The sequence below is a fragment of the Balearica regulorum genome, chromosome 13 (assembly GCF_011004875.1).
Source record: "Balearica regulorum gibbericeps isolate bBalReg1 chromosome 13, bBalReg1.pri, whole genome shotgun sequence".
Classification (NCBI taxonomy): Eukaryota; Metazoa; Chordata; class Aves; order Gruiformes; family Gruidae; genus Balearica; species Balearica regulorum.
In genome coordinates, this window is record NC_046196.1 from 9,150,855 (window position 1) to 9,222,943 (window position 72,089).

Here is a 72,089-nt window from a genome sequence, read left to right on the forward strand (position 1 = left end):
AATGAAGAGACAGGAATATGGAGTAGCTCTGCTTCCAGATTATACAAACATAATCTTTTCTGGGGACCTAGGAAAAATGGAAATTCACTATTTATAAAAATCTAAAATGAAATTTTCAAGAAAATATTGAAATGTTTTCTAAAAGGAAAATACAGCTGTGCCTAGTCTAAGCATAAAATAGTCTTCTGTAATATATAGTAATAAAGACCTTGAGAATGTACCTCCCCATAGACAGTGCTTCTAAACATAATGTAACTGCATGTTACTTCAGAAGTAAATATTTAAAAATAAGATAGAAATCTTAGAAGTATTGTTTGATTATATATACTTACACCTTCAACAAAAGATTCTTGATCGTTGAGGAGATGCCCATATTTGTTTGCTGACCAAATGATTTCTTGCTGTGAAGTGTATTACTGGTACTTCATCTACAACTTGCGGGTTAAGCATCTATTAAATATTTGATGTGCATCACAAATAACCATAGCTAATGCTTATACGTACATTTTCCAAAATATACCTTTAAGACACAATGTAGTAAATTTAAAGTGGAACAGTAACCATAAAAGCTGCATTCTAGTCTGAGTGTGCAGTTGGGTATTTTATGACTAAAGCTGTTACTTTTTTAATACTTGATGTTTATCATTAGATAAAGAGGGGGGAGGGAGGACCAAAAAATAAAACCCCCAAACCTAAAAAAGTGAAACAAGCACCTGGACTTCCTGTAATTAATCTAAAAATATAATTTTTAAAACACATATATGAAAGGGACATATATATAGGACATATATAGGACATATATATAGGACAGCCACTATGGGTGTAAAGATTATTGTTGGTATATCTGAAAAATCTGTAAAAGTACAAATAAGTTTGCAATAAATAAATTTGAGTTTATCACTAGCTATTTTTATTTTAGTATTGAAATTTTCCTGCTACAATCTCAAATGAGTACTGATGCAGGGGAAGACAGCTTTATAAAGTCCTTTATGAAGCTTTATTTGCAATCTGCTAGAGAAATAACACCTAAATTGAAACATGTATGTGGCCATACAAGCTCTTGAATATGAATTTTAGCAGTTACTCTGAACTTGTGTTTTTGTAAAATAGAGCAAATTCTATCCCTTCAACTCCTGAGATAAGAGTCCAGATGCCAAACTTCTGTCATAAACCCTTTTTATACTCTAGTAAAAGCTTTATATATCTAGAGAGCTAGTTCTGCTGGGACTGTGTTTTCCTTGGGGGAGGGAGGGGAGAACTTTTTTCACTTCTTACTTTGTCAAACTCAAAAAGACAATGAAGGCAAATACAAAGTTAAAGCGATTGAGTATAAATCATAACTGCACAGATATCAGGGTGGGTTTTTTTCCCTGTACTGTGGCTTTGTATTGTTTCAGTACTATCAATGTGCTAAAGATGGTTTATCTTAAGGATCAATTTGTTTTAAAACTTCCCATTTTTATGATGTAATGACCACATATGTGTCAACATAGGGAAGAAAAACAGCACAGTAAACTGGTATTCGAAAATCCAACTGTTCTTGTTTGTAAATTATATAATACAATCAACTAAAAATTCTTTATTGTAGCATATATAATAGTTTATATCACTGTTTATAAACACGTCACTTTTTTCACTAAACAAATATTAGCAGATTTAAACTTTACTGAAGATAACCTAATACTATTCTGTTTTACTCTGTTCTTATGACAACTTCAGACACTTAGGTGTGTGTTCCTCTTGAAGGTAAACAAATTTCTCACATGGTCTTTCCGATTTAGACATTAGTGTTGCTTGGATACAACTGGTGCTATTCAAATAGTCTGCTGCAATGCTGTCAGCATAGCCATTTTGTTACAGTGATTTATAAATGCACTATCCATAAAAGCAGCTCAGCCTTTTACATAAGCAAAGGATAGGAGCCAATAGAATGTAATTTAGGTAGCTTTCTACAAGAAGTGTGGGTTTCCTAATGTCTTACAGAAAAGGTAGATACTTTACAACAGATGAAGGTTGAATGCTAACAGTGTTTAGTTACTGTTTAACATTACCGTCCTAGAAGGCATCTTTCAAATATCTGTATTATTCACTAATTGAAGTTCTGCAAGTTACAAAGTTAAAAATGCCAATCGTAATTGTCAAATAAGCTGAGAGATGTTGGCATTTTACAACTAGGATTTTTGCAACTCTTCTTTAAGTTTTCCTGCTTCATTTCATATATACCATATTTTCAATCTTTATCATGACAACACCCTGAGAGATTTGGGATTTTACACTTGCAGTGCATGTTACTATAATAACCTAAATCACAGTGATTCAGATTATCTTCATATACCAGTTTAGTATGTCTGTGAGAGCTGAAAATTAAAACCTTAAAATGGTGAATTACACTTGTGCAAAATACGACTTTGCCAGTTGTTCCACAGTGCAATTCCTGCACTGTAATAGAAAGTAACTCTGTTAGTAGTGTCACTGTCAGAAATATCAATGAATGGCAATGTCTGGGTGAACACCTAGAGGAGGAGATCTTATCATAAGTTGAATATGCTGCAGGACTCTGCAGTGAAAAATAAGTCAAAGATTATAGTGGCAGTCACAGCAAACCTTGCAGCAGTACATATGAGCTGCACTATACAATATTAAACAGGAGGTAATTAACATATGAAAATCACTGTTGAAAAGAATTTTTGGAGCTGTGGAGCAGATTTTTGCAAATCTTAGTGTTTCATGATTTGTTCTCTGAAGCATCGGGTACTCATCATTGTTTGAAGCAGGATTTTAGTAATACCTTGGTTTGCTTTATAATAGCCTGAATGTAATTAATAATTTACCATTGGATTTCTTAACATAGCGCACACTATGCTCCATTGCAAACACTGCATTATTTACATAGCCTACAGTAAGGGGCTTAGACCAGGGACATGGTGTTTAAACATATTTGCAGGTGTCATAATGGTCATTTACAACTAGGAATCAGTTAAGGCATCTCTGAAGTTGTTCTATTCAGGTAAGAGACCATGTTAACTCTCTACCTACCCAGCACTAGGTGAGCGCAGTGATTTTCAATCAGCTTTTCCCCTGGTTTGTACTGTAGAACTGAGATACTGAGATCCAGTAGATTCAATAGCCAAAACCATAATTTTACTAAGAGTTTTTCCTGAAAAAAACTGTGCCATTAATTCTTTAATGGAATATAGCCTCGTAGAGGCAGATCCTGTTAACAAGTGCTAAGACTCTAGTGTTCACTGATGTTTCTAGAAATGGCAGCTGGGTATTTGAAATCTTTCTTCAAAAAGACAAAATTCTTCATAATGAGGGTGAATGCCAGCAAGGTGAACAAAATGTCGGAGAAAAAGCCTTGCTGCTGGAATCTAGTAAGAGGTTACTTGAAGAGAGAGGAGGTTGTTGACGTCACTTATTTTATTGAATAGTAGTGATGCCTACTATTTATCAAATGCATGCAGTTTTCCTGACATAGTGTCTAATAATGCATTGCATGTTAACAAAATGGAGATTGTTTGTTGTCATATTGATCTGGCAAGCTGGGTCTTATTTTAGTCATTGTCACTGACCAGAATAGACAAGTACTGTTCTGTGTAGTGCAAGAAAGTTGGATACAAATGCATATTGTGTGTAGGTCTTTATTTTAGCATAACAGACCACATTTTGTAACTACTCATGCTAAATTCTACACTAAAATCTACTGTACTTTAAAAACAAGCTGTATGTAAATTCTCTGTAGACCTCTGCAGGTGAGTGATTTGGGGCAGGGGTTGTATTTGTGTTCTATGTTTTCAATTCATACCACAGTGGGGCCTTCAACTCCCAGATTGATCATCTTGGTGTTATTGCAATAAAAAAGTAATAATGATAATAATAAAATTAACAGCTATAGTTAGCTGTGACAAGTTGAGCATTTTTTTTCACCTCCAGCTGGTAGGAAATTGCAGTACATATTTTTCTCCAGACATAGTCTTGTACTTAGACTTTCCATTACGTAGAAAAATATCCCTGCATTTTCTTGCTCACTTTATCTGTTCATCTGCTTCAGTGACCTTTCTGATATGAAACCTTGTAAAGTAGTGAACCAACATTGACAGACACAGGAGGTCAAACACATGTATTTGCTGTAATGAGTGATGCTTATATGCTTACATTAGCATCAGTGTTACTTCCAGACTGTTAGATAAACAGGTATCAAGGTTGAGTTTGCCATGATTATTGGAACTCCTTGCATGTCTGCTTTTTCTGGCTTTATCACTGCAGAAAAGTCAAACAATTTTTTAAATTCTAGATCTTAGATTGAAACAAAGTACAAATTCTCTAGATTTCTTGCTCTGAAAATGTTTATTTGTCTGACTCATGAGATGTGTTGCTGCAGTACAACCGTACTCTGGCTGTTCACGGAGCTGTCTTTTCTTCACAGACATAGTAAACTGTTGGGTATGCTACTACTGCTACGTGATCATTTAAAAAGAAAAGCAAGTATCTGCTTGCAAAATTAAAATTCAAATCTTTAACGTTTTGGTAGTTGCTCTATATAGAAACATGAGAAGTATATTTTTAACGTTCAGACAAGAGGCTTACCTTGGCCAGCGACTAAAGATAAACGGCTCAAAGGAAGGGCACCTTGAATCTCCTGAGAACTGAAGAAGGGCCATGCCAACAGGGATCATCATCAGTAGTTTATGAATGAAAGGGTAAAAGACATGGAACAGGTATAAATTGTTCATTTCTGTTGTACAACAGCCAAGATTCTAAAAGCTGCAAATTAAGCTACATGTGAACCGCCAGTGTGTGCACATTTTATCTAACACCTTCTTCCATTCAATTATATTGTTCTTTGTAGCTTCTTGTGACATGATGCTTCAGATTTGTTTATGTTTGGGGAAAAAAAAAGAAAACGTTAAATTTATTTAAAAATTATACTGGCTCATTTTATTGGTTGATTTCTAGTTCATAAAGTATAAGAAATTTTAAATAATCTTAAGATTTTTATATATCTTTATAGACCATTGTCTTACCATCTTTCAGTCATTTTCCAAACTGAAGAGACTTAATGCAACTCATCTCATCTTGTATGAAAGCCATATTATAGACCTTACGATTCATGCTGTCCTTCTTTGTGTCATTTCTGGTTCTACCATATGCTTTTTTGAGATGGCATAAATATAACTTTGTGTAGTTTGCAAATATTGGGGTTACCATCTTGTAGTGTAGGCTTTTACAGATCTGAAGTGGAACAGAATCAGGTCCTTATTTTTGAAATCAGAATATTTATACTTAAAAGCTTCCTTTCTGCCTTCTATGTATATCTTCACACAACTGATGTGAGTGGTGTGACTTGTCATATTGAGTCCAGACAACAATTGAGTATTTTGACGGTATTATTTTCTGGGTTTGTGTCATCTTGTCCGTCACACTCCCCCCCCCCCCTCCCCCCCCCAGTATTTCATAAGCCTTCTTGACAGGAACTAATTATTGAGCTGGCATTTTCAGAGGCTATTTATAATGTATCCAAAATGTCCTTCCTGTATATTTACAAGGAATATAAGTTATTCCACTCCAAGTTTAATTTTGCCTTCCTTTGCTTGTATCCTTCTATATTGTACATTCTTTTTTTCATTATTCTTTGCAATTTGTTTAGATATTGTTGAATCTGTTGCTGATGTCTGAAAACAGTGTCATTGCATTATTCCTTGTCAGGTCACTTCTGAACTTCCATGAAGGTTTTCTGATAATACTCTCTCTTATCCTAAGACATCAACTTGTTGTGATTTGATACTTCTACATATTAGGACTAAACTCTTCATAAAATGAAAACATTTGAATTCTGTGGAAAGGACACTTGAGATGGTAATTCTAAATAAAATGGAGTAAATTCTGCAGCCAGAAAAATTATAGAAGGAAGGATTTTGATTAAGTGGGTTGTGAAGCAGTCAATAAAATAATAGTCTTCCATTCAGCGAAAGTTGTAGTTTACCTATTACATATAGAGAGATGATTTACTTAGATTTGTTTCATCTCGTCTTCTAAAGAGTAGACACAGTACAAAAAATGACTAGCACAGTGTAAGAATGGGAAACCAAGTAATATCATAACAAAAATGTGAAGAAAAGGTGGAGGTAAGTATACCAGAGCTACAGTGTATTTATGTATCCTAAACTTTGAAAAGAATGCAACAGTTATCATGTTGTGATGTTGAAGTCAAGGTGTATGCAGAAGACAGGAATATTAGGGTTTATGTCAATGAGTTGCCTAAACACATATGGGAATTTAAAAAGAAAAGCAGTAAATGCTTCCTATATATGTCAGTATTTTACGTAATGTTTTCCAGGCCTGACATGTAACTATGTAATTCACTATGAAAACAAATATAGAGCACAAGAAATAAAAAGGTACTGAAATTTACACACGCAAAAATTAAGTTACGATCTTCAATTCTCAAAAGGCTGGAATAAAATAAAGGGAATATAGGGTCAACTGCTCAGTACTATGAAAGATTTAATTAAAAATTACCCTATTGCTAGTAAAACTATTTTGTTTTCATTTCACTGTATTCAGGAAAAAAATACAATACCTTTCCGTTATCTCCTGGAATTTAAGGATTTTTTGTTATGCTTTTTAAAATAAGGATAAGTGGAATATGATTGTTCTGAAATTAGTATAACTTCTTAAATATAAGTTGAAAAGAAATTATATTTTTAACAGATTTAGTATCTTTAGTGTAAGTGATAAACTAATAGTATCTGAATACTATGTATTTGCAGCAATATTTACCTATTTGCCAGAAGTGGTTAGAGTAACCATTATAAATGTCAGCATCCTATTTCAGTGGTATCTTATCCCCCTGTGTTAGTTTTGCGTGGCAAGGTTTTGGTAGCTGGGGGGCTACAGGGGTGGCTTCTGTGAGAAGCTGCTAGAAGCTTCCCCTGTGTCTGACAGAGCCAATGCCAGCCGGCTCCAAGACGGACCCGCCGCTGGCCAAGGCCAAGCCAATCGGTGCCTCTGTGATAACATATTTAAGAAGGAAAAAACAGTTTGGGAGAGCATTTGCAGCCGGAGAGAGGAGTGAGAAGATGTCAGAAACTCTGCAGACACCAAGGTCAGTGAAGAAGGAGGGGGAGGAGGTGCTGCAGGCACCAGAGCAGAGATCTCCCTGCAGCCCGTGGTGAAGACCATGGTGAAGCAGGCTGTCCCCCTGCAGCCCATGGAGGGAGGATGAGGGGGTGTAGAGATTCCCCCTGTAGCCTGTGGAGGACCCCATGCCGGAGCAGGTGGAGACTCCTGAAGGAGGCTGTGACCCCGTGGGAAGCCCGCGCTGGAGCAAGCTCCTGGCAGGGCCTGTGGATCCGTGGAGAGAGGAGCCCACGCCAGAGCAGGTTTGCTGACAGGACTTGTGACCCCGTGGGGGACCCACGCTGGAGCAGTTTGCTCCCGAAGGTCTGCACCCCGTGGGAGAGACTCACGTTGGAGCAGTTTGTGAAGGACTGTAGCCCATGGTAAGGACTCACATTGGAGAAGTTCATGGAGGACTGTCTCCTGTGAGAGGGACTCCATGTTGGAGCAGGGGAATGATGAGAGGAGTCCTCCCCCTGAGGATGAAGAAGCGGCAGAAACACCGTGTGATGAACTGACCGTAACCCCCACTCCCTGTCCCCCTGTGCCGCTGGGGGGGGCGGAGGTTGAAGCCGGGAGTGAAGTTGAGCCTGGGAAGATGGGAGGGGTGGGGGGAGGTGTTTTAAGATTTGATTTTATTTCTCATTCCTCCACTCTGTTTTGCTTAGTAATAAATAAGATGAATTCCCTCTCTAAGTTCGGTCTGGTTTGCCCGTGATGATAATTGGTGAGTGATCTCTCCCTGTCCTTATCTTGACCCACAAGCTTTTCGTTGCACCTTTTCTCCACTGTCTAGAGAAGGAGGGGAGTGATAGCGCGGCTCTGGTGGGCACCTGGCCCCCAGCCAGGGTCAACCCACCACAACCCCCTCCCCGAATCTTCAGTTTAATGTCCTACTTAAACTGCTCCAGATATTGTTTCATCCACAGTTTGAACTGTCTCACAGTGAGAACTCAGAGTGGCTTCTTTCCTTTTAAATTTCTGTGATTCACACAAGTCATTTGCTCAACTTAATTACAGGTTTCGGTAGTTTTGCGTGTCCCCCTTTGGCTGGAGTTGAGGTGGCTAAATAGATTCGAACCCTGCTTTGCTCATCATTGCACTCCTACCTGAGGACAGTGGTGTCTTAAATAGGCACTCTGCACTGCTTTTGTGGTCGCTCACTAATTCATATCAGTCTTATTGGGGTGAGTTGATTAAAACAGTGTGTCAAGGAGTGATTAAGCAAGGAGTTCATCTGCCAGTAATGTGGATGCAGTAAATTCCAGCAGGGAGACTGTAACAAGTAGCTGGGGACAATAATCCCTTCAGCAGCGTATCTGTAGCCAGAAGAGGACAGATGTCTCCAGCCTAATTCACTCTGAAATCTCCCTCAGACTATAATAAGTAGTTAATATATACTTGCTTTTCCTCTGGCCTCTCAGCTTGAACTGAGCTTTCACAAACTACCTGAGTTGCTTTCAAGTACTTTTTTTTTTTTTCTTCCTCAGAACAATCACTCACATCCTTGCCTGTATTCAGTCTGTGTTTGCAGAATCACCTCAATTCACAGCTCTTAATTAGTTGCAAAGCCAGTGGCAGCCCTACTGCTGTGCCACCTAACCCTCTCACTTATGTTGCTTTCTTTTCAAGACAACACGTAACAACAGCTCTAATCCCATCTGTGGAGCTACTGTCATTTGTGATTTTTTTTTTTATAGCATCATGTGTATTTTTTTCCTTCTCACTTAGATGAGAGGTGTTAATTTGTAAATAAAAAAATAAAACTCAAACATTGAAAGCAAGAGGGAGAAGCCACTGCCAACTAAAAAGATCAGGGAATTAGAGAACCAACTCAACTTGCTGCAGTGCTTGCTGGCTGCATTGATTCGTTGATTGATTCGGTTAGTAGCTCTGACTCCAGAGTCACATATTACTAACTGGGTTCTTTTAATGTTATCACTTACACCATCCACATCTCTTGGTACCAAGTTCATCAATATTGCATTACTTGAAGAGGAGGAGGTAGAAATAAGGTATTTTCAGTCATGATGGCCATCTCAGATGAGATCAACCAAGGTCTGTCTTGCAACCTCAGTTTTGATTGTGAACTCTGCTAGATTAGAAAAAAATCTGAGGTTTTCTCTTCCTCATTTAATTCTTTGGAGATTTACAGAGTTTTGCTGAAATCTCTTCAGCTCAATCTAACTAATTCAAACATTGTTTGCAAAGCTAGCTAATTTTAGGGATTTTGCAGTTTGGGGTAGATTTTGGGGTCACTTTTATTTGGTAAAGCTCTACTTCGCTCAACAAAAATTGTCATATTGAGTCTGATAAAACAAGTGACACCATAGCGTGTAACCTCAAAAGATTTATTAATCTATAATTACCTATAAGGACTTTTCTATTAAATCCCTGTGTAGACAGTCTGAGGTATGAGTGCATCAGTATGAGTGTGAGTATTTTTTTAATCTTGTTTATATACTATAGTAAAATAATATTGCAAAACTTGAACTCTCTTAAAAATACTTTATAAAATGTAAAATTAATCTATTTTGAACCAAATCTAAAATTTGTTTCTGTGAAATTACAATGGTTTAGAAAAACATAATGCCTATATAACTGAGAATATTGGTATCACATATGATTAGAAAAATACTGATACAAGAAGAAAAAGTAAGAAAAATAAGATTAGAAAAAACACAGTAGTTACACCTTGTGTAACTTGTTTTATGTATGCTTACAACTGCCTTCTAATTCTGTTTTACATAAACTAAAGAGTTGAAACTTTCCTGATATTTCTGATATGAAAGTCCTAACAACCCATAATCTATGTGTGCATGTGCATTCACGTATGTAGGCATATAATTTCAGGCATATATATGTATATAAGGTAACATGCATTGCTCGGGTAACTTTAATGATTTTGATGCACCCCTTTTGAATAAGAAATAATAAAGCCTAAATATGTTTTGAATATTGGTGTTAAAATGCTTTCAATATTTCTCTTTTAACAATACTTCTAGATTTGTACAATGCATAGGTTTAGATTCTGGATTTAATGACATTGCAGAATTAACTTCCAATTAAACTTTCCCTTGTACCTTGAGATAGGGGGAAAAAGTTTTACACAAAGCTGGTGTTCAGCAGAGGGTTCAAGAACTTCACTTCTGATTTGGGTTCTAAAATGAGATCTGAAATCAGATGTATTTCAAGTGGTTTTGAGGCTTTCTTTATAAATCCCTAGTGCTAAGCAGTTTCACCTTAGAACTCCAGCAAGCGATTTACACATATTGTCTGACAGAAATATCAGCATCTAAAGACAGTGAAAGTTTGAGTGCCTGAGGTGAGTCAGCATTTAGCAAACCTTGCAAGAGGACACCCCTATGGATTATGCTGGCTATTGTTTTGCATTATTCATTGGGGTACTTGAAATGCTATGAATCTAGATGTGATGGAGACAGGTAATTTGAGGTGAAACCTTCATATTAATGTATTTAATATTTGATACACATTTGCAATAATATAATTTATCCATATGTGAATAATCTAGAGGCTTTAAAGGAAGTTGTAGAGTAAGTTTAGGAAATTGTTGAAGTCACAGACCTAATAGTTCTCCTGACCTTGATAGAACTGCCTAAGTATTTACCTTTAATATACCACTGTGTTTTTTCTTAGCTTACTTGTACTTTCTTAGTATTTAAGCTCCTTGATAGTATTTTGGTTGAAACATTACAATGGGATACATCATACATGAGTAAAAATGGACTGTTTGTTTATTTCAATAAATACACACTTTGTGTTCTTTGTAGCATGCTGGTTTTAAAGAATAGCTTCACCTATGAGAAGGGAAGCAGTGTACCAGGACGAGTAAGATCTGAGTTTTGTTCCCATTTGTGCCCCAGATTGCTCAACAGTCTTATGAAAATCACTGCTTCTCTCTGACTGAGCTTTACCAGTAATAAAATTGTGATTCTGATCTTTGTATCCTTTGAAGTGGTTTGAGAACTGCTGATTAAAGGTACTGTGTAAGAGATGCATGTTACTGCCGCTATTCTGATTCTTCTGAGAAATATTCCTTGATGTTTGTATATTCAGTTTTATATGCAAACAGAACAAGCTGTTGATTGATTCTGGTGGATTTGGAGTTTCTGTGGTTTATGAGATGTACTCCATGCATCAGAACATTTGCCACCTCTTGGCAAATAATCTGGATTGCTGCCTTTTGCTCTTTGAGTGTAAGAAGATATGGTAGTGATTGCGCTGTCATGTCTCCTGTAATCCTTGAGTTCTGCTGGGTTTTGTCTGGTTCAGCAGATGTGCGCCTCAGTGCTTTATATTTCTGCTTTGCAATCTAATCCTCTATATGTATTTTATGTACTATTTTCTTAAATTCTATTAATATTTAAAATAATTAGGATGTACAATGCAGTACCGGAAACATCTCAGCTGTTAATTACTATTTCATTTGCTAGTTTGTTTTAGTATTAATATTACCAACATTGAAAGAAGAGTGAACACATTGTAAATAAACAGACATAAATGCAATAGCAGGGATTTTTTTATCTTATGTATTTCTTTGACCAATTCTTTCAAGTACATAGGTCTTTAACAAATCAGAGGTCAGAGCCTATAGTATCAGGAAAAAACAAATGTCTTTAGGCACTAGAGAATGAAAATTTGTTTAAAAACTTTCAGATTCTATTTTCAGGTATAATCTTATCTGGAAATGAAAAAAAGAAAGCCACCAAAAAGCCCTTGCCAATAGCTAGACAAGCTGAAAATGGAGGATTTAACGAAATAAAAGTGATAATTCTAGATCTGTATTACATACAACTTTAATAAAAGATCATGTTACAGAGAGCCTGAGGCTGCAGCACAGCATGGGATTCAGTTTTTTATATAAAGAATCCACATAGGTATGCAAGTTATCCAAGACAGGCAAGCTAGTAGAACTGATTCCTACCTTCACTAAAAGCTCTTTACATTGCACATGGTAGTTGGAAGGGGAGATAATTACATTGGCATGTATTTTAAGTCCTGTTTTTCTGAGAACACTTGCTATGTATTTTTGTTTTCATGGAACATAATGTCCCACCAATATTTCACACAAGTGAAAGGACAGAACAAGAAAAGAAATGCCAAACATTTAAATAACATTCTCTTTATATAATCAATTTACACTCCAAATGTGTGCCCACATTTTTGCATGCAGCTACAGCTCTATCTGCTTGACATTAGAAAGTTCAGCTGCTTATTTCTTTTTTGATGAATCTTACTGTGAAAAAAAATGTAGAAAGCTGCAGAGGCACAATGGGCCTTCACCATTAAAGACCACACTTCACTGTAGAAGAAAAGAGTCCAAATCCTCAAACATAATTGTTTAACTTTCTATTTGTGGTTTATTTCCATTTACATTTATAAACTAAAGAAATAGAATAGGAAATGTCCGTTCTTCTCTCAAATTACAAAATGGGACAAAAACAAATTCACAAATTTTCTAGCAAAAGAATATCATTGGAGTGAATAGAAGCATCTCGCAGAATGGAACTCGTTTTCAATATAATTGTAGAAACATCTAATTGCTCTCGCTTGATATCATAGCTTGCAAAAGATGATCTGTATCCATACTGCATTGTGAGGAAGATATTTCTGGAGAATTCATGGATGACAGCAGTCTAGAATCAGTGACAACAGTATAAATTTTGTATTGTTCTTTATTATTTGTGTTAAACTGCTCGTGAATATAAGAACATAGAATACTCAGATTATACTCATAAAATATTAGTTTTAAGGAACTTTGTTCTCAGAAAACCATTTCAGTAGAGCATTCATTCGCATCTCTATTTAGATGCAAACAGCCTTTTGCTGGTTTTTGTCTACAATAGTTTTCTGGAGCTGCTATTGGCGTACAGGTTTCCCCCACCTAGTCAGTGTATTGGGGAGATGTGGGTGAGTCTGTTTCTTCTCATATATATTCTACGGTAGGTGAAGAATACTTCTGTTTCATTGAAGGTGAAAATGCAGTTGAAGTAAAAATCACAGAATAGTTCAGGTTGGAAGGGAGATTTGGAGATTGTCTAGTCCAGCCACCCTGTGCTCAAAGCAGGGTCAGCATGTTGTTCAGGGCTGTGTTCAGTTGGATTTTGAATATCTTCAAAGATGGAGACTCCACAACTTTTCTGGGAAACCTAATCCAGGGTTTGACCACCCTCTCAGTAAAGGTTTTCTTCATGTTTAGGTAGAATTTCCTGTATTTCAGTTTGTGTCTACTGCCTGTTGTCCTGTCACTGGGCATCACAAAGAATTGTCTGGCTCCATTCCACCCTCCTATTGGATATTTTTGCATGTTAAGATTTATTTTTTTTACAGCTGAGCTTTGCCTTCTCTAGGCTAAGTAACCTCAGCTCTTTCAGCTGGCATGTAATGTAAATTGGTTACCTTTTAAAGAAAGAAAATTAAAATATTAGGAGAAAACGTGAAACCATGAGAATAAATTTGGTTTCAGTTGTTAGGGGTTTTTACATTGGCTATTTGTTCTATATTACCCACATGTATGTATAGTTGTAATTTTTCAATCAACTTTCAGACATGGAAATTACCCTCTGTTCTTACAATAGTAGACACTGTAAATAGACAAAAATCCTTTTTTTAAAACATGGACGCATGAGACAAGTGGGTTTAGTTATGTGTTTTCACAGTTTTGAAATTTTTCATACATTTTTAAGATTGTTCATGTCATGCTTTGCCACACAGGTCTTGATATCCCACTGAGACTTAAAAACAGTCTATTACCAAAAAGGAAATCTATCTCATCAATATGTCTTATTCTAGAGAGCGGCTGTCTCTTCTAGATTTACTGAAACTGAAATGTTCCAAAAATCTTGCTAGACAGAAGTGTTGTTATTTTACATAGTTCTATTACTTTGTAAATGAAGATTCAATACCCTTGCATTTCAAATAAATTTTGTAATATGTATATATGTTCAAAATAACAATAAAATGTATAAAAAAAATCACAAATTGAAGCAAAATGACTTAATTTAGAAAATATTTTTTGAGAAATGTTTATGAAATCAACTATTGGCACACTGAATTTTCCCAATACCTAAGTATTGGCCTATAACTATATATTTATTTTCATTCCTACTGGCTGAGGGCCAGGTGCCCACCAGAGCCACTCTATCACTCCCCTCTTTCATTAGACAGGGGAGAAAAGGTACAATGAAAAAAAAACGTACGGGTCGAGATAAGGACAGGGAGAGATCATTCTCTAATTATCATCACGAGCAAAACAGACCGAACTTAGAGAGGGAATTCATCTTATTTATTACTAAGCAAAACAGAGTAGAGGAATGAGAAATAAAACTAAACCTTAAAAACACCTCCCCCCACCCCTCCCATCTTCCCAGGCTCAACTTCACTCCCGGCTTCAACCTCCGCCCCCCCCAGCGGCACAGGGGGACGGGGAGTGGGGGTTACGGTCAGTTCATCACACGGTGTTTCTGCCGCTTCTTCATCCTCAGGGGGAGGACTCCTCTCATCATTCCCCTGCTCCAGCGTGGGGTCCCTCTCACGGGAGACAGTCCTTCACGGCCTTCTCCAACATGAGTCTCCTCCACGGGGTGCAGACCTTCAGGAGCAAACTGCTCCAGCGTGGGTCCCCCACGGGGTCACAAGTCCTGCCAGCAAACCTGCTCTGGCGTGGGCTCCTCTCTCCACGGATCCACAGGTCCTGCCAGGAGCTTGCTCCAGCGCGGGCTTCCCACGGGGCCACAGCCTCCTTCAGGTGTCTCCACCTGCTCCGGCATGGGGTCCTCCACGGGCTGCAGGGGGAATCTCTACACCCCCTCATCCTCCCTCCATGGGCTGCAGGGGGACAGCCTGCTTCACCATGGTCTTCACCACGGGCTGCAGGGGGATCTCTGCTCCGGCGCCTGGAGCACCTCCTCCCCCTCCTTCTTCACTGACCTTGGTGTCTGCAGATGTTCTTACATCTTCTCCCTCCTCTCTCTGGCTGCAAAAGCGCTCTCTAACTGTTTTTGTCTTTCTTAAATATGTTATCACAGAGGCGCTGATTGGCTTGGCCTTGGCCAGCGGCGGGTCCGTCTTGGAGCCGGCTGGCATTGGCTCTATCAGACACAGGGGAAGCTTCTAGCAGCTTCTCACAGAAGCCACCCCTGTAGCCCCCCCGCTACCAAAACCTTGCCACGCAAAACCAACACACTACTTTAAAGGAAATACTTTTTCCCTTTTCTTTTAACAGCCACTATCTCTAATAATTTGTCAAACATATATATAAATATATTTCCTATGACTGACTTGTAACATTTTTATATTTTCATTGGTTAGAAGTGCACAAAACTCAAAAGTCAACCTTACTTACTGTGTAAGCTGTCTCAGTCTATCACCTTGGCTGATTTTGTCTTCCTAGAGAAGAACTGACAAAGAGAGACTTTCTTCTGAACGTTTATTGCCCATGTGTTGCTGATTCCTTAATTCCTTGAAGATTTTCTGCATATATATGCTCTTAAACGTTGGTATGGAAGGGCTAGAAATATTCAATATTTGTACTAATGAACAAAGTTTGTTAAATACTATAGTACTGAAAAACAGTGTAGGAAAATAGGATTGCAGAATTGATTCATATTTTTGGCTGAAAAGCTGACAATATTGTAATTTCTGGTGACAGAGCATCAGAGTGGGATACAATAGAGCGAATTGAAATGCACCTTGCAGTCAGAGGTGAAATCCTGGCCCCCATTTAAATTCAAAGCTTGCTTTTATTGAAGATGTCTGGTATTATCAAAGATAACATTGTATTCATTTGCATTGACTTTTCAAACATTTAACTCTGTCTTTTAAGACATCACAAGCTCTTTCAGTCCAAAGGTTTGTGCCAGGGGAGGTTTAGATTGGATATTAGGAAAAACTTCTTCACTGAAAGGGTTGTCAAGCATTGGAACAAGCTGCCCAGGGAAGTGGTTGAGTCACTATCCCTGGAGGTATTTAAAAGACTTGCAGACATGGTGCTTAAGGACATGGTTTAGTGGTGGACTTGGCAGTGTGCGGTTTATGGTTGGACTCGATGATCTTCTGGGTCTTTTCCAACCCAAATGATTCTATGATTCTATGAAAGTATGAAATCAAATCAGGCAGAAGATCCCACTGCATGCCATTTTTATCTTTTTAGCAACTGCACTATTGAATCGAACCCCAAATACCTAGTGTCTCCTCAGAAAATAGATTATATACTGCTTCTGATTTGAAAGCAAGTCTCAACTTGATGCTTAAGCTACCCTGAAGAATGAGACCTACTTCTGAAAGACTAAGGCGCTGAAAATAGGTATATTGTTTATATCCCTGAGTAGAACAGTCTTTTTTAAACTTCTTGCTGACCAAGGAACCTTTAATCCTTCTGACTGTGCAGTATCTTGACAAATGAATCTTTAATTCTGGGAATTCAAGAATAAATTGTTAATGAGACAACAACAATGGCATTGCTTATGTAATTGCTTAACAAGAAATTTCAGAGAGAAATGTGTGCTGAAGATTCCAGTTTCAGAGTCTGACTCCCATGAGATAAATCTTCTTTGTTGCCATGTATTTCTTCTGACTGCTAACCTCTGAATGATTTAAACCAGAAGCAATGATGTTTCTGAAAGGACACTGTGAAACCTCTTGAATTACACTGAGCAGATTTATGAAAAAAAGGAAGAGTTGCAGTGCTGCAAATTACTAAAACTTAGATCCTTCTCATAAATGTTGCTTGCACTACTTTTCACCATAAAAAGAATTAATGTGCCCTCCAGTATTAGACTTACTAAAGCATGCTTGTGCAATAATAATCATCACATTAATAATGTTTTCATTTCTTTCACTTTCTATATTGCTACAACAGCAGAGGTTATAAGATTCATTAGTAATTATTCTGAAATAGAAAATACGTATAGGTTTAGTTTTCATAGTCTTTAAACTGTCATTCTCTGAACTAACTTGTAAAATGAAATAAAAAAGGTAGAGATGACATTTACAGTTGATTTGTAAAACGGAGTAGATCTTTGATGATCATGCTCCAGTGAGGTAACTGGTTGTCGTTGTGCTCTTCTGGTGTAGGGCAGGATAGGGTCTGCTTATGGTGAATTCTCACAGGCTCTGAACATGTAGCATGCAGTATTTTTACATGCTTGTTTTAACACATCACTGGCTTGCACCAACAGTTTTAGGAGTTGTTATAATAAAGCCAGATATATCACATAACTGAGTGAATTCTGACTGCACTGTGTATCCAATGGGTACAAAACCTGGAACTTTGTTATGTAGTCCATCTCTTTGTGTAAGAAGCACAAATGTAATCCTCCAGTCAGCATTCTCCTGGGACATCGGTTTTGTCTCTTCCTCTTCAAAAAGGCTCTATGATTTTGAGCTCCTTACCCTCTTCCAGGACTTTATGGATGATGATATCTGTGAGCTGCAGGAAACTATCCTGTCAAGAATATTTAAAACGTGTATATGATTCTCTATCCAGATATCAGTGTCAACACCCCCATCCCTTTCAACCCTCCAAATTTAACTGTGCAGTTTCAGAGTTGAAGCCTTAGAATCGTAGAATCCTCAGATTGGAAAAGACCCTTAAGATCGAGTCTAACCTTGATAAGGCGTAGTTCAGATCATCTAAACTGAACAAGTGAGTCCTTCGGCAATGAAGGAAGGGAAATTATGCCATTCATCTGCCTCTGGATTTGCTATCTCTGTGCCTCTCTTTTGCTAAATGGCTTTTAATGAGACACTTTCGAAAATACAATCAGTTTACTTGAATTATGCTTTCAAGTACCCGAATAACAAATTTTGCTTGACACTTTGATATATCTTTATATGTGTGTTAAAAATCTACAAGGAAATTATAGAAGATAAGTAAGGGTTAATTTGGTTGCAGGCATTCTTATTCAAATTATACTCCCTAAAAGAAAGGTAATAAAATCCTTTTGTCACAGTAATATGAAGGGACTATAGAGATGGCAGCGACACATTTATTGCCTCTAAAATGACCTTTGTGTCAAACTTCATGCATTGATTAATTTTTAGACAAAATTATTTAGTTTTATTTTACTAGTTCACCTAAGACCTCCACTTACACTATGCCACTCATTCTCTTCTATTCACTTAACCTGACAATCAAAGAGCTGTTTTAGTTCAGTGTGGTTTTTACCTTTTGAACATAAATAGGAAGCAAACTCTGGCAGACTTAAACTGTGAGAGCAGATGGACTTATCAATATCCCTTTGCCTTTTTTCATTTGAACTGTGGCTACAACCATCTAAATTGATGCTAATTAAATACAATATTTCTATATAATTGTATGATAAAATTTTCTAGTGCCAGAGTCTGTGCAGTTTTGAATGGTTGTCTATAATTTCTTGGTTAAGTGAGTAATTTATTCTCAATGCTAATTGATGATGAACAGATTATTAAAGCTGAATTGTATGACACTTCTTTCTGTATTCTCTTTCATTTTAAATAAGATCGGAGTAATTCTAAATAGGAAGTTGGTGCCAGCATTATAAAAGGATGGTGTGTAAAACTGCAGACCTTTTCTTACACTGTTGATTGATAACCACTGATGAAATTACAGCAGTGCCATAGTGCCATAAACATTTTAGTGCGTGTCATAAAGATTTTTTGTGTATACCATTAACCACATGGGATAGCTAGTTTAAGGTTGTAGTTTCAAAAGCAGTCATCAGAAATTAACTTTAATAATAAGTTCTAAGTGTTTCAAAAGCTGAAACTAATGAAAGTTACAATATTATCGATTTATATTCTTTAAGAAATTATTTTAAGATTTTCTGTGACTTGACCTTTATTTTATGACAAGATATATGAAAGGTTGATTCGTATGAGTCATAGCTATAATTATTATACTGTATGAAGAAAAAGGAAGTTAATGGATTTTCAGAGCTATTTTGTTTAAAAAAAAATTAAGCATACTTTAAAACTCCTTTATATTTCACCATCTAAAATGTTTCTTATCAGGTCAGCCACTCTATCAATCTATACTTTAAAATGAATTTAAAAAGTGTGGAATACATGCACCTTTGAGTTTACTGCAAGTATAAGCCTCAAGCTGCAATTCAACATGTGTAATTATTTAGGTGCATAGTAGAGATCTGTAATAACTGTATGAATTGAGTACATTTAAGTATGAAACATACATTTTTGTTAAAAAGTTGACATTAATACGATTTCTGGTTGTCTATACAAAATGTGCCAGCATTATTCTAATCCTAAAGTGTCACACACCCTTATTCGGTACTTTTGCATGGTATAGGATTCAAAGTGTTTGATGGATGAAAGAGCTCTGATAAAGAAACGTGTTATTATTTATGCTGTGTTTTCCTCTTGAGAATTCTGGTTTGGATTTTCAAAGGAACCTGAGTTACTCTTTCTCCCACTGAAAGATTAAGGATTTCATTCTTATTTACACTAAAAGACTACAAACTGTCCTTGCAGTAGAAAGGAACATTAATGTGAATCTTACCCAGTAGGTTTTGTATCCCTGCGTTATTTAGGCTCCTTTGAAAAGTCAGCGTAATGCAAGCAATCTTATTTACACAAGGAGAATTCCCATTAAAGAAGGCAAGGCTGCTGAAATAAACTAGGTCTGTGTAGAATCAGATTTTATCTGTCCCTTTAGGTTTATAATTTACAGGCTTTTATCTCTTGCCTTTGAGGACTAAATGTCTTGCTCTTCTCATTTTCTTCTCAATATACTTAACAGTTAAGCTAGTTTGTTGTTTTGGATTCAAGCACAAAGGAGGGGAAAGTTGATTTACAGATGAATCAGGATGGTTCTTACCTGCTGTTATTTCTAGAAGCCCTGTTGTTTGGTTAAGTTTATAAGAAAGTTGCAGTTATTCTTCCCATGAACCCCTATGATTCAGTGCACTCCTAAGGTATGGGCCTACTCAGAGGGGTAATTGTCCATGTGTGGTACGTATAATGTCAGGCTCATGGTACCTCAGTGATTGATCTATGCAAGTGAAGAAAGTCCTCTTTGCGTGCATGCTGGTTACACATGGTTAAGAAGGCCCTGATTCATAATGATGTGTGTGGAGTAGTAATTCTGAATTTACCTATTCCATTACCTTCTGTGAAGAAATTGCTAAAGCAAGGAAAATATAGAGCAAACAAGTTATGGTCTGCTTTGCATTTTGTGAGTTGTGAAGAACATTTTTAAAAAGAAAAGCAATTAGTTTATATATTTATTAATACAGACTAAACAGATTCCCATTAGAAATAATGCTCTTATTCATCTCGTGATTCCTAAAATGTTGTAAGCATGTGTTTGCATTAAGGATATATTTCTGACTGAGAAACTTGAACCATTAATTTCTTAAAGGACTTTTAGATCCTTTTGGGATGACCATATATAAGTGTGTGTGTGTGTTTACTTTGGTTCAATTTCCAGGAGCCCAAATGTTTAGAGAACTGCTATTAACTATTCATGCTTTGGCTCTGTTACAGTTTAAACAAGACCAAGACTAGCAGCAGTGGTTTTCTTATTTTATAAAATCATTTCATGAAATAAATCACTCGAGGCTTGAGGTTTTTTTTATACTGAGTTTCGTCCCTTAGGGAAGCTTTCATGCACACTTTATAACTTCCTGAAAATAGGGAGATTATATACAGAATAAATAGCAGACAGCTGTGAGCTATGAGTCTATAATGCCAGTAAAGGGATTTGGTGATCTCATAAACCAGAAAAGCAAAGTTTGAGCGTCTTGAACACTATTCAGACCCTCCAAATGGAATGAGTATTCTGTAATTCAGCTCTATTTTTATTTGCTGTAACATATGGATCTGAGTAAACGATTCATACTGACAGGATGGAGCCCTGTGATCTTACAACAGCTCCCATATCATCTCTAGGCTAGGAGCACTAACCATTTCATTTCTATTTCCCCTTCATTCTTCCTCCTCTTTTACTTTCCCTTCACGCTATAGTACTGCTCTGTCATACAGTCCTTAACTTATTTCCTTTTCAGATGCACTTCAAATGCTGGTGCTGAACTGGAGCCAAAATGCCTACCCATACCTAGTGCAGGAGCACTTTGAATTTCTCCACAATGTCCTTACCAGCAGTCTGGGTTATAAGGCAGCATGATGGCTACAGATTGCATGCAGCTAGCTTGGTCTGAACAAGCAATCTAGCTGAATTAATAAACTCTCATGGGATCTAAAGTGCTTTAGAGCATGGTACAGAGGTGTTTTCATAGCCCTGTTAGGCCCTGCTGACAACCACTTATTAGCACCAGCTCAGGCCTGTGATGTGGACTGATGCTGGAACCAGGTTTTTCTGCGTTACGCTTCCAATGACCTCTAGTAGTCAGGTTTTCACATTTTCTGAAGTTTTGGAGTCTTTTAAGTGTCACTTAAGCAGCTGAAATGCTGGACATCCCATTTCTCCAAAAAGATGCAAAACCAAATCCCTGATGTATGTTGCAGTAATAGTTTTAGTAAGTCTAAAACTTATAAAAGCTGTGCGGTGTTGCAGTAATACTTAATTTCCCAAATGTAAATCATTTTGATCTGAATTTCTGTTTGTATCTTTGTGGTGTAAATGTTTGTATTGAGAGCTACTGAACAGTAAATAAGTATCATGAAAATGGTGAAGAGAATAGACTTTTTAAGTTTTTGAATAAGTTAATAAAGACTTTGATAGTAAAAGGCATAAATAAGTACTGAATTGTAATTCCTGTTAGTGGCAATTCAGACAGATAGTTACTTGATATGATGTTAAGTAGTTTCTTGGCTATAACCTGCTATCTTGGGTGAAGTATTTGCATAGAATTGTTTCATAACTGTAAAACTAAAATTGCTTCCAACTGTGAGATCTTATAGTTATGCTGCAATGATACTTGTCATTTCAGGTGAGTGCACAGAGGTTCTTTTTCTCCAGAGCTTTCCCAAATTTCTCTAAAGTTTAGAGTATTCAGCTGGTATTCTAAGATAAGAAAGGTATTTTTAAAATAAAAGGTCTAGTACACTGTGCATCTTAGTTTGTGCTTATTATGGATATGATCTGGAGTATCCAACTGACCTAACCAAACATGCTCAGCTTCAGGGAGAGTGATGATTTTCAGAGAGGAACTCTGTAACTTCAGCTCATTTTTATGAATGTGAAATTTCAATATAATATGCTAGTTTAGGGTAACGTTTGATCAGTATTTAAAAAATGTCAATCAAATGTGTGGTATGGTTTCTCACACAAAATGAACTCAAATCCACTTTTTTTTGTCAGCTGGGCTCTGGGAAAAAGACAATTGCTTATTGAACCATTATAGTAAAAACTTGCTTCTGACAGCTGTACAGGGAAATCATGTTCTGCTCTTAAAACATTTATAAGTAGCACTGGTTGGAGATTTTCCAAGAGAACAGTTTTTTCATCTCAAAATGCTGATTCTTTGAAATACTTTTGAACATGCATGTTGATTTGACAAGCAGAATAGCAAAATACTAGAATTGTGCTTGTTAGGAAGGTCTCAGTCAACTGTCTGATTAATTCAATAATGTTAGTGGGTTTGTGAAAAGTCGTGAAACTAGTGTGAATTTTCTTAATTTCAGCTAATAGCCACCAGATATTCCCAGGAGGATATTCTCAATAAAACCAGTATTATTTCTCATTGTTTTCAAAACAAAACAATGTCGAATTTAATTTTGGCAGTTTAGAGAAGACCATATTTTAATTAAGAGTGATTCTTTTTATACCTCTGTGCCAGGAAAAAAAGCATCACTGAGCAAAAAAAACTTTTCTTGGAAGCCTTTGTCATCAATCTTTTCATGTCTAAAACTACAATTTTGTATGCCATGTCCTTTGAAAAAGATATAATAATCTCTCTAATTCTCTCAGCATAAACAAGGATAAGGCAAATATATCCTTAACTGTTATTTTGGAATTTTTTTTTATTTTTTTTTTTCTGGTCAAGGTATTCTGTGCATCACATTGTGTTGATGTCAACACTAATTGCAGCGTTCACCTGGGCACCTCAGGATTCTGATGATAACACAAAAGCTTTGGAGACCAGCGTGCTGCCTAGGTTATAGAGTGGATGCTGTAATGACCACAAAGACAAGCATCATGTCCTTAACTTCATATTCTCTCAGGCATGAGGAAAAGAGTCTGCTGCCCCACAGCACCAGCAGATCATGGAAGGGAGAAGGCCTTAAAAAATAAAAAGGGAGATGTAATTCATAAATAGCATCTTGCACATACTATGATGCCATAGCTCCAATGAAGTCAGCGATAGCAAGAGTCATAGTGAAATGCCTTCAGGGTATGTCAGGGAAGAGTCACTCATCCAAACATTTGATTAGTAAAGGTTTATTTCTTGTATGAGATGGAGGAGAGCTCAACTCATAAGACGTGAGATTCTGAATCTAGGAATTATTCCTGGGTTGTAAGGTGGAAGATCCTTCCAACTTGTTAAGGGTATAGAAAACATGGAGCTATATGATTTAGACTAGACTGTGCCAATATGGGAAAGATGAAATTATGCTAATCTTCTAGTTACAGTGTATAAAATTATATAATATTTGAGAAACATTGCATTCTCATAAGGGGCTTCAGCAAGTTGGTGGCCAAAAACTATCTTAATGAGACAGCTGGCTTGAAAAATACAGTAAAAATGACAAGGGAAATAAATGAACAATTAAATAAAACGAAACTTGGATCAAAGCATAAAATGAACTTGCACAAACTGAATTGCAGAGACATTGTTAAACACCATTTTAAAGGCACAAAGTCAAGAGAGTTCTAACTTCTCACAGAACTCTTAGCTGTGTCCTTTTTGGCATCTGTTATCAGTCATTAAAAAACCTAGAACACCATACAAGTTAACTAGATTACTACTGAAATATTTTGGCATAATTGAGTTATGAGAAATCTTGATTGAAAAAGAAACATAATAATTTACTGCTTAGCTTTACTCTGTTCTTACAAATATGATGGAGCCATCAGAGAATAAGCTGCTTGTTTTCTATTAAAATTATATTCAACTTTTTGGCTAATCAAAGAAAAAATATCTGGGAAAAAAAATTGAAACTTAATTACTGGATTATGTCTAGATGAGAATTATGCCTGAAGTATTCCTGTCTCTTGTATGTATGTATTTTGTGCAGGACAAAGCAGTTTGCCATCCATGTGGTGGAATTTCTTTGTCCTATTATTTTTAAAATTTTACAGATACTCTGCTCAAAATATTAAGACTTTGGAAAAGCATGCTCACAAGCCAGTAAATTTCAGTCTGACCATAGATATTTTTTTCCACCTAGTATAATCATACCAGCATTACTTTACCTACTTGCACCCATGTGTGTACGGATAGAATTTTTCCTTACATAAATTCAACCACATTCACAGTCAGATCCACGATTTCTGTTGATTTCAGTGAACTTTGACTCATTTTCTTGATTGATAGCTGTTGGCTTTATTTATGCCATGTAGTAAATGACAAAGGGGAGATGGCAGGTTGGCGTTTGTTGTACACATACCTATATTTCTACTCATTCCATTTACAAAGTCTGTTTCCCTAAGAATCTGACTGAACATATGGTGAGAACTTCATTATGGACCAAAAGAATGACAGTAGAATTATTTTAAAGGAAAATTTAAACCCTGTCTCTTATCTGTTCAGTTCAACTGTCAGTGATGAGGTTTTATATATTGTTACTGTATCAGTTCATTAATAGCTGCACATTGGTATAAATATTCAAGGATAATAAGGTATGCAAGCAAATTGAAAACAGTCGGAGCAGATTTTTAAAATAGGTCATACCTTTTATAGTGCAAAAAATGTAATTGTCTGCAGTGTGGAAATAGCTGAGTAGTCAGGCATCTTCATTGCAAATTGCTGCTGCAAAAAAAAAGTATGAAACGTGCTAACAAAAAAGATTAAAAAAAAAAAGAGAGAGATTTTAGGCACTGAGCCTCTCTGACTTCAAAGTATGATAAAGAAGTGACAGAGTAAAAAAAATATGTATGGTGATACTCTAGAAATGTTACACATTAGGACATGCACTGAACCTTAGGAAGATCTGACTGAAGAGCTGTCCTCTTTATAAATAATGTTACTATGTAGAGACATATTTGTAGCAGACCTGAATCCTTCCTGCTCTTTCACCATGAAGCAATGGAATTCTCCAGGCACATGAATATTGTGGTCAGAGTCTTTGAACTGCTAAGCATACCACACTAGATGCTAATATTTGGGGGGGGGGGGGGGGGAAACACCCACAAAACACAATCCCCCCAAAAAAACAAACCCAAAAAACAACCAAACCTGTATCGGAGAAGTCTGCTGATAATGAATTACAGCGTAGAATGGTAGTGATAGCAGGCATAAAATTCTGGAGTATGCCAGCGAGGCAGAATGAATTACAGCATAAAAAGATTTGAAATGGTAGGAGGACAGCTTCACCATCTGATTTATTTGAACTTTTAAATAAAGCTCATAGACAAAAATGACAGGCCAAATTCAGAAGTGACTTGTAGTTAATGTAAGTTACATGACAAAAGAGCAAAATTTAGAGCAGTTCAAAACCAGTAACTGGTTTCTGATGAACTTCTATCAGTTGCTGCTTTTTAAACACAGAAAACCTTTTTCCTCCATCGTACAAGTTACATTTATTTTGCAATGCCATGCTGTTTCACAACATCTTTGATGGCTGCAAAAAGAAGAAAATAGAAAAATGGGTAAAAGAATAGGAAAACCACCTATTGGAAAGAGAAACAACAATAAAAAAGAAAGAGGGGGGAAAAAGAAAGACTCAGCAAGAAATTATACTCATAAAATAATAATGTTTTGCTTACCCTTTGAATTTAGGGATTTTTTTTTCTTTCAAAGTACCTTTAATTCAAAAGTACTTTGCTAGCCTCTGTATTACAGTTGGAGAAATTAAAAATTCAAGAAAGAATTTAGCCAGAGTCTTTAAAATGTAGTGATTATATTTTTTAATACCTCAACTGTGATATTCCAACTTGAAGGAATGCGTGATTTTTCAGGAGGATTTTAGATATTTGATTTTAGTTCATAGTAAAGTATATTTATTGTTACTGAGTTTCAAAATACTGGCTGTTTTCAGTAAATCTAAAGGCTTTCCTCAGTACAGGAATGGAATGCACTCTAGATGACAAAGATGACAAAAAAAAATTTACAAGGGAATTTATAGTGGACAGTATTGCATAAAACCTGGAGGAAGAGGGAATTGTAGGGGCTGAATTTATTCTTTAACTCTGCTGTGGTCTGAGAGAGGAATTTGTACATGCAAAAATGAAACTTCACGTCCTGTTATTCTACGGAGAATTAGAAATGTTAAGATAAAAGATAAAATCTTTCTTCTAATCCAAAGTGGATCTGTACAGCATATCTATTACACATTCTGTACTTGTCCCAAATACAGAGTTCTTTTAGAAGGAAATATACAGCTTGGACTTTCAAAACTGGAACAAGTACTCATTTGGGACTTAGAAGGATATGGAGCAGTATCTCACTTGAGACACCAGTGGAAGTTCTGTGTTTGAAAAAGCTCAAACTACACAGACACAGATATGCATTCTGGAGTCACATCTGAGGGATTGTAAAATCAAGAGAAAACAGTCTCAGCTGAGAAAGTGTTTGCTTGGTTTTAAAGATTGACTCTTAAGCTTGTTGTTACACGAACTGTCACCATTTTGATGTGGTTCTAAATTTTCATTGAGAAGTGCATTCTGTGTACAAGTGTTTATGTTTTGACATTTAATACAGTATTTTATGAAATCATTAATGAGGGGTATTGAAATCAAGCAGTTGGATATGTAAGCAGGTTTTTAGCATAATTATTTTAACATATATTGCTCAACATTAAAAATACATTAAATTAAAACAAAAATCTGAATACAAGGTTTATCAATGACTTAATGCATTAATAGTTTCTATTAAAATGATGACATTTGTGTGTGAAAAGACATCCAACGCTAGAATGTAGGACCTTAGAATACTACATTCCATAGGCTTTGAGTCATCATATACACACTGTTTCAGAACCAGGATCCTAACAGACAGCTAACAGATAAAGTTAAGAACCGTGAGAACTGAAAAGGTACTGATGTGAAATGCATTTTTCAGCTTCAGTGTGGGTGTGCACTTGAGGGGTAGATGGTAGGGGCATCTCATAATATATTTCTCCATAGTGAGGATCCAGAAATGGAGAGCTGTTGTTCTCATAGCCAGAATATTTTAAGTGCAACATATTCCCTCTCACTCTTAATCTATGTAACATAAATATTTTAGACTAAATGTATTAAATATATTAGATGCTACATAATAGCCCTTAAATTTGCTCATCTCAAGATGAATCTTTTGCCTTATTTGTTCATTTCAGTGATACTGATCTATCAATTTTTTTATAATTTCAGATTAATTTAGGGTCTGACCTTCAGTACTTGAATGCCTTTTAATATCAGAGTTATAGTGCATCTGGCATCATAAAATAAGTGATACTAAATCAAAAGGAAGAGTTGTGCACAATGAAATGTATGTCAAATTGCTAAGAGCCACTTATTTAATTATATATTTCTCTAACGCATTGAAAACAAGTCCACACCTTTTAAGCATCCATCCCAAAATGGCCAAGGTAAATGACAAGTTAGATGGAGCTTTTTCATGGGTTTAATTTCCTTAAACAAAAGCACGTTTCCTGTACGCAGTAAGAATGAGAGCAGGATTTTTTAGTAGGTCAGTGATATTAGAATGAAATGCAAATGCACAACTAAACTACATAACAGAAATCCTGCTGTTTACTCTCTTGGGCATTACTCTGGTGTAATGTTTTTCTAACATTTTATGAAGTTTTTCAATTAAATATTAATGCAACTTCTTCAAAGAGAAACAAAGATTTATAACCCTGAAGTGAAAGAGAGAGGATGAGAGAATTGATAGCGCAGTTGGGCAGGAGAATTCTGCATGAGCTCTGAGCACTCTTTTCTCATTTATTTGAGAAACTAAATATACCAGATAAAACAAAATATGTATATGTATAAGCTATGCTCTAATTGTATGTGGTGTATGATCATATGTGGTAAATTAGGATCTTTCCACTCCAGCAACAAACCGTGTGCTGTTTCACTGTTTTATTTTTAAATACTTCAATGTTCTTTTTGAGTTCTCACATTTTAAATACCTTGAACATTTAGGGAAGAAAACCAACAAATTAGAATCTAAAGCTAAGGCAACTAATATATATTTTATTTTAAAATTCAATTGAACTTGTAATAAATAATTTACTTAAGCAGTGCGAAAAGGAAGTGATAACCACTCTTGCCTTTTGGCAAGAGCAGGTATGTGGTATGCCTGATTCATCAGCACTAGACAGCAGTAACTCATGTATATGGAACAGACTGTAATGTTTTCCAGTTTACTTGAGGGAATGAGAAATATTTAAGATTCTGCATACTCCTAGATATTCTTCAAGGTTACCAGAAGGCACAAAGACATGTTCTGAACCTGAGGTCAAATTCATAGGAAAAAAAAATGCAGAGAGAAAGACCTATTATTTGTAAATCTCTCATGTATTCCATTGCGAAGAGAGGAAAGGCAGGGTTCTGTGATTGTGTCAGTCTGGACTTCTTAAATATTTTGCTATTTCTGCCCTTCTTAAAAAATACCTAGCTATGAAAAATATGTCAGGACAACACAAAGGAATTAATCAGCAGACTGTTGCTTAAGATGCAGCAGTGTGAAAAATGCCTCGTCGCTGTAGGTCGAATTGAGGCATTGCACAGGGAAGTCATAGAAGCTCTGCTAATGAGCAGCACTTCTGTTTGTCTTCTTGGATTTCTTAATGTTTATCATTGTTATCTATTTATGCACATTTCTCATACTCTACAGTTCTCCTGACAGACACAGGAATGAAGTAAAATTCTACTCATTCACAACCACACATTGCCCGCTCCCCTCTCAAGGTAACAGAAGAAGGGTGAACCCTTGCCTCTCTTGTATCTCTTCGATCGTGATTTACTTGCACTTACTTAATGGTGACCTGGATAGGAATGATCAATGAGAAGTGATGTTTGCTCCTTAAGATGTATGTACCATAGGAGAAGGACAGAATCTGAACTGATCTGGCGCAGAACCATCAAATCCATTTTAATGGGCAATTACTTATGCCTGAATCAGCATATTCCCACAACTATATAGGAACAAAATACTAAAGTAAAAAATTTCTTAGATATTTATGTTCAAATATGATCCAATGAATAGTGACAGTCATCAGATTTATGGTTTTTGTTACTCTGCAGAAGTTTTAATATTTAATTATTTATTTGAGTAAAACCACAGGAGGAAAAGAATGGCTGATGACATTACCTCTTTCTATCCCCCAAAAGAAGAAACCATCTGAAAAATAGAGAGTGTAAAACTGCTAATTAAAATGTCAGAGAGCATCACTGTACGCTTGATTCAGGTACAAAGTGGAGGGGGGTGGAATTACACACTGAGTCCACACAGAAAGTTATCATCAAATGGAACGGAAAACATAACTGTTTCTCCATCAAGTGATTTTTATGTGTAGTCTTTTAATGATGTTGGAAATCAAAACTTATTAAAGACTTATTAAAAACAGGTCATCAAGAACTGGCAGAGTGTTTGAGACAATGCTTCCCTCAGAGCAGAACATCAGGAAGAAAAAGAACTAGCAACCTGGCAACTAGTGAAACAAGCAGCAGCAGTTTCTGACACAGTAAAACACCCAAAACATTCACTTCTCTGCCTTTACTGAAAAATATCAGAGGAGCATCAGCCGCACCACATGTTAGGGAGTCATGCCCAGATCCAGTCTAAAGCTTGGAATGGAAACAAGCTTGCTTCCAGGGATGAGGAGATGGTTCACTTATTAGTATCTCTTTAACATTATGACCTTTATGGGTAAAGCCTATTATTGTAAAGGTTATTTTTGCTTCTGTAGAGGGGGGAAAAATTGGTTGAGCAGCATTGCTGACAGCAAGACTGTAATTTTAAAAATTAGGTTATAACGAATATGAGTTTCAGAAGAAGACTGCAGAGTAGGTCCCATCTGCTTCCCTCTGGACTGCAGCATGAAAGGGAACAGATGGGTATGAATTATGCCAAAAATGGCTGGGAGAGGCTAGAGGGTTCCATAGTCTTATTCTATGTTATCATCAGCCTAAGATCCCATTCCTATATACATCTCACAGTGCACTGCTGCTGTTGGGGGAATATGGGAAGGGTGGATACAATTGGAAGGAGACAAAACTTGGAACAGGTCATGCTACAAATATAATTCTGCAACATTCAGCTATAGCTCAGGTGCTAATTTGGTTGCTAATTCTAGTTTTACCTCCTGTTTTGTCCTGGAGTTCACGAGTACCCTTACATTCTGAATAGCTATGAGAAAGCAATACTTTTTTTTCCTGCACAGCTATGCAAAATATAGGTGCTCTGGAAAAAGATCTTAGCCTCTGAAATCAATGTCATCTTGATGCGTCCTCGGACTAAGTCAGGATTTTACTCTCCGCAGATGTCTTCTAGTACAGAGGGGTTATTGTACCCAGTTCTGGAATGGAGTGAAATTGCATTGCAAATGGCAGACTCAGGAAGGTGTCCTCTCTCAAAAGCTCTTGCAGATGAGGAGCACAATTCAGTTGCTTGCCTGCTCTGATGCAGACACAGACAGTATCAAAAGTTTCTTAGATTTTTTTTATATGATTTTTTTTGTTTGTTTCTCCAATTAAAAATCATGCTTAAATATTGTGTGTTGCATAGTTTAAAAAGGTCTGTTATAGTAATGTTGTGTAATATTATCACATGTCCGTGTCTGAGGTTTAGCAATTGAAACATGATTTGGGGAAGCAGAAAGATTTAACTCACATTAAAACTTTGCTTTTTTAAGAAATACTCTTATTTAGAGTTGATGGCTACTAATCTATTTGAACTTGCAGTATTTAGCTTTTCTTAACAGTGATTGGTAGCCATTTCTTAAAGTGTCAGAGAGCGCCTTCCACAGTGGTCATGCCTTCTTTTTGAAACCAGGCATTTACTCTTTTCTAATATCATTCTATAGTCCATAATATACAAAAGGCAACTCATGCAATCAATTGTTATTAATGGTTTTTTTTCTGTATTTTAAAACCATCTCATAAATCTCTTCCATCTCTAGTTTTTTTCTGGCTATGTACAGCATAAAGTGGCAAAGCATAGCTTTAAGTGAGATTGTTTAATAACAGCAAGCCTGGCTACAGCACAGCAGTCCTTGGGCTGGTTTGTTTTTTTTTTTTACTCTGTTCTTCAATGTTTCTACTCCAGTTAGTATTTCACTGAATACCTCATTTAAAACTAGCAATTTAAACTGTTGATACTGTTGATTACAGTGTGGGTAAACTCCCTACTAACCAGTGCAAGCCAAGCCTGATAAATTAAAGGCCATTCCAAGGTGTTTAAATATGTTTTTTCCCCCCTCTGTGTTTGCTTTCTTATTATCTTATATTCAGAATTTCATGGTAAGACTATTTGTCTACACGGTAAAAGACCATGCTAGTGTTTGCATAAGTGCTGTAAAAGTGTCAGAAAATTCCCTCTACCTTCCATTTTTGAAAATACTGTTCTCTCTTTTGACAGAACTTATGGGTCCATATTGTATTGATTTCAATAGTAAAACAATAGTTTGAGCTATAATTTATTCTGTGAAAGAAGAAGGAAAATTATCATGAATGTTTCATGTAATGCTTTGTCAGTTGTTTCACAATACATATTTTCAAAACCACATTGTAATCTTGGATGTCTTAGGGAAAGCAAAACTAGAGTTGGGATAGGAATCTTACGCAAGTCAGGTCTATTTTCTATATTTCTATATCTGTATATGTGAGAAGTTGTTTACTTTCTGCAAAGATTAGTATCGTATCAGTGCACCTTACTACCTGGAAAAAAATGTAAATGAGAGACTATATTCTAGGAACCAATGGGCAGCAACAATCATTAATCAGTGTTTCTGCTTCTTGTCTTCTCTCTGTTGTGGAGTCAATGTTTTACACTTTGGCTGCCTCAAGGCCTATGTATACTTCAGGGCTTCATTGAACTAGCAGTACACTAGTGTAGAAAAATAAGCCATTTGGGTCTTTGCCATGAAAAATGTGAAGTCATTTGAATGTTGACTAAAATCTCATTACTTTGGTGGCAAATGAGGCATGAAACATATTGTCAAAAATATAGAGCCCAAAATATAGTGGCACTAAATATTTTATCTTCATGGAATGTATTACAAAAGGTTTGAACTCTAAATCAGACAGTGCACTTAGGCACACAGCATCATTCATCAAGTGTGCGGTCTTCGTTGCAAAATTTTTCCATGATGGCAGCTTTAATGAAGTTCCATAATTTCTCTCAACCTCAGAAAACTATTATTTCAGCTGTATGACGGCATAAATCTACCTCCAACACTTCAACTCTGGCCTTGCTCAAGGCTTACACTATTGACTGCACGGTGAGAATTTCCTGGTAATCTTTCATGTCCTCCTCATTCCTGTCTAAATGTTAGATGTGTAATATCAACCTCCTGTTCAAAGACATGGGTGATTGGAAGGAACTGCAGTTGCAGAAGTGGAATTGAAAAGACAATCTTGGTTATTTGAGACTTCATGACATGGCTTTCTGAAATATTCCTGAAGTATCTGCACTTGTGTTCCCTTTGATTTCCACAGTAGAATAGACCTCTGTTACTACACCGCTGAACCAACTTAACAGAACAACTTTATTTGTTATATCAAATATTTAAGAGTTGTGGATCTGGGAAACAAGTAGTAGTCAGGCAATGAAACGGCCAACTGATCAATATAAACAATGGTAAAAAATTCATTGTCTATGGACAGTGCACTTTGAAAAATAATGTTTGGTTTATACAAAGCACCCCTCATCTCTGTAGGTGACTGATAAGACTTACTTCAGTCATACACATGTAGTACTCAACATATGGCAGTTCACGGAAAATAATACCATTTCACAAGCATTGATTTATTTTTTTTTCACTGTCTTGAAATTAGATATGCTGTGTCATGGGAACCAGAAATCAATGTAAAATATGTATGTTTTGGAGAAGGGAAAAATGACATTCTGAACTTCCTGAATTATAATGAATGTACAATGCGTAAAGCCATTTTGCTGTCGTGATAAGGAAATAATCTCTTTAACTGTCTTGAAATATGTGTTGTTATTTCTCTGTGCTGTTTGTACTCTTCGTACTGTACAGATACTTGTCTTCGACCATCATGCATTAAATTTTAAGGGGAAATAGTCTAGATACCAGGCAAAGTGCTTACAGCCAGCATACATTGAAATGATTTATTGAAACTACAAAATCAACTGCAGATGGATGAAATAAGAGAATTTTGATATGAAAAGTTGCAACTTTGAAAATTGTTTTATTGTAAAAGTTGCAAAGCTTGACAGTTGTATACGATGCTTAAGTGAACCCACTATTGTTTAATATTCAAAACCAGAAAAAGAAGTCCAGTTTATATGCTGTAGGACAGGCTTCACGCCCCATAGTTTAAAATAATTAAATGCTTAATTAAAATATATCTGGTTCCATTTCAAGTAGGGACTGATCTGCAAGCTGTAAAAAAGATTAAATAAATCATCATAACCTAAGAAAAAGAACTTGCACTATTCATGTAACTGTATAGTTTCGTAGAGGAATTTGTTATGCTTTTAAGAACTGGTGTTGTCAGAGTACTAGATTTTTTTTCATTTCTCCTTATCTGTGTAAAGTCTCAGGATCATCATTTAGACTGTTTTACTAAACTATTATGTATATTTTCATAGTACCTCATAAGCAGCAGTATTGTTGGGCTTGATTACGTTCATTTTCAGAACCGATTGTGAAGAGTTGAATCTAGAACTTCTTGTGTTACATCACTGGCTAATTGATTTGGTTTCTCCTGCTGTTTCAAGCATTATGTCCTCCCATGTTATTCAAGTATGAAGGACAAATGTTCTTTTGAAATGTGAACTGGTGCAAGTAATTTGAAATTTTTTGTTTGTCCATGGGATGCAAGAATGTTAAGAGACAGAATTAAAAACTTTATATTTGTGTGAATTCTTGCATAAAATACTTGGGTTTACTCCACTCTTCTGGTATAAGTCAAAGCTGCCCTGAGTAATCAAGACAAACACACTCAGGTTCATTCTATCTACTGAAGCCTCTTCATGCAGAATCCTCAGTTAAAAGTTTGCTCAACCGGTGACGTTTTCATAGGCAACAAGGCATATTAGCACCTCCAGAGAACATTCACAGTTTATGTGGGCTAAAAGAGTTACTCCATTTGCTGCAAAGAGAGGTTATCAAAGTGACTATTTTGAGACTTCAGTAATCTAAAGTTAAGTGGGACAGATTTGATCAAATGTAGCCATTTATATGAATATCAGATAACCAGGTGTGTGGTTAGGCCTCATATATTCACTCTCTACAGCAAAACAAATGTATTTGCCTTTCCACGTCTATAAATATAGCTTCGAGTTTCCAAAAACAAAATACACAGGCAAGATGGAAAGGTCAGTCTTGAATCAAAGAGTACTTCATTTATATATTGTCCAACATTGTTTTCAGGAAAGGTGTCTGCAGCTGTCGTGTTTTGTTCCAGCTAATTCAAATCTATGTAGGGAACAAAAAGGAATAGAATGAAAAAAAAATCAAAACAAACAAAAAAAACCCCCAAAACAAAAGCACAAAAGTGATTTTCTTCAGTTCCAACAAAGGGGAAAAGTTGTTGTTGTTTTGGACAGATAAATTTAACTTATACAATAAATTGCTGCTGAGATTGCTCAGTAACTGTTGTAAAAGAGAAATCTGTACAAACGGAACATGTTTTGTCCAATATTAGGTGAATGAAAAAGATAATAGGGTGAGCAGAAATTAATATCACACACTGCAACACTCTTAGTAGAAAGCAAGCCTTACCATTTACATTCTCCCTAGAAGGTAATGGGATGATCCAAGTAGTCCAAGTGGCCTGGTTTGATTCCAAAAAGGTAGGATAGTTTTAAATTACTCCGTCCTATTTTCCATGATTTATGTGATCATACCATGACAAAGGTAGTTCACTTGCATTAAAAAAGGCACTTTTGCATGAAGTAGAGTCCCCCTAAGCGGGTGAAATTTTCAGTTGGTCCTGGTTTTTTTTTATGACGATGTTCTGTACCTAGTTCCACTATGTATTACTGAAATGGCAACTCAGCTAAAAGTAAATATAAATGCTGTCTTATAATTTAAATATTGAAGGCCATATTTTTTAAAGGATGCCTTAATACCAGTTACTCCAGAATTACAGTTTTGTATTGCTAGATTTTGTGCTGAGATACATAGTTTGATGTCGTCTTGGATGTGAGTGTTTGTGTAAGAAGGAGAAAGAAGGAGCTTTTATACACAATTTTTTCTTATTCATTGAAAATATTCCATGTCTGCTGCTAGAATGTAGATATAAAAATGGCCCGAGAAGGTTAGCAAGGCACAAGCTGCAGTTCTTGACCCTCCTCAATCCAGTGCTTCATGACTGCTGGTGCCTCTTTGGGTATAAAAGCCCACAAGAATTGAAAGTTCCTTTTCTGATAGCTGTAGTGGTTGTACTGCCCATGTTCCCTTCTGCCATGACAATTGTTAATTAATTTAACACTTAAATAGCTGTAAACAAGTTTTGCATGATTTTATTCTCTCTCATCTTGCTTTTTCAAATTCTGGAAAAATACTTAAAATACTTTATTAGGAAATGCACTATTTTGAACTCTGAACAATTAATTATGAATGTCTGAGAAAATGTAGAGGATGAAAGAATTTTATGACACAAATAACCTGTACAGGTCATAGATCAACTCTTGACAAACAGTAATACCTTGTTAAACCCTAATGTAGCACCATTTAAATTAGACATCTCAGTAAATGTTAAATCCACTCACTTTTGAAACAGAAATAATTTGAAGCCAAGTCTATTTTTCAGACTAAAACTTTGAGAGATATATTTTTTCCCTTCTGAGCAATCTAAAATAACAGTATAGGGCACGTGAATATAAATATTATATTTAATTATAAGCATAGGCAAGGATTTGTGTGCAATACAAACTTTAACTTTTCTTTTTAATTTGCCATTATCTCTGCCTAATTAATATAGTAAAAAGATTGTTGCATAAATCAATGTATGACCCTAATGCAGTCTTGCTAATATCCCTATATCCAATAGATCTTGTTCTGTAATTCCCCTGGAAGAAGTGGGGCATGTCAGATAAATTAAATGAAAAGAACAGATGTAGATTAAGAATGATGTAAATTTCAAGCCTGCACTTTTAATTTCACTAAATATTATTTTCCATCTTCATGATCACATTACATTGAAATGTGGAACTTCAATTTCCTCTACTATTTCATTTAATAAAACCTTTGTCTCATCTGAGTTCTTGAAGAGATGTTAGCTTTAAATCACATTGACTTCACCCTATCCAATTTACATATGCTGAAGAAATAAAAGTCTTTTCAAGAGTTGCCATGGGGCTTCAGAAGCCTCAAAGGACTATTAAGACCTTGAGTTTAATGTGAACTGCCTCCAACACAAAACACAAATCTTCCCAACAGAATACTAATGGTTTAGCGTACAGTTACATTTTCTGTGCAAGTTTGTAAAGTAAATAAACAATCCACATATAGGAAAAAAAACCAAAAAACCTAAATTATGTCTGAGCATTTGAATTTAGAAGCATGCCAGCTGGAAATAAAAAATTCTTTCTATAGGCCTGTATTACAGAAGAAATGTTATGTGGTTTGACAGATGTACAAAATAGAACACAGGACAGATTAAAGGGGGAATTCAGAGCTCCTCCATTTTTCCCTCTAAGGACCGTATACCTGCAGAATAGCGTTAGGAGTTTCTCAAAGTCACTGCGAAGATACATATAAAATGTTTTGCCTTAGATCCATATAAACAGAAATGCTTCCACACTAGATTTACTTTGTTTTACTTGCATAAACATTTTATATTTATTTTGGTTTTTAGCAATCTTAGTCCATTTCAAAAAATCGAGGGACTTCATTGCATACAATAACAAAGGGGGGAAATGTTTTCCTAATATGACCTCAATCTCATCTCTGTAATGGCTTTCTCATTATAATAATTATATCCCATTAAAATGTCAGAACTGGTTTAAAAGATATCTAAGAAGACATGTCTGTTTGAGCAAACTAGCAAGCAGAAACCTTGATGTTAATTTACTTGGCATCATTTAAGGGAAATGGAGAAGTACAGTACATAAAATGAGAATCCTTGTGTGACACAAAATGCAAGCAGATTGACTATATATAGTATTAAGTTAACACTTAAATAATTGGTCAGTCATAAGTAATTAGGGAGCATTACAATTACACAAAGAGAAGGTTTGTTTCAAGTGGAGAGCAGAGTGAATGATTTAGTGAATGCTCCTACATGACAAACCTAGCCCTGTTTTCTGCTCAGGAATTATCTGCAAGCAGGCAGGCTTTGATTCATTTGTTTGGGTGAGATTGCAAACCCCCTCCTCTGACTGGAGCCCGGTTCCTGGGGCGGTGGTGTTTCCAAGAGCAGTTGCTCAGTGTGCATGGGAGGTGCTCGGTCTCACCCTCTGTTAAGAAAGAGCGTCTGAGCTATTTGGGCCAGAGTCTGACAACCTCTTCACACAAAGAATCAGCTTCTGCCACAAATGGTCCCAGTTGTTTCAGTTCAGTAAGCTCATCCTGGTCTGGCTCTTTATTTAGAATGATTTCCATTCCTCGAGTGTTCATGAACAAGTCACTGTGACAGAGTTTCCTGCCCTTTGTTATCCATTATGTTTTGTGTGCAGTCAGACCCTGATTCAGCAAGTGATTTCAGGACAAATTGAAAGAAGCCCTGTAAGCTAAGTTGGGAAAGGCACATGCATTGCGTTTTGTTGAAATCTCACTTTCCTCACCCATGCTGCTTTACTCTTCGCTCAGGTGTCTCTGGTATAATGTCCTTTAGAGACAGAAAGCGCTTTATACATGCTAATCAAAGCAAACCACAATAACCAGAAAATATCAGATTCTTTTATACATTGATCATTGATAAGTCAAGACTTTTATTTCTTGTCTGTATCTGATCAATTTTAAAATACAATTTAAAAGTATTTATGCATATTTTTGTAGCAAATTAATAAATAATGGTAGGATGAAAATAGTACAATTTCCTGTCAATAAAATTCTTGATTTTCCTTTTCAGAAAAAAACCCCAACCCAACAAACTGACAACAAACTCTCAATGGGAATCCAATCTTAGAGTTCTCACAAAATATTACTAATCCTGTGTGTGGACTATGCAAGCAGACTATTAGAAAGTAACTTTGGTTTTAAAATAAATTGCACAAAAGCTAACTTCTAAAGATTAATTGGTAATAGAGACAGAACTCATACTTCTTATGCAGGCAAACCTACCATTGACTTAAAGTGCATTTCCCTGAATGAATGGCATGTTGAAACTCCTGGAAGGAAGCCATGCTACAAAGAATTGAATTGAATCGGGTCAGGAACAGTCCCAGAAAGCCCTTTTAAGGTTGGAAAGCACCCTACTGAATTCCTTGCCAAATGCAGTACTTGTTATCACTTTATATAAAGAGTAGCCTGCACTCCTTCAGAACTGGCTTATTAGTATTTGCCAGTCTGCAGGGTGCAGACAGTGTAAACAACAACCCCGATCCATCTATCTTGCACAGGCAAATCCTGTCCACGTTGTCCCAGTATCCGGGTGATGCTAGATGCGGTTCATCTGTACAAAGTGCTGTTTACTTGAACTGGACTGCAGACTTCTTGGTCTTCCCTGCCAATGTTTTCATCTTGACACACATCTAATTCTTTTCTTTATTACAGCATCAGCATCATACAGTGGCACATAGTGGGCTGGTAAATGTATTTACCATTTTTATGTATTTCCTGATGCTGGAAAACTTTGCCTTCTTAGAATGCCAGATAAAGTTAATAGGGCAAACCTAAGTAAACAAGGCTAATTACCTTGGCAATTTAGATTAAGTCCTTGAAATGGATTGTCAGAAATTACTTTATTTATGTTACCAGATAAGGGATCCATTTCTCTGTCAGATGTTTCAGCTACTGTGAAGTAATCTTCCTACTGATAAGCACAAAGAGCTAGGCTTGTTTGTTTCTTATTCCTGTGCATATGCTTAAATGGACTTCTAAATTGCTCTCAATTAATGACTTGAATTTGAGATTCTTAGCTTAATGTTTCTTATTAATTTTTCTGTTGTGTTTGTTAGGTTTTCTAATTAGCTTCAGTTCTGTTCTCTAAATGATTTGTTTTTTACACCTAAACAGATAACCAATAGGTGGTGACAGCAGTACACTTCTGTATTTAACCTATTTATGCATGGCTTAGCAGTCTGGGCTTTCTTTTAACGGTATCATTTCTTACAGTGTGACCCTTAGTAATGTTACTAGAAAGAAAGAAAATACATTTGCTTTTAAAATTCAGAGATACTTATACTGATACAAGTCTGGAATGGCTCAGAGTCTGTGGTAGTATACATAAGGAAGTAGCACAGTAGAGATTAAAACAGCCCAGGATGTAAAGTCTCCAAGTAATTATTTGAGAACAAGCTCCACAGAACAAAAGAATCAGTGGTACAGCTTTTAAATGAATCATTTTTCCAGTGCAAGATTCTGCATCTGCAAAACTCAAATTGGTATTTATTAATTTACAAATTACAAATACCAGAAGAGACATTTCAGTATTGTATTAGCAGAATCTTATTGTAAAGCAGTGTAATGAAGGTCTGACTGGTCAGCCTATGCAGGCTTAGGTATATAAACCTTTTGTGAAAATTAAAAATTCATTCCACGTTTAAAATATAATCTAGATTCATGATAATGTACACGCAGTGTGTGAGTTAAATTTCACTATACTTACAACAGTTAACCCCATCTGCTTTCCATTTTCCTTACCCAGAGTTAGAATTTTGTCTTAATTTCAGAAATATAACGTGATAAAATTGACATGATAAAAACAATAGTTTCTGTTTGATGTAACAGTCGTCTCCTAGAGCTTTGTTAACAAAGGACAAAATTCTATCCTCTGATGAAGTTAGTGGGAATTTTGCCATGCACTTTAATGGGCCATAGTATTAAATTCTTCGTTAATATTTCACAGTAGGTCATTTTTCATTACTGGAAATAATTTTTACAGCTATTTGCTAAGAAGAAGAGTAATTTAAAAAAATATCCTTTGTATTTGAAGTGTTAAATTTTACTCTCTTACTTAAGATGTGGGAAATGTTTTATTGGTATACCCTCTTGATCCCATTTTTTACATTTTGAAATGCAAATTTATGTTGCGTCATGATGCATTTATAGTCCTGGATGTTTTATTTGAAAATATGAAGAAGTTTAGAAAGTCTGATGATGTTTCATTACTCTACTTTGCAGAACTCTGTATGCCAGCAAAGAGTAAACACATTTCCCACATTCTAGAAAATCGTGACAAAAGTCACAAATAGTCATTAGATCTACAGGATGAACTGAAGAAAGTGTTTACCTGGAGCTCCACTTCTGCGTTTGGTTATAAGGTGAATTTTCAGGAGCCTTATAACACAGAAAGAAAGAAGAAAATAAAGACGCAGACATACATAATGTCAGATGAAAATCATCAGTCCAGTATTCCAGCAGGTAAGAAGCGACGTTTAAACTGCTGTAAAATGTTCCTGAATACTCAAGATCGGTGTTAAGCTATGGATTTGAGACATGGTGTGTTACGTTTGACTAAGAACTGTGATATTTCAACAGCTATATTGAGGAGTACAGTTATGCTGATTCAGCAAGAGCATCAGACGCTTCCCCATCAATGACTGGCATTGGTTAAAGTCTCAGAATTTCCATACTGCATGAAACACAATATTTGTTTTTTAGCCGTTCAATATTTTTCATTGTATACTTCAACTTTTTGTATTGTAGTCAAACTGTTGCATTCTAATAAGCCTTATCAAGACACTTAATGCAACTGTTTTTAAAGAAATGTGGTCAAATTGATACATTCCTGGGAAAAGTTTTCTGCAAAAGAATATTCTTTCGGGGTTTTACTTCTATTTTACTTGTTCTAGCTGGTTACTTTCTCAACACTGACTGAACATAGAATACTACACAGGAAGAATGAAGGGTAACGGTTAAAAGCAGAGCTGAGAAAAAAAATCTTCCACTCAAACAATAAAGCAACAGAGATACATGAGAAGAAGACGGAGGAGAAGGTATAAGGATTTTAGAGCTGTTATTAGTAGAATTTCCTGAAATATATATTCCACTCCTTTTTTTGTCATATTTTTCGTGTTCTTGTTCAGATCTGGAGATTGAAAGAGATCAGGCATTTCTACGCACTGGAAATGTGTTCCAAGAGGTGTCCTTTTTCCATAACATAAAATATGTCTTATGCTTTGAAATACAGTTTTCTAAGTCTCTCTGTTTTAATCCCAAAGGATGTAATATGTGCCCTTCAGTGTTCAGTACACATGGTCTTTCAAAAAGTCCACTAGTATGATCCTGATAAATATGAAGTACTTCCTGTTTTAAAGCCATATATGCAAACAAAGTACTAATAATTTGGGAGCAACACTACAATTAACACTGCAGTGCTTGAAGGTTTAGCATGGGTACTTGCCAGATGTTATTTCTTAATATATTACTAGAGTGTTATTCCTGCTGGCCAGTACATTGTTAATACATCATGTGAGCAATAATCCCGCTGGCCATAACTGTGTTAATGCATCATTTAGTGTCATTCACTTGATTCATTAAAATAGCAGCAACTACCAGGAACCCATTAAAAACCTTCAAAGCTGTATGTTTTATTCCAAGCAACTGCACATTTCTTAAAAGAATGATTTGGAGGGAATGGAAGAAGAAGAAAATCTAATGAATAGGATTGGATGCTAGCTGTGGCCCTAATCCAACACCTGTTGAATGAAAGTCCTTTCATTGACATCAGTGGACTTAAAAATTGGACTACGTGTCTTAATTAGCAGCAATGTCACAATATTCTTTTTGTTAGCCTTTGGAAGCCAGATTAAATGCTAGAGACTTCTGGAAACTATGGGATTCTTTTATTTTTAATGTGATAACAAAAAATTAAGCTAAAGTATCATCAAGAAGTAACTCAGACACTTTTCTGTAAATGTATATGTGTACACAAACATATTCAGGTACAGAGGTCTGGCAATTGCATCTGACTACACATGTGAGCAAAATTTTGTATACAAAGCTTGCAAGATTATGTTCAAAATTTACAGAAATGCAATCCCTCTGGATTTTGTTATACTTTTCTGGAATTTGGGGGGGAAGTGTATTTTTGTAAAATTACTTATTATAAACTACATATCTTTAATAGCAGTAGGATACTTTGACAAATGAAGACTCAAAAATTTTAGACAATATTGGCTTTTACAAATCAACATCCTGTAAATTATATCAGTGTAATTCTCTTAAACATTCAAATGAATGGGAAGTAGATTATTACAGTCAGCTGTAGTGAATTATAGTATAAAATTACATCATCTTTAGCAGCACCAGGACCACAAGACTGAATTTTTTATTTCTTGTTTGTTGGGTTGCTTTTACATGATTTTCCTGTTACTTAGGCATAGATTTTGAACTCTGAAACATTTGTGTTTGTAGATAATCTTACTCCAAAATCTTGCTCTTAAGCTGGTAGGTATTGGAAGACAGGACTCTGAAGTAACTCGGAGCAAATAGAGTATGGTAACATACAAACCTACTGTAAGTCCCATTAGGATTAAGAAAATGGGAGTCAACCAGTGCTTGCTAGGCACGTTTAAAATAATATTACTTTCAGGAGAAAACAGTTGAATAAGACTGTAATTAAAGTCAAGCTCTCAGAAAACTATACAAACCTGCAAAGGTCAAATTGACTTTTACCAGACGGATAAGTTTTATTGATAGCATCTTTTAGAGATTTTTTAGGTGTAAAATTGATTCACAGTCTTAACGTAGTAGCTTAGAAGAAACCTTGCTAGGAGGAACTGTGAAAGGAAGGTATTGAGACTCTACTAGGAATTGATATATTATAAATCATTATGTCTTAACCATGTCTCAGGCAGTGCTTTTGTAACCTTTGAAAATTGTGATTGACTGAAGCGATGGTTAATGTTCCTGCTGCTGACTGAGCATTTAGGAAGCTCATATGTAACCTTAAGAGTGCGATTACACTTTTAAGGCCCTGCTCTGCACTGTGTTCATCTCAAGGGAATTTCTGGGCGAGACTGCTTTGCAAGCTTTGCTTAGACATTAACAGGAATATGGTCTGTGCAACCTTAGGTTGATACTTGGCATACTCTCTTTCTCTATTTGTAGACTGATCCATAAGGGATATTTAAGCTGTCATTTGATCTTCTGCCACCTTTCACTTTCTGAGGAGTGAATTTCACCATCTGGTCAAGAATGTGCTAGGAGACTGCATTTATGCAGAGAGAGGAGACGATATGGGGAACAGAAGGTCTCTGTGCTCTTTCTGTTCTTGCACATGTATGTTTAAGCCAGTAATAGTCTCTCCTTTAACATCAATAATCTGGATAACTGCATTGCTCCCCCTGTCCTCACAGAGGTTTTCATACGTAAGGAAAAGAATTGTGTCGATAAAGCTGTTGGATAAAAACACAAATAAAGATCTAAACTGGTCTGTGCTCAGGCTACATGCATTCACCTGAAATCCTCAGACAGCCCGTAGCTGAATTTGTGCAATAATAAGCAAGCAAACTGTGTAAGTATTAACTCTGTAGGGAAGAAAACAAATGTGCAGTATATTTATAAATGCTGCTAGGACATACTTTTTGAGATATGGATTGTGGTTTTCATGATAGATTTCAGAACTACTCAGCTTTTCTTTGTGTATTTTCATGCATATATAAAAATTAATTTTATCATGAAGTAACAAAATACTTTGCATTATACTTTTCAGTTATTTTCAGTCTGGGAAACACATATTGCCTCCCAAATATTAATATATAAGCTTGGCAAATGGTCCTACTGGACAGCTAGTATAAATTTTTCAAACTGGAACTGAAGCAGAGAAAGGCTATCCCAATGGAAAAAAAAATTGTCCTGTGAAATCAACCTCTCTCCCAAAAATGCACTTAAAGACCAGAAATACAATTAGAAATCCTTGATACTGCATCAAGAGTTAGGAAACTTTAGAACGTTTAGATCAATAGCTAATTCATCAAATCAGTAAGGTAGGCAAATAACTTAAAATTATGCCTGCTACTTATATGCCCATAATTTACCCAGGCAGTGAAAGGACTGGACTACATAATCTGCAATTATAGTGAGTGTCTGGAGGTGATAATTCTGAAACACAGAAATATGAAACTCTGTGGGGCTATTCTTTTGATATGTAAAGTATCTCTGATATCTTGATATAAATATGGATATGCAATGAAGACAGTCCAGTTACTGCTCTAGACTGTTCACCTCATTTCTGTTCACAATTGTGTAAATTAACCACTTTAAAACATGCATTATTCTGGTAGCCTTTTCTTGCATGAAGCAAGAGTGAGTTGAGTTGAGGGGCTGAACAAAAGGACACATAACCCAGGAGTCACTTAGTTCCTATGATTTCTAGGAAAATGTGGAAGCAGCACAAAACCCACTGGCCTTCATGTAGGCCAAGCAAATATTTCATTTTTAGAAGTCAAAAAAAAAAATAAAATTCTTTTTTCTCTACTTGCCACTGGTCATAGCAGAGATAAAAAAAAAAAAAAAAAAGATGTTTTCTGTGGTGAAAAAATGGCTAAATAAGTTTTATCTACCTTCATAACTTCAGTGAAACAAACTGTGCTATAAGAGAAACTTGTTGGGTAGCTAAGGGTGAACAAAGGGATGCAGAGTATCTCTGCAGAATGCGTTCTGAAGCCCCATGTAAGACTTCCTTCTTCCTCTTTCAATATTACTGCCCTTCTCCTCACTCTTTCATGAGCAACTCTGGCTGACAATGCCAGAACTTAACTAATGCCCTGAGCCCTCTCCCCCGAGATCCATCCTCCAGTAGGAGATGTAGAAGTGCAGGATGATTGACCTTGGCTTTGTAACAGGGAATGGTGACTTCAGATCTGACCTCCTAATTTTGAGTATGGCACATAGTTCCTCAATAAATCAAAGGATTTGTGGATCATAGGAATTGCACGTTCAGTGGACACAGCCTGTGCTTCGTTATGAATATACATGTGTATCATAATGTGTTGTTCCTGCTTTACATTTTACTACCACATCCATTGTGTATACATATACATATAAATATAAAACCTTCCTGTGTAAATAAGACTGCATGATTAACAGCTAAAAATTATCTAGCCATAAGACAGTGCATCTCCTATATATTCTAGCTTTGATAATAAATTACTATTAACATTTTTGCTGAAACAAAATCTGTGCCTCTGAATCAATGAAACGGATCCTGTTAGCCTCCTTTTCTTTTTAACAAAAGGCAAAAAACCAAAAAATAACTTTTATTGCAAGATATTCATCATGCACATTCTGGCAATGCACTGTGCCAAGGCTAACTGCAAATGGGACTGATTCTACAGACCCTTATAAAAAGTAATCCCATTCACTTCTGCATAAATTGTATTTGTTTGATATATGACTATTTTCATTGATTGCTGGAGCTTCATGCATTTTGTTACAAGAACATATGCTTTATCCACTTGTATCTCTACATAAATATGTCTGGCTTGCTTCTGGGATGACAAATTCTTTTGTACCTCATAAGATTAGTTTAAATTAATATATGGAGAAGACAAATATATTCGTTTCTTCTCTTTAAAATCAGTAGCACTACTTCTTTGGGCAAGGTCTCAATTTTATTTCTAGTTCTGAGAACATGAAACTAGAAGTGTTTCATGATAACCTTATCCTTATATTTTGCAAATATGCAAAATCTTTGTTAAAACAGTAGATGTCAATGATATATCTCTATAGATTTATTTTGTTCTGAACAGCCTGTTAGAAATGATGGTGGAATATTAATTCTTTTTGCTTGCTTTTTTAATTAACCAGTTAATTTAGTATTTCAAAGAAGCACAGTCCATGGATAACAAGAATGTGGTGATTCCTTAACTGTAAGAAAGTCTATTGGCTAGTAATAAATCTTTAATTTCTTGCATGTTTATTTAATGTGGATTAATGGTTTATGTCTCATTGAGCTTCACAGTCTTTATTACAATAAATTTAACTATGGAAAATAAGAAATCTACACATTTCCTATTAAACCAGTATATAATTTAGAGTAATAGATTCAGGAATGTGTGTTTATAGGATAAAAGAAATAAGTCAATGTGTTTTTAAATAGATTATTGCGCATCAGTATGTTGCAGAGCCGACTGAGACAGTATACCATATCTAGCATAAAAAGAATGGTGTCTGCAGTGTTTATGTAGTATGTTTAGTGTTTTACAATTCAGCATGGCTGTATGTTAAGCCAAGAATACTGATTTGTACAACAGGGTAAAATGTTTTTCTGAGATTCAGTTTAGGCAATCCAAGGGGACATTCATAAATTAACATTTTAAATGAAAACATAAATTTGTTTAGCAAAAATGTTATGGTAATTTATGACCAAAGGTAGACCGTACATGGGATGCACAGTCATAAGGGTAAATAATTCTATGCTTTCAATCACACAATGTTACTTAAACAGCAGGGTTAAACAATAATGTTTGTTATGATTATGTTTCCATTAACCACCCACTGGTGGCCCCAGATGAGTTTTTATAACATCTGAGTCACTGCTGTATGCAGAGATCTATTGACAAGTGACTAACCTTTTGCCATAAGTATCCGTGTTCCCGCGGCAACCATGACCTCTTCATTCTGGTGACGATCTCAGTATTTCTACTACTCCAGCTTTACAGGCTCCTGAATTTATATAGAGATGCTTTATTATGGAAAAATATTGGTGATTTACTTGGTGAATAAGTATCAACCAGAACAGCAAGCTACCTAACAAACCTCTAACTGCATGGTTGGTGGTACTAATTTTAAATCTATTACACATCATAGTAACAGAAAAAGGAGTCTGTAGAACCCAGATTTGAGATTTGCATACCAGCCATTTTGCATGCAAAGCAACTGTGAATTCAAAGGACGTTAGCACATGCTTTGCAACATCACTGCCAAAACCCTCATAACTGTGGATATTTGCTTGTGCAAATTTATGATTTGCAACTCTTTTCTCTTAAAAGCTCAGAATTTCTGAGTTTAAATTAGTTTTGCATGCAGATGGGTCTCCATACACTCTGGGTATTGTGTGAGTGCCAGAGTTCACCCAACAGTTCCAACAGTAGGTTTTAAGACTGAAATGCTATACCTGCTACTAGGAGACTTGCTTATGAAAAATCCGATTTCTCTGTGATCTCCTGAACTCAAGAAAAGATAAATATTGACTTATTTTACAGTGGATCACATACACAGAGTTTAATAGCTAATTAATTATTCACTTTTCCAGGTGAGGGATAATGTGTAATAAACGGAATCATTCTTATCAAATAACGTGTTCATTTTCAAAGGCAATGTTGAAGCATTCATTCTTTAAGAAGCAATATATCTTGTGCCTACTGCACTGCAAGGTTGAATGTCAGTCAGTTTATTAACCCCAAATGGCTTTATAACCTATTAAACATAAACCATATTTGAATTATTAATTAATATTGCTATATTATAGTGTGCTCTGTCCTCTTATGTCTTTCTGGCCTTTGTCATTCCTACTGTTCCCAAGCCCAGCTCTTTATGGTAGTTTACAAACCCTCATCCCAATGAATAATTAACACTTACTCAATTTAATTTGGTTTTAAAGAGATGACATTAGGAATGTATGTGCTGTAAATGGGAAATTCTGATTTTTCTTTTCTCACCCTAGTATGGACTTACTGTGTGAATGACTGTCATTTTTCCTTTCATTCATCTTCTGTACAGTACAGCTGGTAACAGGCCCATTTTTCTGAGTTGTTTCAATGGCAAATTAATTATAATCTTTTGATTGTAAGCTGCTCTATTATTAGTCCCTGGGTAAATGCTTCACCTGCTGAGTAACGTACCTGGCATTCTCAGGAGTAGGTGACAGTGGCATCAAAATATTATCTGTAAGAATTATAGTATTTTATCAATTGTCATGCCACTAAAGCTGTGCATAAATTCTTCCACAGAGGAAAATTACAGGCATATCAGTCAGTGATCCCATAAAATTGAAATGTGCTACAACTGTCAGAGGATACCCACGAAACAATGAATCACTAAAAAGTAAAACTAAACAATTTGTAGTGTGTTTTGATAACATTTTAGAGTATTTAAGTCATCTTTCTCAAGGTATGGAATGTGTTCAGGCCACCTCTATTGGATGGAGAGGTAGTTTAGATATGACTTTTTTTTTTTTTTTTTTTTACTCTGTGGTTTTAATATTTTTCATTTTACCTGTTCCACAAATTTTCCAGTCATAGCAAGTATGTTGTCTGATATGTATGACCTGGTGAGATACTATCGTAATGAAGTCTAGTAGCTTAATACTATTGTTTTATACTTTCATATTGCATCATTTGTTACATGTTCACATTGCTGCTGATAAAAATATAATTGACAGAAGTTTTACCTCTAGGGATGAGATTTTTAATATATGTTATTTAGGCCTGGTAAATGTTGCTTAATATTCTGTAGATTACTGCTGTTGTTTATTACTAAGGAAAGTGGTTTATCATTCCTCTATTGAACATTCACGCTAAGAAATTATGATGCCTAAAATATTATTTTTATGATTCTCAGCTGTTTGAGGCATAGCTCTGACAGGAATAGCTGTTTTGCTCCTCTTCTTTAAAGTGAACTTGCCAAAAGCCCGGTATTTAAAATTGGTCTTGGTTAGAATTCCAAGATAGTACATTAAGTTAAAATGCCTTGGGAAATTATGGTAAAACAGAAGAACTAAAAGGTTAAAAAATAAATCTCCGCCTTGTCCAAAGGATCCTAGCAGAACATTTGTTCCAGTTCTGCTGAGCAGTCTGGCACCTTGGGTTAGGAGAAGAGGTTGCTGAATTATGCAAACTCCAAATAGTTTTCTCGGTGTCTTGAGGAATGATTCTTACTTGCTATCCCTTTTAAAGGTTGGGTTTAGGTCTGTTCCTTGGGATACACAAGCTCTTCACTCTCCTTTTGAAGGTTCATCCTCACACCTCAAGTCACAAGAGAGAGAGTGCCTTTCTCCTTGCTTTCTAACTACATTTTTTCCCTCAAACATATAGTAAGTTAAGAAATAAGTAAAAGAAATGCCTTTTGGATATACATGTAGACTGCCATCAAAACCATCTCTCTTCCCTCGTCTCGATTTGGAGAGTAAATACTTTCATGTTTACCAAAGAAAAGTAGTATGCTATTTGGTTTTGGAGTCCTTCATTTTTTATACAGTATTTTTGCTATAATATGGTTTCATGTTTTTATTCTGGATTGGATCGTTCTCTAGGTTTATTGACTCCTATTGCTATTTGTCCAATTATTTTTTATATTAAAAATAATGTACTTGATAGTCTTTTTATTCTTTTAATTGCTTTCCTTTCTTATTTTTGCCTTTAGTCCATTAGATCCATGGCCAAAGTTACACCTTTTTATAAGGGAAGCATTGACTTTTTTTGTCATCCAAATTTCTATGAATTGCCAATCATAATTCACCTTATTTTCTGTTTATATTTCTCCCTGTTGTCAATTTTGCCTGTAATTTTCCTTTAGTCTCTCTCAGCAGAGGTTTATACCATGCAGTCAGATTTAGAGTAGCTGAAATGTCTTTTGATTACTACTCATCTTTCATTATCTGAAATATCCGGTTTGAAATATTTGGGCTCCCTGAAGATGGGTGTTCAATCCTACCACAACCATAGCAGACAGTTATCCTGAGATTAATAAATTGCATTCTATGAAGTTCACAGAGGGTGTTGCAGAGAGGGTTTAGCTGAAACTTTCAAGAATCAAATCCTGTCTGCTCTGTTTAATTACTGGAAATAACATAATCTTTCTGTAGGATTTGAGATTTATTCCTGTGACTTGATTATTTTCTCCTCAGCACACTGGAGTTTGCTATCCAATTAGTTCCTGTGTCCCCTTACCAATAATCACCACACTGCAGCAATGTCGTACGTAAGAGAGCAGCTTGTTTGGTGCAGTTTGTAGTAGAAGTCTAAGATCATTTGCATAATTACAAAAATAAGTTTCTGATATGTTGTCCTCAATGACAGTTTTTAATAATTCATGCTTATTCACAATCTTATTTGTTTTTAACTCCAAATAGAACTAGCAAATTAAAAGTAATATTAGAACAGCCACTACCATTAAATTTCTGTGCTTGTCATGTTGCCTTGCATATTTGGATGTAGAGGGGTTGTATAATACAGCAGGTAATGTTTATGTGGTGCAGCTGAGGTCAGTAATTAATTTTACTTTAAACTCTGTCACTATTGCAGTGGCATTTAAATTGTGCTACTAAGAGGTCTTAATAAAGGCAGCACAGAAAAATAGTACGACAGTTAAGCATTTTAATGATACACACTAAAGCAATGCTACTGATTAGATTCTTTGCTAATTACCTTCTGCTACTTCTGATGGTTATATTTCAACAAAATAGACACACTTATTTACAAATAGCATTGCTTTTTAAGATGCCCTTCATTGCTAAATTCCTATAAGTTCAAGGCAGAACAAAAGTTTTTCAAACATCATTTTAGACACTTCCAGGAACACAAAGCCAGTCCTTTTTGTAAGAATATCAGAGGATCTATAACCACTAGACTTTTCCCTTCTCTTTTTCTATAACTTTATTCCAAATAATTATATTAAAGTTATGTAGGATGCACTATGATATGGTATTGTTTTTCAGAAGCTTAGTAGCTGCTGAAATGAAGCTCTCTGAAGGATTTTCATCCTTAAACCTACTGCCTGTAAACCTTGCCTGATTTTACTTTAAAGTACCCCATGTTGCTTTGACTTGGATTCAGACTGCATTTAGCTTTTCTAAGAGAGAATTTGTATGTCCTTTTAACTGGGAAGGAACTGTGAATATCTCACCAATTGATAGAGGTTATTCTGTAGCATAGTGTGCAGATAATACCCGAACAATTCTGAAAAACCCAACTGACAGCAAATCAGATACTGTAAGAGCAGAGGCACAGCCCCACATGTATGATTATTAGTGGTATAGCTATATAATTTTTATTGGTATAATACCAACTCTTACACTCAGCTGAAAATTTCAAAGTATGAAGATTATTTTAGAAAAATTGCTGAGAAGTTGCTTACTGACAGAGCTGATGTGGTTCTGAGTCATTGAATAGATACACAAAATCAAGAAACACCTCTCTTGCATGTGTGAGGAGAGATATCTATCTGTCTGTCTATCTATCTATCTTTATATATATGTATATATATACACTGTTGCCCTGCTTTGCTGCTTTTACCCTCACCCAATTGCTAGGCAAATGTCTTTAACATGATGTGCAGTCCTCTGTTCTTAACCTAACCCAGTATGCTCCAGTCATGCCTTTCAGATTTCTTTGCTAGCAAAGGCATTGACCCAGAAATTGTCTCCCAAGAGAAAATGATGTTCATATGCTAGTTCTCTCACATACTAGATCTCAGCTGGAATAGATGAGATAGAAATGTCTCACCTGTTATAAGTGCTTCTCTCTCCCTGGTGTAACAAAAGTGTAGAATAATAAACTGGTGGGAAGTAATCCAAGTATTATGAACACTGGATAATTGCATAACTCATAAGAGACCAAGAAATGTCCACTTCATAAAAAAAAAACAAACACAAAAAACCAAAAAAAACCCCAAAAAAACCCCCACAAAAACGAGTCCAGATTGGTAAAACACCTTTTGGGTTTACACCTGCAGAGTTTTCCTGTGTAAATATGTGTGTGGGAGATTTATTACTATTTTTCCATTGAATTAGATACTTCATTCACAATGAATCATTCACAGTACAATGTTTTTAATTGAACCAACCACCAAAATATAACAAAGCTTTTAATTTTGCAAAAGGCACATCTCTTTTCCAGAGTTTTTTAGTCATGATTAGGAACTGAAGAAATCTCCAGTATCATCTTTCATTATTGTTCTTTTCTGTGGTTCATAGTCCTTCTACAAGTTGTACAATACTGTGTTGATAAAAGATGTTTGTTCTTTAATAACTAGCAGAGTTGGCAATTTTGTGGGGGACAGACAAGATCTTTGTTCAGTAGATGAGATCCTAGAAGCATTAAAAATATGATAAGAAAATATATGTCATTTTTGGCAGCTCAGTACTAGCTGTAAGTTAGAAGGGTGAAGAAATTGAAATGAGAACAACTGCATGATTATAGAGGAGCAGGATTCTGTTCTCTTTACGGATTGCTCTCATTATCTAGTAAAAAATTTGAACAGGCAAAGGACAGAAATCTGAAGATGATACATACACAGATAACGTTGCTTATGGTCACTTTGAACTCAGAGCTAATTTAATCCTGAGGTCTCAGCTCTCGTTACAACAAAGGACCATAGCAGAGACTGTGATACTTTTCTGCAGATCACCAGACCTATGGACAGGGAAGAAGTGGCTTTTGGCTCTTTGAGATTGAGCATTTTTCATGAATACTCCGAAGCTTTTATACCTCAAGACTAACTGAATCTGATTACATGTAAACTTCAAATTGATTAGTTTTTCAATTTATGGTAGTACCTTATAATCTAAATTCCAGTGATGTTGATAGAAGATGAGAGAAGACTGCAGAAAACCTCGTATTCAATTTAAAAATAAATCAAAGTATGAGAAAGAAGACAGAAAATATTTTCTCATGGAAATTCAGCATAAAATATAATAAAACTACTATAGGAGATAGCATCATAATTCTTTTTCCTTTAGAAAGGATATTTATACATCTATAAATATGCAGTAATTTCATGATGTTTCAATATAGTGTACATCACATACGATTAGAAACAAGATCAATATTTTTTTAAATTTTTTAATTCATTAATCACAATTTTCCCTGTAAAGGTTTTAATTCTCTCTTACTTCCTAGATCAGGGTTTCTATCAGTGAGGTAGTTTTAACACTCAAGAAGAAGGGATTAGCACTAATTAGAAGACCAGCTGTTTTCAGTACCCTTTGATTTTCCAAATGGATTGATTGGGTACTAGTTAGAGTTGTGTCAGCAAACAGTAGCCTTTGCTCTGAGACTGTATCCTGGGCTGCATCAAAAGCAGCGTGACCAGCAGGTCAAGGGAGGTGATCCTGCCTCTCTACTCAGCTCTGGACCTATTGGATTGAATACAGAGGAGGGCCACAAAGATGATCAGAGGATTGGAGCACCTGTCCTGTGAAGAGAGGCTGAGAGAGTTGGGCTTGTTCAGTCTGGAAAAAACAAGGCTCCAGGGAGACCTAAAGGGGGCCTACAGCAAACATGGTGAGGCACTGTTTATCAGAGAGTGTAGTGATAGGTCAAGGGGTAATGGGTTTAAACTAAGAGGGTTGATTTAGATTAGATATTAGGAAGAAATTCTTCTCTATGAGAGTGGTGAGGCACTGGAACGGGTTACCCAGAGAAGTTGTGGCTGCCCCATCCCTGGAAGTGTTCAAGGCCAGGTTGGATGGGGCTTTGGGCAACATGGTCTAGAGGAGGGTGTCCCTGCCCATGGCAGTGGGGTTGGAACTAGATGATCTTTAAGGTCCCTTCCAACCCAAACCATTCTATGATTCAATGATCAGTGTATCATGCTTTTCTAGCAGTTGTGTTGCATCTTTTGTGTTGATGTCTACAGGGACTTGAGTAGTACAAATATAAATGATATAGTAAATACATCTAAATGAAAGTGCAGTTACCTGTGAGTTTTCAAACTGAAATTTTATCCAAATTAAAAATACACATTATAATTTCTCTTTTTTTTTTTTTATTTTTAATATCAGAAGTTTCCTAGAGATAGGCATTTCTATTTCTGAGGGAAAGCAAATTTTGAAATGTAAATATGCTGAGAAAAATTGAAATACTGAGGTTCTACCAATTCAAGTCTTGGGTTTTCATCCCACAGACTATGAAAATTTTCAGACATTGATGCAAGAAATGTGGTTTCTTTTTCTATCATTCACTCAGATCTATTTTATTTGCTGGATTTTTGCTTTTGACATCTTGGAATCCATAGGATGATATCAAGGTCCCCTGGATTTTAGGAAAAAAGGCAAGGAACAGGCTAGGAGAAAAGGACGAAGAAAGTATACATCTCTGAATAAAAGATTTTTGAATGTTAATGTAATTTTGAAGATTAATGTCATATTAGTTCCTAACTGTGTGTGTGAAATGAGGGGCGCTGGTATTACATCCTTCTTTGGTTTTGCTTAGCTTGTGGATGGTGATTCTCAAAGGTCTCAATAATAGCAAATGCCTTTCTATTGTGACCCATCTTGGTGGTCTGCCCAACTTCCTGGATGAGTAATAGTCAGATGAATGTCACTGGGCTGAATCAGACTGTGTTTTTGATGGTCTCAGCATGCTTCATGATGCATCAGTTCCTCCTAATGTGAGGAAAGAGTCACCTTCCCTGCTTTCCTGTATACTTAAGTCTTCCTCAAGGACTGCCTGGAGCGATATAAGCATAAGGCATTTTTCCACATTTTTGTCCCTTCCTGAAAAGTATGGGGGATGAGGTGGACATAATAGCTGTAATCTGTAGGTGGATAGAAGCGAAGGGAGTGCATGCCAGGATGCATCTTTGTATGTATTTAGCATTCATACAGCCTTTTCCTAAGTGCCTCTCACCAGCCACTGCTTGAAAAAGGATATTGAGATGGAAGACTGCTGGGCTAACCCAGTATGTTTATTTTTAGTGTCACTGAAGCCTTTTTGTGAAGAAGATAGTAAATGTTTTATTGAATCAGGGCCCTCCCTAAGAAAAAGACTAAAAGTGTGTGAGCATTTGGCAAGCATGAGGAACCCACAGTATTTAAAAAAAAAAAAAAAAAGTTTCTCACGAAGCTCTGTCTTGGGTGTGTTAATATCAAGTCTTTTATCCTCATGTTCTACACTGACATAAACTACAAACACCCACCTTGACCTGCACATTTGTGACTCTTCTTCTAAATAAAGCTTATCATTCCTTGGATAAATTACCAAAGAATCTAAATTTATTCATGTGAGAAGCTTTTTCCTTCTAGGTCTTTTATAGCTTAGTACAGTACATGCTGAACTATAACAGTTTATCAAAGAGCAAACATGTCATGTGGTCGAATATTGATTGACAGACAGGAGTTAGGTTAATTTACTGTAACCTTCCTTAAAAAGTTTTGTTGAGTAAGTAAAAGCCATTATCACACAACTGACCTTTGCCAACAAAATATTAATCTTTCACCAACTCTGTTTTGTTAGTACATGTATATCAAACCAACTGTTCTCAGAAATGTCAGCAATCTAAAATAAGCATGCAACATGCTGCACATCAGAAACACTACCAAGTGACAAGGAGAGTGTCTTACTGAAGATGCAAAGGGAACTAAATACCGAAGAATCATCCATATGGAGGCAAATTTAATAGGCATCCATAGAGGTTCCCCTCTGTACCAGCTTATTATTCTCAGTTATCTGGTTAATTAAATAGTTCTTACATAAAATCAATAATTAGTTGCCACCAAGACAGATGAGGTATTTTAAGATTAACATGAGTCATAAAGAGGGCTGGGTTTAGAGAGTCCCATGTTCCAGCTAAATAAATTAAAAAGGGAAGTAAGGTATTTGTTTTGAGCAGAAACAATGTGTTGTTTATTTTTTATTCTTTTGGCTACCATCGTGGGTGGGATATTGAGCTATCTGGTTATGAGATAGTATAGTTCTTCAGACTTTTTGTTTCATTCATGTATCCTTCAGGTGCTAAAATCTCTTAGGACCATTAGAAGATATCCTTCTGCACAGCTTAGAAACTGTGAAAGAGAAAAAGTAACCCTATAAAGGTAATGAAATGCTTCTTGGGATAATGGGTCTGATTTGCACATCCTCTGACATCTCTTTGCTAAGAACCAATGCAAATGTATTGGCTAAATGCAAAATTTATCCTTCCAGTCAAGCTTTTCTCCACTGGCCTGCCATTATATTTAGAGTTATTTTTAAATTAAACAATAAACACTTCTATGAGTCCAAGAACTGCCTGCATATCTGAAGTCCTAATGATGTAGTTTATCTGAAGATTATGCCTGCTTTGATGTAAGTGCAGAAAGGGAAGCTAAACAGGGTCATCTTAAATCAATGTAACAAAAATGTCAGTGCTCAATTGCTCATATTTCTCAACTGACATTCGTAACAAAGCTAAAAGTACAGGAAACAGAAGGAAAAGAGCTAAGAACTTTTGTGTGGTCACTAGTATAGGCAATCTGAATTTTATTCTGGAAGGCAGATTTTAGTAAACATAAATTACACTTTAATCAAACATAATGCTCAATATAGACATCTGATAATCAGAAGTTCACATCAGATTGCCTATGGCTCCCTTCCTTAAACTCTTTGGAAAAGCCAGAGATGATTTAATCGTTAAACAGAATTTTCTCACCTAAGGTATAACTAGCAGCCTTTATATCCTATTTGGGCCAATAAAAACACTCAAAATAGTATGAAATTAAGGTTGTCTATCATGGGAGAAATAATAAAGTTCCAGAATTATTTTTTTTTTCTTACCAGGAAAAAAAAATCCGCAGCACTGTAGATAGATTTTTTTTCTTTTTTTTTAAAGGGCTTTAATTAGCAAACCCATTTGTGTTAACAGCTAGCTTACAAATATGATTAAGTTCCTCTGTTGGGTATATGCATATCTACTTATGTTGGCTTGTCAGGTGGGCACGACACACCACCTTGTATGGTGGAAAGTTGGTTCTGGGTTTGCATACACTGTTATAACTACTGAATCACTTCCCTCTAAAGAAAGTCTCTTGCACACAAACTGAAGACATTGCTGCCAGCCATGCAGGGTGGTAGCTGAAAGAACATGGATCTGTTTTAAAGTCATGAAATATACAGCTATTAGGAACATCTTGACATCAAGGCCAGTAGAGAGAGATATTTTGATCCAGGATCAGCAGACCAGATTTAAAACTGCATTAAACTTTTATTATGACATATCCATATTGGAATATATCAAATAGAATTCTCTATGAGTTACTTCATAAAAACCAGAATATTTGAAAATGTCATGGCTTGCTATTATTTCAAAGTTACAAGAAGCTGTTCTAGAAGTGTCACTGTGCTGAACGTTGTTGTTGGGGGATTTGTAGTTTGGGTTTGATTGGTTTGTGGTTTATTGTTGGTTGTTGTTTAGGTTGTTCTGGTTTTGTGGCGGGTTTTTTTTGTGTGTGTGTGGGGGTGTTGTTTGTTTGTTTCTGAAATTGTGTTACTTTTCTTTAGGAAAAACGAGATGTGAGGAGAGGAGGTTATTCCTTCTCTCCAGAAGCTCTTGAGCATGCTTGCTGTAGCAAAGGCTGTACAGATCACACTTTGGAGTTGGGACGCTGCTGTGAGAAAACAGGGAGCTACAGAGGAGGTGGAAGGACATTCCTGGGGACCAGAGGAGAATGCACAGAGTTTGCTTTTGTTCTTAGTCTTTGAGTGGAACAAAATGAAGCCTGGAAATGAAAGGCATGCAAGCTCACAATGGACGGGAGATTGCTGTGTGAAGCCCTGTTATTCTTTTTGGCACCTGTTTGGTCTCATGGTTTTATTGTAATAAAAAGCTAAAGGGTTTATTGCTTAAGTTGAAGAGTCAGAAATTTGAGTCATCTTTGGTGTAGTAATACTTGAAGATCGAGATAGCTTCAATACAGAACTCTGGCCAACTTGGAGTCTTGTCACAGTCACCAGTGTATACAAAGTCATGCTGTGCAGTGGCCACAAAGGAAGTTTTTTCTGTAAAAGTGATATATGGAAAAGTAGAAGGAACAGTCTGAAAGACTGTCCCTCCAAACAAGTTTTCACCAAATGATGAAACAGATCAGATTATTAATTAATAAGTGTAGCCTAAATGTGAATTTTAAGAAAGTGAAAATAGTTTCAGTGTTCATGTGTCTAGCTGCACTTTTCTCTTTCTTCCAAGGAGCCACTTCTCATTGTGGTCTCTCATCATTCTCATACTTCTGGGGTGGAAAGGATTGAAATTAAACAAGTCAACATATGGAGAAAAAGTTCTGTAAGTATGTGTCAGTTAAAAATTCTCCAGCAGAATGCAATAATCCTGACTTTAATTTTAAAAATTACCGCATATTCTTTTTGCATGCAGTTTGGGGAGAAGAGGAATGGCTATTGTGAAGGCTGTTCTTGGTGCAGGATGGAAATACATACCCCAGAAAAGCTCTTCCATAAAAACCTTAGACACAGCTGCAGCACAGACAGACATTCATGAATTTCCACAGGTACTTCCACCTGCCCAGTCCTTATTTCTTATTAAAAACTCCCACAAATGAAATGACAAAATAATGCTAAATTTGCACTAGGATTCCAACATTGAATTGACAGTGGGTATGTATGTATTTTTTTCCCTCTGTGCTTTTTTTGATTTTTTAGGAGAGATCTGTACTGGTGAAAAGCTATCGTTAGACCTTAAACTTTGTGATTTCACCTGAGCAACCTTAATATAACTTTCATGTGTTTTAATTTATTTTTGGAACCAAATAAGATGCTTTAAAAAAACCCATAAATGAACAGATGGGAATGAGCTAATGTTCCTTCAGATTTAAACAAAATTAACTATGAAAGAACTAGAAGGGCAGAGTGGAGGATCTGTGTCTCTCCTCAGAAAAGCAGATGAACCTTTCTCTTTTGGTAGTCCAACACTTTTTATTTGTGTGTGTGTGTAGATAGTGTAAAGCATAAAAGAGATTTCTCTTTTTTGAGAACTTGTTTCTTCCTAGAGTTGTTCATAACAGCCATGGTTCTATTCTTAATAGAAGACTATGTGAAGACAAATAGCAGGTATCCAAGGTACATTTAATTTATTTGAGTGTAGTACACGATGGAAAATACTGCAACTGCCTGTTGCAGTATTAGTTAGTGCATTAGTGTAAAGATGAAATTATTTAATGAGTTAAATTTATCTAAACATTTTGTGTCCTGTTTGTTCTAACATAATTATTATGTTAATTTTTGTATGCTTTGCATATTAAGCTGAGTACATCCTAACATGTTAATGACCGCTATGTCAGCTTTTTATTAAACAGGAAATAAACACGCAAAATCCTGCTACAGCAGCTAATTAGTTTGCTATTCATATCAAAGAAGGTGAGACTGTTTCTCTGTTTTATAATTGAATGTATTTGTATTATTTGCCAAATTGCCGTTTCTTGAATAAAGCAGGTGACTTTGGTTGGGGGACGAGAGAGAGTGCATTTTTATTGGAAAGACTTGTGGCTTATAATAGATTGTATTAATATGCAACAATAATAATCATTAAATAATAAGGCATTAATATCTTGCCAGTACTGGGAAATGTTGTTCAGTTCGGAGGTCTTTCTACTTATTTTGAACTATGGTCCTAAATCCTTCCTTGTTCCAGTTAATGGTGTTCACAATCTGATGGGTATATTCTTAAGTCATGAAGTTTTCTCGGAGACACACGTTGCCCTTGTCCAGCCTTTGTACCTTGCTGTTGCCCTGAGATCACCTATCAACCCACTTACAAACCTGTGAAAACTTTAAGCTTTATTGTCTTTTAAGCCTTGATATCCTGCAGTTCAAAATCAATTTACTGTCACTAGATAGTAAAAGCTGATAAAATACTACATTCAGTTATTGATGACATCTTATCATTATGCTGTTTGAAATAAAAGACTGATTCACTTATGTCAGGTATTGCACAAAAGTTAAGTAACTGGCAGACACCCTACCTGGAACTGAGATATTACCAATTACCCTTGTCTTTTTGGTTAGGCAGGGCAATGTCTGTAAATTAAAACTCCTCCAAAGGATGATCAGGATCAGCCACAGAGTACTCTGACACATGAATCATCATCATAAAGCTGGGAAGTGGGGGGAAGGTAATGAGCTCATTTGGGTGGAAATGAGCTTATTGCTATGCCAGTTTGTGATAGTCTCTTGTCACAATCCTTGCCAACAAACAGTCTCTGGCTGCCCTTCTACAGCCTGCAGCCAGTAGACTCAACGACCCCACTCTAAACAAAGACTGAATGTCAGTCATTTTAACCTGCTTCCATACCTACAAACAGTGGTAATAAGGAGCAAGTAAAATCTATAGCAGTGTATAAAGAAAAAAGCTTGATAAAGTTTAATTTCTTAAATCAAACTTGAGAAGAATTCTGGTGGGAAGGAATACAGGATGGGAATGAATTAGAACTGTCAAAGAAGTTGGAGGCGGTGGGTGTTTTGTAATGCAACAAAAGAAAAAGTAATTAAGAAAAGGAAGAGGCTGTAAATAATTGCAGCAGTCCATAGGTGTAAGATCAATACTGAAAGCAGTGCTTCCTCCTAAAGCATTCATGAAACATACTTGTTTCAATGCTTTTTGTTCTTGTTTATATGTTCTTAGTATGTGATTATATTTATTAAAATCTCGATTGAGTACAACAGTTATTTGATGACACAGTAGTCTAAATAGAATTTAGCCTACTAAATTATTCCTGGATTTTGTCTGTTTAATGAGCCTGTATTATCAGGACAAATAGCTACATCCATCAGTTCACAGGTCCCCAAACACAAGCTGGTGTCTGAAAATGTGGCTTAGTAAACATAAGGTTTTTCTGCCATTAACCACTAGAAAATAATCCTCAAAGGAATAGATGTTAACTAACATTTTCCAGTGGATCTTTGCAGCTCATTGAGTTGGATGACAGACTGTCCTTTGGGTGGGGGGCAGAGGGAGGAAAAAAACGAGAGGAGTTAAAAAATTGAATGATTATTCAAGCTCTCTAAATGCTGTACGTAAAATAATCTTATTTATGATTATTCTGTTTCTATGGCCCATTCAAAGGCATCATGTACAGTTAAATTAAGTATAATATTGCACTGTCATAGACTTAAACTGATTAAGAAAGGATATGCTTGTTGAGGTTAAAACCTGACCCATGTTGTGATTATGAGAATAACATGATAGTGATATAATAGAAAATTAGTAATTTTTATAGTCTCAGTCTTGTAAGATCTGGAGCTGTGCCCTGTACCACAACCTCCTGCTGTTAATTCTTTCCTTCCTTTCATCACCAGTCCCCACTGGAATCATAGGCCAATTAGTGGGAGCAATAACAGATACATGAATTTTTGACTCTATTGGATACTCCAAATTAAAAACAAAACAAAACAAAAACAAAACCCAAAAAACCCCAGTGTGGCAGAAGTATATGTAAAAGGTAATGAAGCAATATTAGAGTAAATGTATAAAGATTACATTGCATATTAAGTGCACAATGAAAATACCTAGCAACTCTCAAGGTTAACAGATTCTTTATTTAGATGTGCCATCTTTTATGCTTGGATAGTGCTGAGGAATTTCGCAGTGGAATATTTGGGAATTTTTCCATTGACATTCACAGGAGGTCAATGGGGTCAATATTATTTAGTGGCAGCTACTGGAATCTAATGGTTAACAAATGTATTCTTTTGTAAAATACCAGTTTATGAGCTGGGATTTTGCAGGCATAAATAATCATGGAAAAAAGTACTACTCCTGGGATGTAAATGCAATGACCTCGTCAGCGTTCCATGCCATTCACTATGTCTAGGTAGCTGCGTTCAGAATAAGAGATTGTGATACTTTTCTTTCTCTCTCTTTTTTGTTTTTAAACCATTCTGGTTTAAACTCTCCTTTTTTTATCTGTTATTTTCAGTCACACACTACAGATGCTTCACAGAGAGGCATGAATAATATTTGTTCACCTACTTCACAATGTGAGAAAGGTTAGCTTAAAACACCTTCATTTTAGCATGCATGCATATGTCTGAGGTGTTCTTCAGTAGTATTGTGAAAGGAACATCAGTTAAGTTAGAGGAAAATCGAGTTTAAATATTCTGTTGTATGGCATAATTTACAATAGACAGCATAAGCGACTGACTGGTATCTGACAGTCTTCTCAATTTTTATGTTGCTTTCTTGTGTTCCCTGCCTTTTTACAAAAAGTTGCACAGACATTTACAGCTCTGAAGCTAAGTACCTCTTAGAAAGATTTAACAGTTTTATTATAGGCTCATTATTTATTTAAATCATTAACTAATGCTTTATGTAAATATTTTTATTATTGCTTTTTATTTTGCAAATATACTTTGATTTTTCATGCATAAAATCTGAGTTCAAGCACATAATGCAGACTTTAAAAGACGTGCAAGAGAACATAGACAATCTTAAGGAGGGGTGCATGCTAACATACTGGAGAAACTTATTGCTCACTGCAGATGCTGCTCACTGACAGAAATGCATGAGTTTTTCTTCTTGCTTTTTCAATTGCTGAAATGGATAGAAAAGTGAAATCTTTGCACTAGGTGCAGTTCTGGCCAAGATCAAGGAATAGGATCCATATTGATAAGTGCTTGAGCGTGAGTGTAGACCTGCTGAAATCAGTAACAGTTCTTTGGGATCCACCTGCTATTGTAAGTGATTGACAAATCCGAGACTGAAAACTGAAAGAAAAAAAGATTTGAAGGTGGAGATATCCTACAGGCTTTTACTTATTTACTTATGACATCGCAGGGAGAAATTGCCTTTTTGTGGGTGATGTGTTCAGATCAACTGAATTATGATTATTGTTTTTACATTTTAGACTGATTTATTTTGTGACTCAGCAGGATCTGTCCAGGCGGGGAGCTGGACTCATAAATCAGTTGTTCTAAACATATTGTACAAAAAATAAATAAATTTCTCCAACTCAGAAAACTCGGAAAATAGCAGTGGTTATCTATATATATTTACAGTATGGAATTGTTTACCCACTTTAGCAATTAGAGGTGGGGTTTTTTCATTTTATTTCTTGGTTTTCTTAATTTCAGGTAGCAACATAATCCAAAAGCTGTCTGGGTTTTTTTACCATAACCTTATGTTCTCTCTCAGATATAATTCAGAGGGTTTTTTCCCAGCATTTTATTTTTTTAATACTTTTATGCTAAACACAAAATGAAGGGCAATAATTAGTAGTCGGTATGATCAATGTAGCTATTGCAGTAGATAATTTTAAAAGAACTCTTTAACTTAAGTAGGACTTGGCCCCAGTCCCAATTTGTAAGATGCACTACCAATTTTAAAAAGAGCCAAGACACTCAACAAATCACAAGAGTTTTTGGCTTCTTTCTAGACACACATTCTAGCAATAAAAGACAAGAAGAAAACCTATCTGGACTTAGATTTTTTTTTTTTTTTCCTGTCAGCCAGGTTACCATTCTGACAATTATGCTGGTTCCCTCCTCATGTCATTACCAAGAATAAGAATTACGTCCTCTAATAGTACACATCATGGCCAGCAGTGGTAGATTGGGAGCTGCAAAGTCTTAGTTACTGAGGTGGTCATAAAGATGGTACTTTTCTTCTTCTTTTTTTTTTGAGAAGTGCTGAATTCATTTAATGAATATGAGCATCACTTAACATGCATGCAAAAATCACCCAGATATTTCCAATTGACAAGGAAGGAAGCATAGAAGACAGCCTTTCAAAACTCCAAAGAGTTAGAAGCTAAATATGTTTAGCTAAACCTCTGTTATTTAGAAACTAAGCCTCTCATATTCAGAGGTTTCTTTAAACTTGGACTCAACCTTGCAAAGCACTCTAATACATCCTGAATAGAATGCACAGGGTGCTGTAAATGCCATGCTTAATTTTCTTTTCCTAGATTGGAGCTAGAGTGGTTAGGAAAGCTCAAACCTACGTTCCCCTTAGAGCGCTCTCTGTTTTTTTGGTTGGGTTTTTTTCTTGTTGGTTTTTTTTTTGTTTCGTTGGTTCGATTTTTTGGGGTTTTTTGTGAGGGGGAAACATGCTTTTAATTTTTATTAGCTTTGGATTTAGGAAAAAAGAATCAAAATCAAAACTCACTGTGGAGGAATTAGAAATTATTTAGGCTGCATCCTCACCTGGAGTAAATACTTGTAAGTAACAGCACTAGGAAGTCTGAGCTGCTAGAATATCTGCATCCTTCATCTTTGCTTAAGGTTAGCATGTTACATTTACTATTCTGTAATACGCCAAATATAAAACTTTTTATTATACTTTATTAAAATTTCTGGATGTCCTCATAAAAGTCTAAATGTTAAAGGAACAATATTAATAAGTCATCTAGTTCTTTTTGCGTTCACACATATTTCTTGGCAGTAAAAGAATATTACATTGCACCAGCTGTGCAGAACAGAATTTTGATTCTTCTTCTGGGTCAGTTGAAATGTGTGTGTAACAAAATCTGAGTCTGGCATATGATGCTGGATCTTAAGTCTTATTATATGCTGTACAGATTTGGGGAGGGTTGGTTTTTTGCTGTTTTGGTTTTTTGGGGGGGGGTTTGTTTATTTGCTTTTTGGTGTTTTAGGTTTTTTTAATCTGTGCTCCTCATTTAGCAAACATAGGAAGATTTCAGATAAAAAAACCTGGTCATTTATGGCGCTCTTTCAGCTGAAGTGTATGAAAGGATACAGTAATCATCTATTCCAATGAACTAATTCTATATAGCTAATGTTAAAACTATAAAACTAAATTTCATCTATATTCTTATAAACACCTTATATTGTTGAGATAAAAGTGATGTGTTTGATAACTAGGTATAGCTTGAAATCTTGAGTACTTATTTCACTCACAGAGAGAACAAATATTGTCCAGTTTTACAGCACTGTTTAACATTCCGTCATCTTCAGTAGTAAACATTTTCAGTGTTATACAGATACTTCTATAATATGATTCATAATTTTAATGGTCCTTTGAAACCACATCCAGAAATATTCCCTACATGTATCTGTTCTGTACATTGTTCTCAGGCAGACTGATTCCAGTGTGGCTAGATCAGTGGGATTTTCTTTCCTTCTTGAATCAAAATAGACTCGCATCAGCATGTAGGTATACCATACAGCTTTGTTTATCTCATACCAGTTTGGTCTAATGCATCTAATTGCAATAGCAGGAATCAACGTAATGGGAGTGGAGATAAAAAACCTTTCTGTCCTTTGCTTTCAGCTTCCCACACCTTTGATGATTTCATCATGGTTACAAGTTTTGCTATCTAATTGTTAAGGAGAACTGTCTTTATGAAAGATCCATCAAAGTAAACACAGGCTCATTTTCAGTGCTGCAAAATTTCAATGGCCTCAGGCAGCGTCGATGGAGTCCAGTTCACTGTTCCAGAAAGTTAGAGGAAAAAAAATAATTTAACTAGTGTCAGGCTGTCTTCCAATGTCCTCCAAACTACGGCAACAATCAGTTTACACTTAAAACGCCATCTCTTAGCTCACCCTGAAACTTCAGCAGACACTTCAGTCTCTAACCCCTATGTGATTGATCACCAGTGTTTTTAAAACTTCATAAATGGATCTAAATTTAAGCACATGATATTAAAGAACTGCAACTTTAACTGCACAGGATGATAACATTAAAAATTCTAGTTTTTTGAAATTGATATTTTCTTCTTCAGTGGTGGGCTTGCTATTGCTTTTTGAGATGTTTCTTTGTGAATTCTTATCTAATCTAGATGGTTATTTGGCCTTATATCCACATTACCCTCTGATATCCTTTAATGGGGTTTGCTTTTCAGACTGTCACTTCAAATTGGTTTTTCATCACACATAGTAAATACTTGATTTATAAGGTGTGGGTCCCTTTTATCAAGCTTAAAATAAAACTCTATTTTATGTGTGTATGCTTTACAGGGGAAGTCTCCTATCAGTGAAACTTCCTTTTACTAAGTTTCATCATTTCAAGGAGACTGTGTCCAAACTTCTTTGTCTAAAATTCCTGATTCAGTAAAGCAGGTATGAGCAATCCCTCTTCTACCCAGAAAATCCCCGGACACATTTCAGCCCATTGAAAGCAGTTTTCTGTGCTTAACTGCTTTGTTAAAACAGGGTTGTAATGCCTTAAAGTTGCTCCAATTCTTGTTGTCTATGAATGTGAATTCTCTGAGTCTAGAGTATAACTTTGTTTTGCTGCAGAAAGTGTTCATACTTAAAATCAATTCATGTGCTTAATGCATAGAATTATCTTCTAGATTCTGTTTTAAGGGTGTTGCTATCACTAATCGGTCGTGGTCTCTAAGTATTAAATACATTAAACTGATTCTTTTAAATAATTGCTGTTGAAAGCATGTAAGAGACTTAACCATTCATATGGTCTTAAATTTAGTATGTTCATATCTAAAAAAGGGGAACTCTTATAATGTAGCAATCAAAACTTTTTCATATGCAAATGAACATTATTTTTCTCACTTGCTGGGAGGCAAGCACATCTTATTTTTCAATTTAATATTTTAATTATTTCACTTGTCTTGATTTTAAATAGACCTATTCTTAATAAACTGAAAACTATATTCTTTATTCATTTGGGTAAATTAGATCCTACTATGCTTTTTTCCTCATACCTTCTTATTTTTCTTGCAAACTCCTACATTTACAATAACTATGCATTCATTTTTAAAGGTTATGTTGCATGTTTAGAATATCAACAACTTTTATGTGTATTTCTCATGAACTACTTCTGAAAACAGTAAGTTTTAAACTGGTGTGACTTGGGGTGTTTAAAAACTCTCAAGAACAATATTGCCTATCTTCACCTTTAGGCATGTAAATAACTTGGTATTTTTGTCTGTAGCGGTTTGCGTAGACAGAATATCTTCACTAGAACTGAGCAGAGCTGCTGGAGTCCTCTGGGAGCACCTTTACAACTAAACTGTCCCACAGTCGAATTATTGTATTGGTAAAAATGCCAAAAGTCATTACTTGCTCTTGATGAGCGTGTAGGACTTGGGAGCGTTGCACGGGTTTACCTGGCGAGGAGCTGGCAGTGAGGGAGCGGCAGGGTGGGCTCTGTGAGGAGAGAGCACGGCTGCCTCGCGCCGGACACGGCTGGTTCCGGTCGGTTCTGCAGCGGCGCCCCCCACAGGGCACAGCCCAGCCCCTCAGCCAAACTTGAAGCTCCTCTGTGAAAACATTTAAGAAAGGGCAAAATACTGCACAGGCAGTGAGGACTGAGGAGAATAAAAGGTACAAGAAACAACCCTGTGAACACCAAGACAGGAGGAGGAGGGAGAGGAGGTGCTCCAGGCACTGGAGCAGATATTCCTCTGGGGAGATCACGGTGGAGGGAATATCCACACAGCAGCCCATGGCGGGCCCCATACCCGAGCAGGTGGATATTTCCTGAAGGAACTGTGGCCTGTGGAGAGCCCATGAGGGAGCAGGGGAAGAGAGGAACTGCTATGAACTGATCACACACCCCACCTCCCAGTCCTCATCCCCGTTTGCTGCTCAGGGAGTTGGGAGTGAAGGAGTGAGTCTGAGTCTGGGGAAAAGGGGCAGGGAAGATATTTTAGGTTTTCTCACCACCCAAATCTAGTTTAATGGGCCATAAATTGAATTATTTTTCCCTAAGTTGAGTCTGTTTTTCCTGGGACGGAAACTGATGATGTCCATGTCTTTATTGTGACCCACAAGCTTTTTCATCTTATTTTCTTCTGCCATCTTGATAAGGAGGGTGAGTGAGTGGCTGGGTAGGTGTTTGGCAGCTGGCCAAGGTCACCCCACCACAAACTTAATTTGAATTGTTACCAGATGGGCTATTATTGATGTTCGTTGACACATACCTAAACTGCCTACTATTCCAGGTAGCCTAGAACTACAGATTTTTTCAGATTTATGGAACACTAAAAATTGTTTGGGTCTTTTGATTAATGACAGTTTTTATTCCAAGACCATAAATCCTTTTAACATAACAAATATTGGGTTCCTTGAAGAAGTATTTCAGAACAGTTTTAACCTTGGAGTAGATATGGTACATCAAAGATGTCGTCTTTAAAAAAAAATATTTTTCCTAATCTCACCTCTCCATATGACAGATTCTTTACTGACCTTTGGTTTTGTCACTAGAATGCACTGCAACTCTTGAGGGATCTTAGGCTCTTTAATGGGTTTTAAATAAATGCTTTCATAAAAATGGTTAAATTCTGATTCAGCACCTGGATAATCTAGCATCAATAGATCTAGCAACTGTGGTAAATCCTGGTCAGTGGATAAGTGACCAAATGTCTTATATGCAAATAGCAAATCGTAAGTTTACCTTATTGTAAATAAATACCTTTTCTAATTAATGATGAGGTGGTGATTCTTAATCCCTTCTTGAGTCCAGAAGCTCAAGTGGTGGATTTTACTGTTTTGATTTGTTGTTTGTTTGGCTGTTTTGGTTTGGTTTTTTTTATGAAGTCATTCATTGCTATTAATGTCATGAAGTTATCACATCTTTTGGAGAACAGAAGGGAAATGCTGGAGGCAGACTAGACTTCAATAGCTGTGCCTAATAAAGAGAGATGAGGTGAACAACCCTTACTGGCCTATGTAGGCCCTTGATTAATAGAGGATAGAAAGGATCAATATCCAGTGTCTTGCAGAATGTATTGTGGCTGCCTATCCTGAGATGTGACTTACCTGTGAATATGCAGATGAGTTGTTCTTTTCTGTAGATACAGACTCTCTTTTTGAGACTTTTTTTGAGACTTTTCTTGTTTATGACTGATTTAAAGACTATTTTAGTGTAATATGACATTGATAATTTATCCTTTGTTGTTTTGTACATTAACTACTTGAACATGAAGTCTTAAATGGTTTATGGTAGGAAAAAGAATGGAGGTTGGTTGGGTTTTTTTTTTTTTAAATAGCCTTATTTGTCAAGTAAGGCTATTCAACTGTTAGGGTTTTTACTCATTATATTTAATGGCAATAACACTCACCACTTTATGTTAATCAGATCAGCTAGGTGTGGTCATAAGTGGAGATCTGAGTATAATCAAAATGAATGAACAGCTCTGCTTAAAGACAAATATTTGCAGAGACAATAGGGAAAGCACATGCCACATGCCATGAACAAAGAAAGTCTCTAAGTGAATTATAAACAAAAAGGAAAATCTCATTTTGACTGTTTATTCAAAGCAGCTTTCTTGTACTTGTTTTTGAAAATTGTGTGATACAGAATATACAATATCATGGTAACTTTCAGAGGAGGGTGGCTGAATTAGGATACCTCTACATTTTCCAATATACAATGTCAGTGTGGTTGCACCTTTTCAGTGTAGCTTAGCGAATGTTGAAGACGATCTTGTTTCCTGTGTTTAAACCTATGAGATTCTCGGGCATCAACACTTCCTCTGTTGAGCATGCCTGTCACTGCTTTTCATAGCTGAAAGGCTTGGTGCCTGCAGAGCTTAACACTTACAGATCCTTATTCTTTTTCCTAAAGTGGTCCAGTGCCCCAATGCCTAGCTCACACAGACCTTGACTTGCACAAATGAGCTCAACACAGATAATGACTGTGGAACATTTGCACCTTTTACCTATTTGGAGGACGTGCACGCGTTCAGGGATTAGGGAAAATGATCCACAGTCAACTCCCTTTCAAAGCAGGCACTTTAACAGCTAAAGTAGCAAAACTGAGTAGTTCTGCTTTCCTGTCTGGCAGACACTCACTTCTCTTCAATACACCTTGTTAGCTGATTTACCTGCTAGTGAGGTGCTTTAAATCCTTTCTTACATCTTCTATGAAAGATCCAAAGTGACTCACTCCTGGCTATGGGTTTCACTGTCTAAATTGTCAGTTTGTATGGGTACAACATTGCACCTTCTGTTGTTTAATGCTGATCTCCTCCTCATACCTCGCTTTTAGGATTTCAGGAGTCTGTACATTATTAGTTGGTTGTTTTCCAGATAAAATACTGTGATCTTCAAAATACACTTAGTTTATAATATTTGTTGATTCAGAAGATGTTACTGAATTTTGGTGATTTGTAGGCATGTATCTACGTAATTGTAGCTTTGAGCTAAGGATGAGGAAAGTCAAGTAGGACAGAGAGACATGTGCCTCAGAAACAGCTGAAGAAATGAATTTGTAGAGCATAACTGAAGTTTTGTCTTGGGAACTGGAAATGTTTTTCAGAATATATGCATGCAACTATTATAAAGCGCGTATATTTCTCACAATGGGTAAATTAAGACAATTATTCTTTTGGTTGTCACCAGTACTAAGAGACTGCTAATCTACATTGTTATCTACACAGCTTTGTTGGCTATTGCAATGGTCATGGCTACAACATCTAGTCAGACAGAAGAAACAATAACAATATAATTCTCATAGCATGGTGTCTTGCAGGGCTTGGAAGACATAATGTGGAAATGGACCTCGGTGTAGATAAACACCATGGCTTCTGATTTTCCTTCTCTTCAGTACGTTTGAAGCTAATATTTTGTGATGCATATTATATCAGTAGACAGGAAAGGTGACAGAGAGGAAATAAAGACTGATCCATAGAAGAACAAAGGTTTGACCATCGTCAGAGAGGAGCAGTGAGTCAAATGAGAAAAGTCCCAGCTAGGTTTACACAGTATTTGCTTGTTACAAAAGCTGTAGAAAAAACCGCAAAATTAAAACCAACTCTACAAAAGAGGTAGAAGCAGAATAATGCTTCTTCTCTTACATCTTCTACAGCATTTAAACAGGATTTCAGCTTCTGCACTTCCTGGAGCCAAGAAGAATGTAGACCACTTAGTGCTGCTGTATGACAATCAAGAAAGATTGTCAGATATGTGGCAAGGTGCTCTCCAAATGGGCACAGAAACTCCACTGTGCAGTGGATAGCTGCATGCAAATTTATTTTTAAAAGATGAAGAATTCTTTCTAACATAGCCAGCACTCGGAATATTTGTAACATGCTGCAGAATTAGAGAGATGCAAAAAGTTCTCCCTTAGAGGTTCCCCCCTCTACCAGTTTATTTTTAAGGGAAAGAATTGGTAAGTAATGGTTCCAAACTCACTGGTGGCTGTGATGTCTTTATCTAAGGTATTGGAGAAACATGCAGAAGTGGATTAAAATTGGATGCCAAAATAGGCTAGAATTGGATGGCTGCAGTTGTTCCCAGCCCAGCTGTCTGCCTTGCTCTCCTGATGAATGATCAGATTCCCTCCTCAGCTGGGTGTGAGATTATTTCATGAACCAGCTCTTGAACTAGCATAGAATTTACCCTTTTATGTTAAATGAGTGGAAAGGAGTCTTGCAATTACCATTACCTTTTAATTTGGGGGTTTAAAGTAGCAGGGAGTGAAGATAGGGGAAATTGTTTAAAAGTTGATGCCAAAGTAGGTGATAGGTGGAGAAGCAGCCTGTATGTGCGAGACTCCCTAGGAGAAAGGAGCAGCCATTTCCATAGTTTCAGTATTTGTTATTTGAGGAAATAAAGGCTATATTTGCTCCCAGATAAGGAATAATTAAAAGAAGTCATGCTCACAGGTGTTCTTGGAATGTTGGTTCAGGAACAGGAAGGGAGGTTCCTTTAGGATAAGCTGGTAGGAGTCGCTATTCCACTTAGGGCCATGATGAGAATGTAAAGATGCCTGTTTCACAGGTTTGCTTTCTGGGGTCTTTACTGTGTACAAGAGAGATTCACAGGGTATTTCCCAGGGGTGTCTTTAGTATCCTACACAAAGAGGATGCAGAGCAAGATAAATTCATTTCTGCAAACGAGGAAAACGTGTGAATTACTCTCTCTGTGCTGAATCACTTCACTGGCAACTGTTGTGTATGAAGGTGCAGAGCAGTTAGCAAATGCTGCTTCTGTTCAATGAAGTATTACCAGCTACTATTTAACAAAGCTTCTGCAAATACATAGAAAGTAGCGAAATTTTGTATTTGCGGTAACATTCTCCACATCCCC